At 43.8% G+C, this 71,372-nt stretch overlaps 3 protein-coding genes, 2 long non-coding RNA genes and 1 pseudogene across 7 annotated transcripts; 4 read left to right on the top strand and 2 right to left on the bottom strand.

The window, feature by feature from the left end:
• The first annotated feature begins 5,693 nt into the window (after positions 1-5,693).
• Positions 5,694-13,216, top strand: LOC124020493 (annotated as a pseudogene).
• Positions 13,217-26,424: 13,208 nt separating this feature from the next.
• On the top strand, positions 26,425-36,697 carry LOC124031449 (protein transport protein Sec61 subunit alpha). Its single transcript, XM_046342689.1, has 12 exons — positions 26,425-26,563; positions 29,071-29,138; positions 29,228-29,293; positions 29,496-29,574; positions 31,937-32,068; positions 32,325-32,434; positions 32,796-32,949; positions 33,407-33,567; positions 33,813-34,010; positions 35,192-35,383; positions 35,484-35,560; positions 35,655-36,697. Exons 1-12 carry the CDS (start codon positions 26,557-26,559, stop codon positions 35,839-35,841), a joined length of 1,431 nt encoding a protein of 476 aa, XP_046198645.1. The 5' UTR covers positions 26,425-26,556; the 3' UTR covers positions 35,842-36,697.
• Positions 36,698-36,745: 48 nt separating this feature from the next.
• Positions 36,746-39,341, bottom strand: LOC124031453. Its single transcript, XR_006838130.1, has 3 exons — positions 39,203-39,341; positions 37,206-37,377; positions 36,746-37,019 (listed from the first exon to the last, which is right to left on the bottom strand). It is a non-coding gene; the product is annotated as an uncharacterized LOC124031453 (long non-coding RNA).
• LOC124031450 (mitochondrial intermembrane space import and assembly protein 40-like) lies at positions 37,029-48,432 on the top strand. Its single transcript, XM_046342690.1, has 3 exons — positions 37,029-37,193; positions 40,063-40,161; positions 46,617-48,432. Exons 1-3 carry the CDS (start codon positions 37,172-37,174, stop codon positions 47,057-47,059), a joined length of 564 nt encoding a protein of 187 aa, XP_046198646.1. The 5' UTR covers positions 37,029-37,171; the 3' UTR covers positions 47,060-48,432.
• Positions 48,433-48,434: 2 nt separating this feature from the next.
• On the top strand, positions 48,435-53,757 carry LOC124031452. The gene is made up of 3 exons (XR_006838129.1): positions 48,435-49,738; positions 51,059-51,275; positions 53,357-53,757. It is a non-coding gene; the product is annotated as an uncharacterized LOC124031452 (long non-coding RNA).
• On the bottom strand, positions 51,531-57,520 carry LOC124031448 (netrin-4-like). Of its 3 annotated transcripts, none has more exons than XM_046342686.1 (11): positions 57,118-57,520; positions 56,862-56,930; positions 54,503-54,972; positions 54,067-54,402; positions 53,844-53,970; positions 53,372-53,560; positions 52,914-53,130; positions 52,683-52,813; positions 52,494-52,562; positions 52,092-52,262; positions 51,531-51,924 (listed from the first exon to the last, which is right to left on the bottom strand). In XM_046342686.1, the coding sequence occupies exons 1-11, from the start codon at positions 57,227-57,229 to the stop codon at positions 51,788-51,790; spliced, it is 2,028 nt and encodes a 675-aa protein (XP_046198642.1). In that variant the 5' UTR covers positions 57,230-57,520; the 3' UTR covers positions 51,531-51,787. The 3 variants fall into 3 exon arrangements, with proteins under 3 accessions (XP_046198642.1, XP_046198643.1, XP_046198644.1); XM_046342687.1 differs by having other exon boundaries at positions 52,683-52,810; positions 57,118-57,519; XM_046342688.1 differs by having other exon boundaries at positions 56,862-57,520.
• Between the last annotated feature and the right edge of the window lie 13,852 nt (positions 57,521-71,372).

Raw genomic sequence — 71,372 nt, 5'->3', positions numbered from 1 at the left:
CTTGCTGCTCTGTAGGCAAGTACCATGGTAGTGTAGTGGATGTGAGCTAGTCAGTGGAGTGTGCAGAGGAGTGGGGTGACACGGGAGAACTTGGGAAGGTTGAACATAAGGCGGGCTGCGGCACAAGCGGGGAGCCCAGCCAAAAGCAAGTTGCAGCAGTATTGACAGGCGCCTGCATTAGGACCTGCACCGCTTCCTGTGTGAGGTAGGGTCGTACTCTGCGGATGTTGTAGAGCAGTGGTCACCAACCAAACAGTTCTGTAAAAAAAAACAACGAGAAAGGGGGTGGTAGGTGGATGTGATTCAGCAGCCGTAGCACCAGGAAGGCAAAGTGTTCCCATTTTTAACCATTTTCTCTTAAGGTAGAACTCCGCCTACCCGGCAGGCCCAGAGAGAAAACAAGTGCACCTACGGGCCTACCGATCACCACGTCTGCACAGTTTCCTCGAGCCATAGACTGTAAAAAGAAGCCTTGGGTGCACAGCAAAGTTGATACGGTGAGATTTAAAAACTTTAATACCTAGAGACTAGAGAGACTCAACAAATACAGCAAGGCGCTGCTGTTTTTATAAGTAAGTTCATTAGTAAGTTGTTATTCAGCACTTTCAACACTTTGTTCAACACCTTTATAAGCCATAAAATGTGCATTCTCCCTACTTCCACTCAAGCTACTGCAAGCACTGCAGCTGCAATGGATTTTGATAAACTTGCGTTGATGTTATTATTAGCGGCTTGTCTCTTTTTTAAATATTGAGTAATATTTAACTTTATCTGGACATCGGACTAACAACATGAAATGGTGCATGAGGCAGAAATAATGCAGCTGGAAGTCTGTGTCCCCTTTTCTCAGGGAGGGAGGAAGAGCGGAGGGACAGTGACAGACAGTTTCACCGCTGCTACGGTATCTCCCTCCCCCAAGACAGACCATCAGATGCAGGCCATCACTGTAGTAAAATAATTAAAATTATTATGCTCATTCAGCTGTGCCTCACAAGTATTACAACAAATGATCTATTACCAGTGTGATCATGTACCTTACATTTTGAAATATAATTTCAAAATAGTCTGAGAAGAACAACATTGGCCGGGCAATTCTTGCTACAGAACTATTTTAGTAGATTAACTTCTTGATGCACACATCCCTTTAGCGGGATCATTTTCATCAACACCTGCTGAATTGCAGTGCGCCAAATTCAAATTAAATTACGAAAAATATTTAATTTTCATGAAATCACAAGTGCAATATAGCAAAACAAAGCTTAGCTTGTTGTTAATCCACCTGGCATGTCAGATTTCAACACAGCTTTTCAGCAAAAGCATAACAAGTGTTTATGTAAGAACATCTCTCTCAGTAGACAAAATATTACAAACACTAGCAGCCAAGTAGATTGGTCACGAAAATCAGAAAAGCAATAGATTAAAATAGATACAATTTTGACAGTTCTGGAAACTTTAGAGTGTTTTCTATCCTAATCTCACAATTATATGCATATTCTAGTTTCTGGGCCTGAGAAATAGGCAGTTTCAAATGGGTATGTTTTTTAGCCAAAAACGAAAATCCTGCCCCCTACACTCAAGAAGTTAATGTTGCTTAAGTTTAAGTCATATAGAAATACAAAATCTAAGCGGTAGATCTCAGCTTGCATTTTGACTCAAAGTGATCTTGACTCAGAAATGGTTGGTGAGCACTGTTGTAGAGCAGAACCTGCAGGAGTGAGGCTTGGATATCCTGCATATCCTGCAGGCTTGGATATTTTCAGCGAGCCAGGGTGTTGTCCAGGGTTACGCCAAGGTTCTTTGCACTCTGGTAGGGTGACACTGTGGAGTTGTCAACCCTGATGCCAAGGTCTTGGAGTGGGCAGGTTTGGTATGGTCGTTTAAAAAACATTTATTTAACATTTCTTGAATGTTTTTTTGAGGTGTGGGTCGACATCTAAGCTGAAATATCTTCCAGGCACGCAGAGATGCGTGTCACCACCTGGGTGTCAGAATGGGGGAAGGAGCAAAGTAGTAGCAATTAGGAGAGACCATAATATTATGGAGCCGATGGGCCTTGGTGTATAGAGAGAAGAGGAGAGGGCCTAGAACCGAGTCCTGAGGGAAAGCCTTTCATGAGAGTACTTGATGCAGACACAGATCCTCTCCAAGGCACCTGGTAGGAACTGCCTGCCAGGTAAGACACAATCCAATAGTGTGCAGAGCCTGAGACGACCAGCTCTGAGAGGCTGGAGAGGAGGATGTGATGGTTCACAATGTCTATGAGGTCAGAGGAGAGAGAGTCAGCTTTGGCAGAGCGGAGAGCCTTTGTGACACAGAGGAGAGCCGTCTTGGTTCAGTGACCCGTATTGAAGCCTGACTGGTTAGGGTCAGGAAGATCATTCTGAAAGGGATAGCGAGACAGTTGGTCAGTGTTTTGGAAAGAAAAGAAGGGATACCGGTCTGTAGGTTTTGATGTCAGAAGAGTTGATTGTTGGTTTCTTGAGGGGAGCAACAGGCAATTTTGAAGAGGGAACACAGCCGGTGGTCAGGATGAGTTGATGAGGGAAGTGAAGAATGGGAGAGGGTCTCCAGAGATGGTCTGAAGAAGGGGGGAAGGGATGGGGTCAAGTGGGCAGGTTGTTGGGCGGCCATACCTCATTAGTCACAGGGTTTTATCTGGATAGAGAGGGGAGAAAGAGGTCAGTGGGTAGGGGAGTTGTGTGGGTGGATGTTGTCAACCTTCTTTTCAAAGTGAGGAGCGAGGTGGTGGAGGATTAAGGAGTAAGTAGAAGTTGGAAAATAGTTTCCTAGGTTTGAGGCAGAATCTTGACATTTAGAGTGATAGAAAGTGGCTTTAGCAGCAGATACAGAGGAAGAGAAGGTAGAGAGGAGGGAGTGAAAGGATGATAGGTCATCCATAAATTTAGTTTTGTTCTGTAAGCTCACAATGAGTCACTCAGACGCGGAGCAGGAGGGGAGGGCAGAGCCTTCCGGGAGGAAAGGGGACAGTGCGAGTCATGGGATGCGGAAAAGGAGGAGAGTAGGGTCGAGGGGGCAGAATCAGGAGACAGGAGGGAGAAGGATTTGGCAGAAGGGAGAGATGTGGGAGAGAGAGAGCGAAGACAGCAAAGATTGAGATGACGCATGACCATTGTGTAGGGTCTGAGTGGGTAGGGTTGGAGAAGAGTGAGACAGAAAAGGAAACAAAGTAGTAGACCTGGAGGGGGGTTGCAGCGAGATTAGTAGGTGAACAGCCTCTTGTAAAGTTGAGGTCAAGCCTTTTGCCTGCCTTGTGAGTGGGAGGGGACTGGGAAAGGGGTAAGTCAAAGGAGGCATGGAGCGGAAAGCAAGAGGTGGAAAGAAATTAATCGAAGGCAGATGTCGGGAGGTTGAAGTCGGCCATTACGATGAGCAGTGGGCCATCATCAGGAAATTAGCTTATCAAGGTGTCAAGCTCATTGAGGAACTCTCTAAAAGCACTTGGTGGGCGATATATGGCAACAATGTTAATCTTGTGACAGTATGGATTTCAAATGAGGAGATGGACAGGTTATCGAGGGAGAAAAGAGAACATCTCCACTTAGGAGAAACGAGAAGCTCTGTGCCACCAGCAAAATGGCGGCCCCCTGGAGGTCAGAGTCCCTGTACACATGCACCTGCGTGCCGGTCGGTATTCAGCCACGATTAGTACAAGTTTAGCTGTCTAGCTACTAGACTAATTGACCAATCAAATCATTGTTTGTTGACATGGCTAATTGAGTGACTGACATAACAAGAGGAAAACTGCTGATGCACAACCAAATTTCAAAATTGCACCTGGTGTATTCTACTATTCTAACTCTCAGCAGTAAGTTGAGACCCAGACTGAGTTCGCTTATGTCTCTAATGCCTGGAACCGACCTTGCCCTGGCATGACGTGGGCATGAAACAAACCTTACCCACCTTTCACCCACCACATGCTATGCTGCCCCACCACTCCTGGGGATATTTCCCTCAAAAATGGGTCCATTGTTGTAGCACTCCCTAAAGTCTTGCAAGTCTCTCCAAAGTTCAGGCCGAAGTCCACTTCTCTTCAGTGCTGGCAATAACTATTAGTGTGAGAATGTTATTTGCCAGGAAGTCAGACATTATTGGCAAGATGTGTCATTTGGGACTGTGTCTGACGTCTGTGTGTGTGCGTTTTATGGAGATGTGTGGAGGTGAAAAGGACTGCCCCACTGCTCATATTGGTTCTCAGGCTATGGCCTGGTCTGTCAGTGGATCTCTGTGTCCCTCTGGCACATACTTCAGGAACATGCTGTTTAATGCTCTTACCCACCTCACTAACGACCAACAACCATGCTTTACTGCTCTATAGCCAGGTTACAGGCACCTTTATCTTCCTCTCTGACATTATTGTGCCCCTCCCTAAAGTCTTGCAAGTGTCTGCAAAGTTTAGGCCAAAGTCAACATGTCTTCTGGCAATAGGCTACCATTGGCATGGATATTGACCAATGTTCAGGTCAGAGATGAATGGTCAAGACATTAGCCAGAGTGTCAGAAGTATTGCTATATTAGTGTTGGGTAATGCGTGTGTCTGAGGCAGTGGGTGTGTGGTGCCAAATTGGGTGGCAAGGAGTTAATGCCTACCTGATAGTCCCTTTGTGCCCTGTGGCGTCAGCCTCTGTTTGTCTGTGTGTTTTAGTTCCTTTTCTTTCTTCCTGTGGCCCATTTCCTCCCTGAAGTGTTCCAGGAGGCTGGGTTAGAGAGATTACTGTGGGGACTGCTGCTGCTGCCTGTGGTCTCAGGAGAACAAGCTAGTGTATATCTTCTCCTCCGCCACTGGGCCAGACACACACACACACACAAGCATACGCACACTTCCGACTCCTTACCTGTCCTGTAGAGACTGGCCATTCTGTGAATGAGGAGTTGGTATGTTCTCCCTATGTGGTAGCCTAGGCTAATCTGTTTAAGGAAGGGAAGGATTACAGTCCCCATCCTGCAGCTCAGGAAACACAAGAACCCCATCTCCTCTCTTTCTGTCGCTCTCTTTCTATCCACGGACTCTTTCTGCTGTACAGGGCCCCGAGTTAGCATGTTATGCCTAGCTGGTAGCGAAGGTAATGTTGACAGTTTATCTGCAGAGTAAACTGGAAGAGAACAACACTGTTTTATTCCATGTTCTATTTTGCTCTCAAGACTACCTTCACCTTAACGGATACCATTATTTACATCATACCAGACCGCTGTTTGTTCCATAATCAACACGCTGTTGCCCTCAACATTATTTCTCTGATTGAAAACTCATTGTTACTGTGTTTACGAGTGTGTTTGCGGCTTTCTGTCTTTGCGAATGTTAAATGGCAGTAGACAATATGTGGGCACTGGGCCTGCATTATTTTATCACCAGTCTCACCCTCTCAGTCGTTGGTCTGAATGGGGAAATGCAGTTTGTTGTGTGAGGTTGTTAAGGTTTAAAACGCTTCTGTCACACAGAGGGAAATAGCTGAGTTCAGTTCAGCTCATCCCTCCTCATAACTCTGTTCTTCTGCTTCTTTCCTTTTTCTCTCTCCCCTCCCTCTTCGTTTGCACGCTCTCTTCCCTCGAAGGGTTACCACCCAACAACCTGCTCCTTCTTGTGATTGGTGGAAGTGGGCTGAGTGGGCGGGTCTGTGTTTGTGCTTGTGAGAGTTACCAGTCGAGCAAGTGCAGGCTGTCAGTGTCAGGAGGGTTTCAGTGGAGTCAGGCAGACCAGACTCTGGAAAGCAGAAGCAGCTGCGCAAACCGTCCTCTTTCAACCTCAGGACACAAAGAACTGTCTGTTCCTACACCTCTCTGCCATCTGCTTTCTAAGGCCAGGAGGAAAAAAGAGATTTAAGATCAACAGACGCCGATGATATTTCTCTCTCTCTCTCTTCCTACTTCCCTCTTTGTTTTTGTCTTGCAAAATCCCTCCTGCACAGAGGATCGATAATCACAGCCTCCTCTGAGGGAACCAAAGAAAAGGAGGGATCGAAATAAATGACAACAACATCATCATACACAGCGGCCTGCGTGTGGTTGTCCGACAGTCCCGTTGCGGTCCTGCTGCACTGTCCCCCGAGGAGGGAGACTAATGCATGTGGCGCTGTACTCCGGGTCAGTGGAGGATGAGTCCGGTCATGGAGGCTCAGACCATGCAGGCCAAGCAGCAGCAGACGCAGCAGCAGCTACAACACTATCTGGAGAAAGGGGTCCCGCTTGAGCCCTTCATGCACCAGGTGGGGGGCCACTGCTGCGTGCTGCGCTTCGGGGAGCAGACCATCTGCAAGCCCCTCATCCCCCGAGAGCACCAGTTCTACAAGAGCCTACCCAGCGCCATGAGGAAGTTCACCCCCCAGTACAGAGGTAAGAGGCTACCCCAGAAGACACATTTCAGTTGAATGCATTCAGTTTTACAACTGACTAGGTATCCCCTTTCCCTTTCCTAACCACAACCTCCACCACATCCATCTACTGTGTGTGACTGGGCTAATGTTGTCCTGCTGTGTTCTCTCTCTCTCTTTTTCCATATTCCATCCTCTCTCTCACTATCTCTTGGAAGGCGGTTGGAAAAGAGGGTAGGTTATTGCAGGTGCATGCATTTTTCTCTATGCAATTTTCATTATTCACAGTCCATGTAAGCCCACGGTTTTAGGGTGTTTTCAGGAAGTCTGACTGTGCCCCTCCACAGAAGGATCAGGTGGGTTTTGTCAATTCTCCAAGGCCCAGGGTAGGACTTTGCAGGCCATCCAGGATGTTGTGTGGTAGCAGGTGCTATTGGGCCTGGGCACAGGAGGGCGCTGTAGCATTGGAGCACCACCAGGGGGTCCTGCCCTGCCCCTGTGTGCAGTCACACAGAAACAGGTTGGAGCTGTGTTTCTCTGCCCAGAGAGCATGCAGAGCAGGTAGAATGTAGTATAGTATGCATTAACTGAAGACAGGTTGAGTTGCACACATGCACAAATATGCATTCTAACAGGAGAGGGGTGAATCTGTCATACCATGACATCAGTATCTAAGGCTTGAGATTCAGAAGGCAGTGTGGACCTGCAGGGTCCTAAAGTCCTCCCAATCTGGTTAACTCTCCCCTTCCACCTCCAGTGCTGCATCTCCCCTCCACTGTCTAGCCCTTTAACAGTGGGTTATCTAACACTGTGTTATGGTTCACTGCAGCTGTTTGTCTTGAGTCCCTGACAGACAAGTGAAAGGTGAACCTGTGTGTGTACACAAGGAAGAGGAGATCCAATTCATCCCAGTTTTTAAATGCTAAAAATACACCTGCATTGCTTGCTGTCTGGGGTATTAGGCTGGGTTTCTGTACAGCACTTTGATATATCAGCTGATGTAAGAAGGGGTATATAAATACATTTGATTTGATACCATTGAATTTAAACGCCACTGATGGTTTTGTCAGAAGAAATGTTGCGTTATGTAGCGAATCTATGGTCTTGGCAGTGTGCTCTAGCCAACAGCTCACAGAAACAGTGCGGGCAGGCTACCTACATGATGAGTACAAGATGATTTATATTTGTCAAACGGCAGCCACGCATCGCTCATCAGAATAAGACCCTCGATATTTATTGGAAAGGAGCGTCAAGCTCGTCATTGTGCACTTTCAACACATATCTTATTTAATCTGTAGCCTAATAAACTGAATGCTTTCCCAAAATCGTAGTGGGAGGACCACACAATATCGTGTGACTCCACGTTTACTTCGATATTATGGTTATTATATCAATATTTGCACATAAAGGCATTTCCATCATCGTTTCTCACATAATTCATTTCACCGACACAAAAAGATCCCAGCCACAAATTTGCTGTTTCCATCATGCCTGTCGTGACATTTTTATCCGACATGTACTTTGCTTGCATTACAACTCTTTTGGGATAGGGGGCAGTATTTTGGGGCGGCAGGGTAGCCTAGTGGTTAGAGCGTTGGACTAGTAACCAGAAGGTTGCAAGTTCAAACCCCCGAGCTGACAAGGTACAAATCTGTCATTCTGATCCTGAACAAGCAGTTAACCTACTGTTCCTTATGCCATCATTGAAAATAAGAATTTGTTCTTAACTGACTTGCCTAGTTAAATAAAGGTAAAAAAACTTTTGGATGAACAGCATGCCCAGAGCCTCCTACTCTGTCCCAGATGCTAATATATGCATATTATTATTAGTATTGGATAGGAAACACTCTAAAGTTTCTAAAACTGTTTGAATGATGTCTGTGAGTATAACAGAACTCATATGGCAGGCAAAAACCTGAGAAAAATCCAACCAGGAAGTGGGAAATCTGAGGTTTGTAGTTTTTCAAAGCTTGGCCTACCGAATACACAGTGAGATATGGATAAAGTTGCACTTCCTACGGCTTCCACTAGATGTCAACCGTCTTTAGAAACTTGAATGAGGATTCTACTATAAAGGAGGGGCTCATGAGCCCTTTCTGAGTCAGTGGTCTGGCAGAGTGTCTCAGGCTCGTGACGCGTGCTCCCGACAAAGTTACCTCTCGTTCCAGTGCTTTTCTTCAGACATAGGAATTCTCCGGTTGGAAGCGTATTGATGTTTTGTTAAAAACATCCAAAAGATTGATTCCATACATCGTTTGACTTGTTCTACGACCTGTAATGGAACTTTTCGAGTTTTTGTCTGGAAGAAGTGCTCGCGCCACATGAAGATGGATTACTGGGCTGAACACGCTATCAACAAGTGTCTATTTGGACATAAATGATGGACTTTATGGAACTTTATGGAACAAATCAGTCATTTATTGTCGAACTGGGATTCCTGGGAGTGCCTTCTGATGAAGATCATCAAAGGTAAGTGAATATTTATAGTGTTATTTCTAACTTCTGTTGACTCCAACATGGCGGATATTTCTTTGGCTGGATTGGCCTCTGAGCGCCGTTCTCAGATTATGCTTTTTCTGTCAAAAGTAATAATAATCTGACACAGCAGTTGCATTAAGGAGAAGTCTACCTTTAATTCTGTGAATAACACTTGTATATTTTATCAATGTTTATTATGAGTATTTCTGCAAAATCACCGGATGTTTTGGAATCAAAATATTACTGCACGTAATGTGCCAATGTAAACTGAGATTTGTGGATATAAACATGCACATTATCGAACAAAGCATACATCTATTGTGTAAAATGATGTCCTATGAGTGTCATCTGATGAAGATCATCAAAGGTTAGTGATTAATTTTATCTATATTTCTGCTTTTTGTGACTCCTATCTTTGGCTGGAAAAAATGGCTGTGTTTTTTTGACTTGGCTATGACCTAACATATGATTGATTATATGTTGTGGTTTCGCTGTAAAGCATTTTTGAAATCGGACATGATGGGTAGATTAACAAGATGTTTATCTTTCATTTGCTGTATTGATGGGGTGGCAGGGTAGCCTAGTGGTTAGAGTGTTGGACTAGTAACTGAAAGGTTGCAAGTTCAAATCCCCGAGCTAACAAGGTACAAATCTGTCATTCTGCCCCTGAACAGGCAGTTAACCCACTGTTCCTAGGCTGTCATAAGAATTTGTTCTTAACTGACTTGCCTATTTAAATAAAAATGTGTGAAAGTTACATATTTCAAAAAAATATTTTTGAATTTTGCGCGCTGCCTTATCAGCTGAATGTTGTCGAGGGGTTCTGCTAACGGAACACCTGCCCTGTTAAAAGGTTGGATGGAAACCTGGTTTATGATTGGTTCAGATTTGGTCCGGCTGAAACAAATTTGTTCTAGTTTGGGGGCAGAGCTATACCCAAATAGTGTGTAGAATAGTACCCAAATATGCAAAGGAGGATTATGCATATGTATACCTTTGTGTACCTATTTAGGATAGATCACCATGAAGAGAATGACATTCAGAGTTTTTGAAAACGTGGTCACAAAAGAAAATCAGGGAGATTTGCCGGAATTCTGTTAACAAACGTTGAATCTGCACAGTTCTTCCAGTGAATGTGTTTTTGTAAAGTCTTCAGTGTAAAGTGTTAAAAGTAGCCCTTGTGAGTTGTATAGTTTGTTTAACTTTGAAGTCAATGGTTTTTGTTTGGCATATATTTTAAGTAAAAAATCTTAGTCTCAGCGCAATTCTGTTATCGTGGAATTGCCCAGACAAATACTTCCCAGTTTATTCTATTTCCTGCTTAGGAATTCAAATACAGTATTACAGAGAGAGAGTCAAAATAACCATTGCTTTGCAATTTCTACGAGGTTGATGTCTTACCAGTTTTTCTTCTCCCTTTTTGTCTCTCTCTGTCCCCCAGGTGTGGTATCTGTGAATTTTGAGGAGGATGAGGAGGGCAACCTGTGTCTCATAGCATATCCACTGCAAAGTGACTCTGGGGTGGGGGACCTGGAGAATATAGACCCATCGGTCAATGGCGAGCCCAACAGCAAGATGCACCAGTGGGGCATCAAGCATCTGTCTGCCCAGAGTCTGCTGGACTCACGCAAAGACAAGGACAAGAGGTGAGAGACGAGAGAGAGAGACGGATGCACTTGAAACACTGTTACAGAGACCTACTGAGATACACCAATAAAGAGATAAACAGGGTGACTGTTGACTGAGACATACACACACATTTGAGACCCCTCTTTTAAAGTCACTGAGATCTTTTCTTCTAGTCAAATAATGAGCAACTGGGCATTTTTATACATGACCCTAAACATTTTTATTTGACATGTATTTAACTAGGGAAGTCAGTTAAGAACAAACAGTGGGTTAACTGCCTTGTTCAGGGGCAGAACGACAGATGTTCACCTTGTCAGCTTTGGGATTCGATCTTGCAAACTTTCGGTTAAGTCCAACGCTCTAACTACTAGGCTACCTGCCGCCCATGATGGGGATGTTAATTGCTTAATATACTCAGGAACCATGCCTGTGTGCAAGCACCTGCTTTCAAGATACTTTGTATCACACATTTTCCTTTATTTTGGAAGTTACCTGATACCTGTATGTTGAGACACATTGTAGGTTCTAGAATGTAAGCTTGATGCTCTCCACCCCTCCTGACTCCTCTCTTCCTATTTCCCCCAGTCATAAGCTCGAGGGGGAGGTGTTGGAGTGGCTGCAGAAGGAGGAGGCGCCTGTGGGAAGCAGAAACGCCATCCAACACAACCCCTGGAGACTCAAACTCCAACAGAAACACCTGCAGAGGATGAAGGAGAACGCCAAGCACCGCAACCAGTACAGTATCCTTTCAGCGTGGAACAACCACTTTGAACATCAGGCCGTCCAGCACCTGCCTGCAAAGTTTGTCCATGTACTGTACCTAAACGTATTACTGTATAGTGCTGCCTATTTCTTCACTTTGCAGAATCTTGATCCCAAAGTAGCCTTACAATCTCACAGATACTCCACTTGTGACATCTGTGGATTTGTAAGTGAAGTGGATTGATGTGAGGAAAGGCTCGAGATGGATTGGTGTCCGGACCATCTGATGAATTAGTGTCTACTGATAGGGATTCAGGTCTTCCTACTACATTAGCGGAGAGTTAAGTCTCCAACCAGGTGCATTAGGAATATGATGTGATTCTCCTGCAACCAGAGGCTCCTTGACTCAGGACCCCTTCCCAGAATTCATCCTGCTGGAGAACCTGACGTGGCGTCATGCGGTTCCGTGCGTGCTGGACCTGAAGATGGGCACGCGGCAGCACGGTGACAACGTGTCCGAGGAGAAGAAGGTCATGCAAATCCGCAAGTGCCAGCAAAGCACCTCTGCCTCCATCGGAGTACGCCTCTGTGGCATGCAGGTACAATGTTAACTTGTGTTATTGATGGGGATGGGGCAGAATTGAAGAGTCTGAAATGATATATTGGCGAGGCATAGCTTAGTTCTAGTTCAGAATGAAAGAGAAGAAATGTGTTTCTGAACCCCTCTCTCTCAGGTATACCAGTCAGACTCGGGTCAGCTCATGTTCATGGATAAGTACATTGGGCGTAAACTGACCCTGTCGGGCTTCAAGGAGGCTCTGTTCCAGTTCTTCCGTGACGGGCGGCGTCTGCGGCACGAGCTGCTCTCCCCGGTGCTGCGGAGGCTCAGGGAGATGCAGGCAGCTCTGGAGGGCTGTGAGTCCTACCGCTTCTATTCCTCCTCCCTGCTCATCATCTACGATGGTGAGCCGCCCCGCACACACACACGCAGAGGCCCCGAGGGGGTCTGTCTGAGGAGGAAGAAGAGGAGGAAGTGGAGAAAGATGAAGAGGCAGGTGCGTTTGGGTTTCCCGGCAGCAGTAGTAGTGGTAGCACTGATGGTGGACGTCTGGCAGCCCGATCTGATACAGGCCCTGGCCCGGCGGTGGACGTGAGGATGATTGACTTTGCCCACACCACGTGCCCTGACTATGTGGAGGACATTGTGGTGCACGAGGGCCAGGACAGTGGCTACATCTTCGGTCTGCAGAACCTCATCACCATCATATCCCAGCTGGAGGACCACTGCACAGACTGAAACACACACACACAGTTTCTCTTCTCTCTTCTCTCTATTGGACTCATAGAAGAAACAGCACACTGGACTACAGAGGCTGGCCATAGGGGCACACTGAACATTGCTGTAGCCAGTTTTTCCACAGGAGTCCTTCATTTGTTTTTGTTTGTATCCGCAAGGGATACAATGGGCCATGAAGGTTACATTTGAAGAGACATTTGCAATCTTCTTTAGTTGACTCAGTGAGTTGTCGCCATTATCTGCTTACTCCGTTACCTATTACAAAGTTGGTTATTTTACCCAGTTATTTATTTAGGGAAAAAGCAACACAAGGAGGTTTGAAATGAAGTCCAAGACTGCAAGCATGTATTCCAACTGTCCAAAGGTGCCTGGCTTATGCAAGCACACACACACATGCACTGATTTTGATGTGTGCTACTGATCGGGCAGATGTACTTGAAAAAGCAAACAGAGGAACTGATGTATGTGTGTGAAATATATAGTTGATGAGAGGAAAGAGAAAACATAATCTCATCTTCCATTTTTCTTCTAAACCAGTTTATTTTTCCACCCTCTTTTCTTCTCCTTTTGCATTCATAGAAGATACTATGTTATATTCAGATAGCAATTACATTACATACAGGGACTATAGCTTTATTTATTTGACATGTTTCTTAAGAAAAATTAAAATTGAAATAATTGTATTTTATTGTATATTATTGATTTTGTTAGAATAATATTAATTAATATTATTATTTGACATGTTCAGGTACAGTTGAAGTCGGAAGATTACATACACTTAGGTTGGAGTCATTAAAACTTGATTTTCAACCACTACACACATTTCTTGTTTACAAACTATAGATTTGGCAAGTCGGTTAGGACATCTACTTTGTGCATGATTTTTCCAACACTTGTTTACAGACAGATTATTTCACTTATAATTCACTGTATCACAATTCCAGTGGGTCAGAAGTTTACATACAGTAAGTTGACTGTACCTTTAAACAGCTTGGAACATTCCAGAAAATTATGTCACGGATTTAGAATTTTCTGATAGGCTAATTGACATCATTTGAGTCAATTGGAGGTGTACCTGTGGATGTATTTCAAGGCCTACCTTCAAACTCAGTGCCTCTTTGCTTGACATCTTGAGAAAATCAAAAGAAATCAGCCAAGACCTCAGGAAAAAAAATGTAGACCTCCACAAGTCTGGTTCATCCTTGGGAGCAATTTCGAAACACCTGAAACTACCACGTTCATCTGTACAAACAATAGTACGCAAGTATAAACCCCATGGGACCATGCAGCCGTCATACCGCTCAGGAAGGAGACGCGTTCCGTCTCCTAGAGATGAATGTACTTTAGTGCGAAAAGTGCAAATCAATCCCAGAACAACAGCAAAGGACCTTGTGAAGATGCTGGAGGGAACAGGTACAAAAGTATCTATATCCACAGTAAAACGAGTCCTATATTGACATAACCTGAAAGGCCACTTAGCAAGGAAGAAGCCACTGCTCAAAAACCGCCATAAAAAAAGCCAGAGTACGGTTTGCAACTTCACATGGGGACAAAGATCATACTTTTGGAGAAATGTCCTCTGGTCTGATGAAACAAAAATAGAACTGTTTTGCCATAATAACCATTGTTATATTTGGAGGAAAAAGGGAGAGGCTTGTAAGCCGAAGAACACCATCTCAACCGTGAAACACGGGGGTGGCAGCATCATGTAGTGGGGGTGTTTGGCTGCAGGAGGGACTGGTGCACTTCACAAAATAGATGGCATCATGAGACAGGAAAATGATGTGGATATATGGAAGCAACATCTCAAGGCATCAGTCAGGAAGTTAAAGCTTGGTCGCAAATGGGTCTTCCAAATGGACAATGATCGCAAGCATACAAAGTTGTGGAAAAAATGGCTTAAGGACAACAAAGTCAAGGTATTGGAGTGGCCATCACAAAGCCCTGACCTCAATCCTGTAGAACATTTGTTGGCAGAACTGAAAAAGTGTGTGCGAGCAAGGAGGCCGACAAACCTGACTCATTTACTCCAGCTCTGTCAGGAGGAATGGGCCAAAATTCGCCCAACTTATTGTGGGAAGCTCGTGGAAGGCTACCCAAAACGTTTGACCCAAGTTAAACAATTGAAAGGCAATGCTACCAAATACTAATTGAGTGTTTGTAAACTTCTGACCCACTGGGAATGTGATGAAATAAATCATTCTCTCTACTATTATTCTGACATTTCACATTCTTCAAATAAAGTGGTGATCCTAACTGACCTAAGACAGGGAATTTTTACTCTGATTAAATGTCAGAAAGAGTGAAAAACGGAGTTTAAATGTATTTGGCTAAGGTGTATGTAAACTTCGGATTTCAACTGTACCTATATCTTGTAAATTATCTGGATTGTCCACAGTTTGTTGGAGGGGAAATAAAAACTGTTTTGGTTGTGGTAAAATGTACTGTTCTGCTCTGTTCTCTTTGTGTGCTAATACTGTATTATACAGTTACGATCATTCTCACTACAATCAGACATTTTCACCATCTTAAGAGTACAAAAACAAAACTTGCATTGCAAGTTTTTACTGCTTTTAAAACTGCTTCTTGCCCCACATGTTTTCTAAAAATAGCTTTCAGCTAATACAATGTTGACATGTAATGGATGGAAAAATATGTATAATTTATTGAAAATGTCACTTGGATCTTTTTTGACACCAACAAAATCAAGTCCCCTTCTGGCACACCGAGTCCAATTGGTTGTAATGGGACTTCGTGTTTTTACCCTGCAAACTAGAATGAACCCTGACTATAATAGACAGCTGACAACGCTCTTAGATTATACACATTTGATGGAAGGAAAGTTAATGTGAATGATGATGGGGAATGCCTCTCAAAGTGCCAGCGCATTTATAAAACAATTTAATCCATGATTCGTTTGGAAAGTATGAGAACTGCAGCTCCATAATGTCAGTCATGTTGCAGTCCCACTACCACCTGCTGGGTCAGGGGGAAAGACCTGACCACAGGGCTCAGACTGCTCTGTTAGATCACATCTAAGAATGGAGGCTAGAATCCCATCTAAATAACACTTGAAAGTATCACTTTCAGTTTATTCAAATGTCAGATGAACATTTATCATGATCGCATTGGGTTGCTGAGAAACATGGGCTCTCTGGAGCTAATCTAAATAAATGATACAAAGCGCCACATGACAGCGATATGGTCCAGAAAGGAATACAGAGACTGTGTGTGTGATGGTGCCAGATGGGGCTGATACTACAGTAAGAGGTCAAGTGAGGTCATCCAGAGCTGGGGGGAGATGGTGTCTGGGGCAGCCCACCGTCAGGTCCTAACCAGTCTGAGGCGGAATCAGAGGAAACGAGACTGAGGAGAGGAGAGTCAATCAGCCAGTCTCGGGAGGAATGCTATGAGTCACATACTTCTGGAGACATGTGATCCACTCACTGAGCATTCAGAGCTCTTCTCTCTTTCCTGTGTACACAGAGGTGATAGACCATTATCTGCCTAGCAGCTCAACTTCCCCTTTAACTCTATGTGCTGTGCTTCAATAAATAACATATGGTGGACATTGACAATCAGAGATGCTTTCTGCAATACGCACAAGCCATTGTGTCGGTCAGTGCGTCAGTCTTCTGTCTACAGGTCTCGTTTCTCTAGTTAGTCTGACTGATTTAAAGGGGCAGTGTCCTGCTAATAAACCTATGTATGTGGGGTAGGAGTCTCATGTTAAACCTCTGCACTGTATGTGGAGCAGGTCGGACCAACTGGCTGATGGGGTAAACAGCTGGGTGGATCAGGGCAGGGCACACAGGCAGTACATGTACACACAACTGCACACAGGCACAGGCACACAGACACGCACAAACACAAGCACATTCACTGCTTGAAATCACTCTCTCATTTTCTCACCATACTAAAGATATTTGATGTGTTTTATCTAGTCCCATTCCTGTGTGAGATTGCAGATAGAGAGATTGAGTGATTTGATAGAGATAGTATAAACTGTCATATCTCCAGTCTCTTGAGAAGGGACTGTAGTTGATGTTAATGTAACAGTGAAGCCACTGAGTGAACTGTTCTATCTTCTAGACTGTGTGTGTTGTTCATATCCTTGCCCTTCTTTTAACTCTGCTCTGGCTGCCATTGTAAGTGGTCCAGTTGCTTAACAGTGGTACAAAATCACTATGGCAACAGCAGCATAGTATTTTTAGGTTTTCTCTGAAGCTGAGGATAAAATAGTGTTCCAGAATCTCAGATGTTTGTGATCATCATACCCCAAATGATGAAATACAATCCCCTTCAAACACTCAGCTCCATTTCAAACAAAATGATTGATTTCTTACTTGTTTATGTGTCATTCTCCAGTGACTACCATGTGATTCACCTATATTTGGAATCAGAGTTTCAGCTCTCCTATTTTTCTCTCAACCTCATTCTGTCTCCTCTAAAAGCATGCGCTCAAATTCAGCATCTAGGCCTAAGGCCATTCTTAAAATACTCACCCCGGCTAACTTATGTTTCTGTTTGGTGAAATCCAAAGGAGCCAGAATGCTGCAGAATTTAAGCTTAATTCCCCTTGCCCTCCAATTGAGTCCTGCACAAACACCCATCTCATACACAAACAAATACACGTCAACAGCCTGCCAGAACTCACAAACGCATACACAGATTAAGAGTGTTTAAGAGTTCTGAGAAGACCAAGCTAGGCACAACAAAAAGCATGCAAATGTCAAAATGCATCATGGGAAATAAACACAAACAAGTTTGTACAGCTCATCTTTTTTGGACTGAGTATATAGGTCGATGGACGCAGGCAGACAAGCACACCGATTCCCTTTCAGTCCCATCTCCCACTCAGTCCATCTGTCTCCTCTCAAACAGACATGCGAAGGCTTGCAAAGGCTTACATACATTTGTGGCTCTGCCACTTTCGCCTCTCAAAATGGACTGTGTGTGTGCATGCGTGTGGTTATGCTTGGCAAGTTTTGACAGAGGTTAATTCAGCCCGAGTCAGTGCCTGGGGGGGTTACATAAACAGAACGAGGCTGTGACAAGAGAGATGCTCTTTTCCAACTCCTCTCTCTTGCTCCTAGAGAGTACACAGAAAACTTCTTTGATAAAGGATGTTTCGTTGTGTCATCTGTAGGAAGCCAAAGGCAACGTTGACTTTTGAAGGAATTATAATATAGTCAATTCCATCACATGGAAAACGATACAACACATGTTCTATAGATCCAATACATGAATAACGACACTGAAAGAACAGGGATTGACATGACTGACATACATTAACTGCCTCTAAAAATACAGGAAAAAAACAGTTTAATCTGGAGCAGTTGCAAATTAACTGTCCACTCCATTTCACTGTGTGTTCCCACAAGTCTCTACTGCACATCTGCACATTTCTCTGTGTGTTTCTCTGTTAAGAGTTCATGCAGATTTTTCTTCAGGGCCTGTATGAGTGTTTGGCAGAGCTAAATGCATTTGTTGTATGGTAGCCTACTTGTCCAGTATGTGAGTGTGATGGTCAGTTACTTATAAGATCATAGACAACACTGAGTGAACCACTCAGACATGCACTTCAGACATCTCTGTCCATTGACTGAGGGAAGCGTGTCCCCTCTGGGGCCAGCCTCACAAGGTCAAACAGATACAACAGAAAAATAACATCAGTCTTAATGTCAATATTGGTGTGTCATGTTGCATTTTTGAAACAATATGCACCGTAAATATACATGTATTTTTATGTATAATTGTGATGTTCAGTCAATCAGCTCATGGAGAAGCAGGTCAGAATTGTACTGCTGGAAGTTCCAAAAACATGTTTTCCCCAATTAATCAATTAGAGAGGATGGAGGCAGGTACAGTGACAACAGTAGCTGATCAAGGTTGTTCGTACACCTCTAGGAAGAGGGAACGCAACACCCTGCTACAACTCGACTCCCAGTGGAGTGAAAGAGGTATGGGATTGTAGGTGCGAGTAAATGACGACAAGGCAGAGAATTACCGTTTCCTGGGAATTTATTCCATCACACAGTAAATTTGGGGAAAAGGGACTGGATGGAACCAAATAAAGTAAATGTCAAAGCCCCCTCTCCTACCTTACCTGTCTACTTACCGAACTTAGCACCACCTGGTGCGCTAACCAAAATACAGAGGGGTCCGCCCAGGTCTTACCTAATGTGCATAGACATAGTACATACGGTGAGTACAAGTATGCCTGCAGGCCTCTTGCCTAAGCACTTCCTAGGTGCCTTCCCCCCTGGGAACAAATGAAACAGAATATTAAACAATTTCACAAAAACTACTGAGAAACAACACAGGACATTAAATAAGCTCTCTGACTGAGCAACAAACTAACACAGAAGATAACCATCAGCTCTCTCAGCAACAACTAACATAGTACATACCAACTCTCTTTCTAAGAACCAACTAACATATGATATAACCCTCAGCTTTCTTCTGAGCAACCGAACACTGGCTTATATAGCTGGAGAGGAGTCTAATAGGCTACAGCTGTATCCTGACGAGGGGGCGGGGTCAGCTCTCCAATCATCGATGTAGCTGACCAATCAGCTGCTTGGGGGAATTTCAGGAAGCCATCCTGAAACACACACACATAGAAACAAAACCACAACACAGAAACTGGGAAATGTAACAAAGGTGGATGAGGCCATCAGATCACTTAACATACAGATTGGGTTAGATTGGAGGTCCTAATGAACAAGTTGTAAAACCAATATGTTATGCAAAATGCATTTTCAATGTTATTAATTTGTTATTGCATTGTCCATTGCTAATGATAATCATGGAAGGATGGTTCCCATTGGGCACAGACGTTAATTCAATGTCCTTTCCACGTTAGTTCCATGGAATTTCATTGAAATTATGTGGAAACAACTTTTATCCAACCAGTGTGTGCCCAGTGAGTTACCTCATATCCATTCCTTCTCTGGCTATGTTGCCAGATGTGTCTCATTGGGTCATATATTTTCAACTGCTAGAAACAAGCCACTTCCTCTGAAGTAATGGTGAAAACATAACGGTCATGAATCTGCGCTCAGTTTACTCTCAATGGCACACAGAGGCTGCGGTACAGCGAAGCCTATTATCACATCAATTATTATCTGGGTGATTTTGTTTCTAGGTCGCACAGCAAGCTATTTTTTTTAGCTACTTAGAGCAGACCGGAATGGCTTGTGTCAACTTGAACTAGCTAGCTAGTAAATGTTAGCCAGATAGCCAGCTAGCTAGGTTAAATAAGAAAAGATGCATTGGAAACAAGTCAAGGTACCTACCCAGCAGCTTCTCAAAATATTGTTCCACTTCATAGCCGCTTCAAGAAGATATTTACTCAGATAGTCTGAACTTCATGTGTCTCACCTGACAGCATGAGGTTGGCGCCTGAAACAAATAACTTGTATCTACAGCAGGCATAAGCTATAACTGTAAAGAAATACAGTATGTTGGTGAAATTTTTACAGTAGGCTTCCAATTACGGATAATAATGGCATTTTTCAGCATTTAACCATAATGCAGTGCAATCTACAGCATTATTGCTGTAAAACACATGTACAGTATTTTACTGTGCATTATACAGTGTTTTACTGTTAAATTACAGAAAGGTCTTACAGTGTATGTGAGTACAGGAGTCTGCGTGTGTGTGAGCTTGTGTGTGTGTTTTATATGAGTGAGTCCATTTTTGTGTCTTACTACACAATGGCTGTTCAACAGTCTGACTGCCTGGAGATGTTTCTCAGTCTTTCGGTCCTGGCTTTGATGCACCTGTACTGTCTCTTATCCATTTCATACACAAACCAAAATCCCACATATTTACCATAAGCTTTTTACAGCAGCTTTTCCATATATCTGAAAGGGGTAAAGGGTCAAAGAAACATGGTTAAAAGCCACCTAAAGACCTAGTCATGATTCCAGCATTTTCACAGACCCTGTAACAAAAATATAGGTATTGGGTTTAGGGTGACCACATTAAAAATACCCAAATGCGGGACAAAAGAATGATTTTGCGGGACATTCGCACAACAGTGTAGCCTAAATGAAAACGTTTTGGGCAGCACTGACAGATGAAGCCTATTGAATCTCATTAGAATATGCATAAAATGCATACTCTGATTGCAACGTCTGCCTATGCCCACACATACAGTGCCTTGCGAAAGTATTCGGCCCCCTTGAACATTGCGACCTTTTGCCACATTTCAGGCTTCAAACATAAAGATATAAAACTGTATTTTTTTTGTGAAGAATCAACAACAAGTGGGACACAATCATGAAGTGGAACAACATTTATTGGATATTTCAAACTTTTTTAACAAATCAAAAACTGAAAAATTGGGCGTGCAAAATTGTTCAGCCCCCTTAAGTTAATACTTTGTAGCGCCACCTTTTGCTGTGATTACAGCTGTAAGTCGCTTGGGGTATGTCTCTATCAGTTTTGCACATCGAGAGACTGAATTTTTATCCCATTCCTCCTTGCAAAACAGCTCGAGCTCAGTGAGGTTGGATGGAGAGCATTTGTGAACAGCAATTTTCAGTTCTTTCCACAGATTCTCGATTGGATTCAGGTCTGGACTTTGACTTGGCCATTCTAACACCTGGATATGTTTATTTTTGAACCATTCCATTGTAGATTTTGCTTTATGTTTTGGATCATTGTCTTGTTGGAAGATAAATCTCCGTCCCAGTCTCAGGTCTTTTGCAGACTCCATCAGGTTTTCTTCCAGAATGGTCCTGTATTTGGCTTCCCATCAATTTTAACCATCTTCCCTGTCCCTGCTGAAGAAAAGCAGGCCCAAACCACGATGCTGCCACCACCATGTTTGACAGTGGGGATGGTGTGTTCAGGGTGATGAGCTGTGTTGCTTTTACGCCAAACATAACGTTTTGCATTGTTGCCAAAAAGTTCAATTTTGGTTTCATCTGACCAGAGCACCTTCAGTCTCTCGATGTGCAATAACGGCCTATTTTATTATTTATTTATTTATTTATTTCACCTTTACTTAACCAGGTAAGCAAGTTGAGAACAAGTTCTCATTTACAACTGCGACCGGGCCAAGATAAAGCAAAGCAGTGCGACATAAACAACAACACAGAGTTACACATGGAAAAACACGCGTACAGTCAATGACACAATATAAAAAAAGAAAGTCTATATACAGTGTGAGCAAATGGCGTGAGGAGGTAGCCAATAAATAGGCCATAGTAGCAAAGTAATTACAATTTAGCAGATTAACATTGGAGTGATAAATGAGCAGATGATGATGTGCAAGTAGAGATACTGGTTTGCAAAAGAGCAGAAAAGTAAATAAAAGCAATTTGGGGATGATGAAGGTAGATTGGGTGGGCTATTTACAGATGTTTTTTTCACCTTTATTTAACCAGGTAGGCTAGTTGAGAACAAGTTCTAATTTGCAACTGCGACCTGGCCAAGATAAAGCATAGCAGTGTGAACAGACAACACAGAGTTAAACATGGAGTAAACAATAAACAAGTCAATAACACAGTAGAAAAAAAGGGGGAGTCTATATACATTGTGTGCAAAAGGCATGAGGAGATAGGCGAAAAATTACAATTTTGTAGATTAACACTGGAGTGATAAATGATCAGATGGTCATGTACAGGTAGAGATACTGGTGTGCAAAGAGCAGAAAAGTAAATAAATAAAAACAGTATGGGGATGAGGTAGGTAAATTGGATGGGCTATTTAGCAATAGACTATGTACAGCTGCAGCGATCGGTTAGCTGCTCAGATAGCAGATGTTTGAAGTTGGTGAGGGAGATAAAAGTCTCCAACTTCAGCGATTTTTGCAATTCGTTCCAGTCACAGGCAGCAGAGAACTGGAACGAAAGGCGGCCAAATGAGGTGTTGGCTTTAGGGATGATCAGTGAGATACACCTGCTGGAGCACGTGCTACGGATGGGTGTTGCCATCGTGACCAGTGACCAGTTGCCATCGTGACCAGATAAGGCGGAGCTTTACCGAGCATGGATGTAGATGACCTGGAGCCAGTGGGTCTGGCGACGAATATGTAGCGAGGGCCAGCCGACTAGAGCATACAAGTCGCAGTGGTGGGTGGTATAAGGTGCATTAGTGACAAAACGGATGGCACTGTGATAAACTGCATCCAGTTTGCTGAGTAGAGTGTTGGAAGCAATTTTGTAGATGACATCGCCGAAGTCAAGGATCGGTAGGATAGTCAGTTTTACTAGGGTAAGTTTGGCGGCATGAGTGAAGGAGGCTTTGTTGCGGAATAGAAAGCCGACTCTTGATTTGATTTTCGATTGGAGATGTTTGATATGAGTCTGGTAGGAGAGTTTACAGTCTAGCCAGACACCTAGGTACTTATAGATGTCCACATATTCAAGGTCGGAACCATCCAGGGTGGTGATGCTGGTCAGGCGTGCGGGTGCAGGCAGCGAACGGTTGAAAAGCATGCATTTGATTTTACTAGCGTTTAAGAGCAGTTGGAGGCCACGGAAGGAGTGTTGTATGGCATTGAAGCTCGTTTGGAGGTTAGATAGCACAGTGTCCAAGGACGGGCCAGAAGTATATAGAATGGTGTCGTCTGCATAGAGGTGGATCAGGGAATCGCCCGCAGCAAGAGCAACATCATTGATATATACAGAGAAAAGAGTCGGCCCGAGAATTGAACCCTGTGGCACCCCCATAGAGACTGCCAGAGGACCGGACAGCATGCCCTCCGATTTGACACACTGAACTCTGTCTGCAATGTAATTTGTGAACCAGGGAAGGCAGTCATCCGAAAAACCGAGGATACTGAGTCTGCCGATAAGAATATGGTGATTGACAGAGTCGAAAGCCTTGGCAAGGTCGATGAAGACGGCTGCACAGTACTGTCTTTCATCGATGGCGGTTATGATATCGTTTAGTATGTGATGCCTCTTGGACTAAGATGCAGTGCCTTAGACCGCTGCTCCACTCAGGAGTCATTAGTTAGTTCAATTAATTTGTATTCGCTCGCTTCGGACTTCGGCTGCATATTTTCCGCCACTTTCTTCAAATCTGAAAACATTGTGAAGCCACGCATTTTCTGAAGAATTAAAAAGTATCCTCTGCGTGTATACTTCGTATTTTGGTTAATTTAGTACGACATCTGGGAACTTTTGGCATACTAACTATATCCATACTTTGACCAATAAGCATGCTATATACTCAATTCACATCACAAATAGTATTGTTAGTATGAGTATTCGAACACAGGTCTATTCTCCTTGATTCTACTTTACAGAATCCACTTTATCACCCGCTTCCTCCATCTTTCCTCACTAGTTCCGAATACACGTCACCTGCAGCCTCCTTGTTGATGTTCTGTTCCAAAACCATCTAACCAAAACAGAGTGTTATGTTTCACTATATTGGATCATTCCAATATATTGGTATCAATCCGCGGCGGAAGGATAGATCCGAGGTGAGGATTTACAGATTCACTCCAATGTACACCTGTGTCGCTTTCCCCTGCAGAGTGTAAAAGTATCATGGTGGACTTTCCACTACGTTGAGACATCAACTGTGGAGTTCCTTAACGGAGTTACTCCATCATATGGCTGTTTGTACTGCTTGGATTAAACAGGCTAGGTACTATTGCAGTTGGCGTAAAACTAAATCAAATCCATTACCTGGTTGCTGTTTTTTTGTCTGCCCATTTTTTCTAGAGGTACTGGATAATTTATCCCTCACCGGAGCTTTACGTATTCCCCTGATCCAGGCTGTGCTGGACAGGACCAGGATGGCGGATCATCGTCTGCTGCTGGTGGCCCCATACTGGCCCAGATGACCCTGGTTCAGCCTTTTACTATTTATTTTTACCTTTATTTAACTAGGCAAGTCAGTTAAGAACAAATTCTTATTTTCAATGACGGCCTAGGAACTGCCTGTTTCAGGGGCAGAACGACAGATTTGTACCTTGTCAGCTCGGGGATATGAACTTGCAACCTTTCGGTTAATAGTCCAATGCTCTAACCACTAGGCTACCCTGCTGCCCCAGCCTTCTCCTGTCCCTGTTGTCTGGGACACCTTGGCAACTGCCCCTGAGACCCGACCTGCTGTCTCAGACCGGGGGAACTATATGGCATCCGAGACCGCACTGCCTCAGTCTGTGGGCTTGGCCGCTGTAATGTACACCATGCAGAGCGCAAGGGCACCGGCTACTACCGTGGCATACCAGTTGCGTTGGCGGTTGTTCTACTCTTGGTGCACTGGTATTGAGGTTGTGCCCGAGCCATGTGGGGTGCAGTATGTCCTCCAATACCTGCAGTCTCACTTGGATGATGGCTTGGCAGCCTCTGGGCTCTATTGAGAGGAGTTCCCCTCGCCGATATCTGTGCTGTTGCCAGCTGGGCTTCCTCTTGCACCTTTGACTGGTAATATCGGGTAAGTGTGGCACCTCCCTCTGCGGTTGGTTCAGCGGTCCTGGGCTTCGCCTCCCCTTCAGGCGACTGTGCCAGGACCCCCCCTTCCACATTCATGGCCCCTGCGTCTCGTTCCCACGCTGGGACTTCGCCGCTGGCTGGCCAGGTCCCTCTAGCACCGACTAAATCTGGTACAGGTATACCAGCATATATCCAATGTAGTGAAACATAATGAAGGATAAGTATGTAACCACGGTTATGTGAGCTATATGGATCACTCCAATCCTCTACGGTGCTCGAGGCGCCTCAAAAATGATGTAGAGAATGTGTTGCAGCCATAGGGTCTTTTTATAGGGGCGGACCCCAGCCGTGACACAGGTGGACGAGTGAATCTATAAATCCTCACCTCGGATGTATCCCTCTGCCGCGGCGTGATACTAATATATTGGAGTGGTCCATATAGCTCACATAACCGTGGATACATACGTAACCTTCGTTTTCGACACACCCACTACTTTCCTTTTGACACACCCACTTTCCCATACTCCGGTCACCATATTGGGATGCAGCTACCCCCTTCTCTGAGAGTCTCATCTTTCGATAGGTGGTGAGTTTGTTGCTTGGTTTGGGTTTTACACACGATTTCGTGACGATTTTCTTGTGTGGGTGTGTCATGTGTAGAAAAAAGCTGCTATCACAAGCCCCATGTTTTGGAAAAGGGGCCAACTTTATATCGGCAGAAAGAGGTGATTAAGCTGCAGCCACTACAATAGATAAATCAATAGCATAAACACACAGGGAGCAATTCACGGGTGCCTCAATCAACTCTTGGTCTAATAGAGAGACACTTAGTCGTTGTTCAATTTTTTTTTGCACATAATTGATTTACTTAGTCACTTTACCAGTTGCTCACTTTTCTGTGCTTGCATGATTCAATGTCATTCTAGGGCCAACTGAAAGCTGTACAAAAAATAACATGCAGTGATAAAAATGGTATAATGCTGACCCCTGATGGCAGTAAGTGTTATCTAGAGCATTTTCTGCATTCCCAAATCATTGAAGTCAATAATCATGATCATGCATTTTAATTTCAGTGAAGGTAAATTAAACTACTGAATGAGCAGTCTCATGTGAAAATTGATAAATTGTAATGACCTAGCAGCAGTTATTCTGAAGTTTTGAATTTACTGCAAGTGTAATATTTATTGTTTTATCATAATCCTACGCATATTTGAGATTTATCTGTTTTGACTAGATGGGATACATTTTTGTCAGATTTGACTTTTGGCAGCATGTTAGGAGAATTAATTTAGCAGGTTATGAGAATTATGCCGTGTTCAAAAATACTGGGAACTCTGAAATCTCCGACTTCAGTATGTTCAAGATAACTGGGATCTCGAAAAAAAACTGCTACGCCTGGGAAAAATCGTTTTGAACAGTCATCCTAACTCAGAATTCGAAGTCGGAATATCGGACATCTTTCTAAAGCTCCGTCATTCCGACCTGAACATCAGTGACATCATGAATTGACCTAGTTTCTTTCCCTTTTACCAGTTGTATTGAAAGCATCACACGTTTCAAATTCAGACATTCTTGAACGCAGCATTAGAAACCCCAGGAGCTTCATTGATGACGTGTCTTTTCTGTGCAGAGCGGTTCAATGGTGCCACGCAAACTGTGCTGATCCTTCAAGTGGCACCAGTTTAACACAACGGGAATCGGATAAAGGACACCATGGGCAGTGAGTCATTTTTCTGAAGTCTGTCGATGTATCTGTGAATTGCATCTTAAATGTATATTTTGAACGTTTAGTTAGTTTGGTTGTGAACGGACATGTATTGTAGCTTGCTACTAGCTAGCCAATGCTAACGTCAGCTGTAATATTAGGTCGTTAACTACCTAAAGTTATCGTACATTGGCTAGTTAGCTAGTAGTTATGGTGTTATAGTTATTAGCTAACCATGGTTACACAATCGTTTTACTTATCTATTAACTGTAAAATGAAGAATATTATAACGTTAGTTAACGGAATGGTTAGCTAACGGTAGGAGGCAGCTAACGTTCAATCGCTGCTGACTTAAGCTAACGAGGCTCATCAAATGCCCACAAATTGTTGACTCTGCACTTAGTTGGGACATTTCAGATTGCTGTGTGCACCTTCAACATTCGCTAACTAGTTACCCTCTACAGTCTTTGTGTCATTCGAGGAAATGTTACTAGCTAGCATAGTCTGCTGTAACAGTACCTGTGTGTAGAGATACTGCCGGTTCAAGTCTTTAATGACCGTGACATCAGACAAACTGGGTGGTTCGAGCTCTGAATTCTGATTGGTTGAAAGCCGTGGTATATCAGACCGTATGATAACATTTATTTTTGCTGCTGTAATTACATTGGTAACCAGTTTATAATAGCAATAATGCACCTCAGGGGTTTGATATATGGCCAATATACCACGGCAAAGGGCTGTGTCCTAGGTGGTATATTGGCCATATACCACACCCCCTTGGCCTTTTTGCCTAATGACAGATTTTGCTGCTAGCTTGCTAACATTGTTTTGAATAAACCACATTGGCATTCCCAATGAATGTCAACTTCTTTGAAGAACTATGGTTAGCTGTCCAGCTACAGTAGAGGTTGACTGATGATTTTAACGCCAATACCGATTATTGGAGAACCAAAAATATATATTTTAAAATCAGCCGAATTTCATCTGTATGTTTGTGTGTAATAAATGAAAATTACAACTACTGAATGAACACTTATTTTAACTTAATATAATACATAATTAAATGTCTTAAGTCTCAAAAAAATTATGAAACATGTTCAATTTGGTTTAAATAATGCAAAAACAGTGTTGGAGAAGAAAGTAAAAGTGCAATATGTGCCATGTAAAAAAGTATATATTTTAAAAAAAAGCTAATGTTTAAGTTCCTTGCTCAGAACATGAACATATGAAAGCTGGTGGTTACTTTTAACATGAGTCTTCAATATTCTCAGTTAAGAAGTTTTAGGTTGTAGTTATTATAGCAATTATAGGACTATTTCTCTCTATACCATTGGTATTTCATATACCTTTGACTATTGGATGTTCTTATAGGCACTATAGTATTGCCAGCCTAATCTCGGAAGTTGATAGGCTTGAAGTCAAAAACAGCGCTTGTGCTTCAAGCATTGCGAAGAGCTGCTGGCAAACGCAGGAAAGTGCTGTTTGAATGAATGTTTACTAGCCTGCTGCTGCCTACCACCGCTCAGTCAGACTGGTGTATCAAATTATAGACTTAATTATAATATAATGAACACACAAATACGAGCCTTAGGTCATTAATGTGGTCAAATCTGGCAAATGAATTAGTCTTTGTTAGGAAGAAATGGTCTTCACACAGTTCACAATGAGCCAGACAGCCCAAACTGCTGCATAAATTCTGACAATGCTTGCACAGAACGCAAGAAAAGTGACCATTTCCATAGTTAATATATCCTGCCAACATTCATTTATTTTACCTAAATATGCAGGTTAAAAAAAAGATATACTTGTGTATTGATTTTAAGAAAGGCATTGATGTTTATGGTTAGGTACATTGGTGCAATGACAGTGCTTTTTTTTTTGCAAATGCGCTTGTTAAATTATCACCTGTTTGGCGAAGTAGGCTATGATTCAATGATAAATTAACAGGCACCGCATTAATTATTTGCAAAGCAGAACAAGCTACCGGTAGTTAAACCAGTAATATCATCAACCATGTATAGTTAACTAGTGATTATGTTAAGATTGATTGTTTTTTAGAAGATAAGTTTAAAGCTAGCTAGCAATTTACCTTAGCTCCTTTCTGCACTCACGTAACAGGTGTAATCAGCCGTAATCGGTGTCCAAAAAATGCAGATTACAGATTATGAAAATTTGAAATTGGCCCTATTTTAATCCGTCGACCTCTAGTACTGTATTTTATGTTGTCTCTGTTAATCTGCTCGCATAATCAGGCTAGCTATAGGCCCACTAGTTTGTTCCCACATATAATAAAGCTAGTTGACTCACTGGATTGATTACCTTACTTAGCTAACTAGCTAGTTAGTAGTTTATTGACAATGTCTGTAAATGTGAGTGGAGCCTAATTTCTCCATGCATGGGAGTGATGACGTTTCATCCTGAAAGTGTAACTATCTTGCACTGGTTAGGACAATACTTATTTTACTGTGCATGTAGTTTTTTTTCCCCCAAAGAAACTAACCAACCTCGTTCTTTTTTTTCAGTCAAATTTTTGGAAGTCATAAAGCCGTTTTGTGCGGTCTTACCCGAGATTCAGAAACCAGAGAGAAAGGTATAGTATACCGCAAACTCTCCTCACGAGCTCTTCAACAATCTTAGCTCTAGTGATGATTCTAAAACCTCCCTCTTTTACCTATACAGATTCAGTTCAGAGAAAAAGTACTATGGACTGCCATCACTCTCTTCATCTTCCTGGTGTGCTGCCAGGTTAGTATCTGCTGAACATCTGTCTCTGTAATTCTATATATTGTATGGTTCTTGCAGAGAAGCCCTGCCTGTCTTTGGTCTTATTATCACTAGCTGATAATATGGTTAAGGCCACAGGTAATGATGACTCAATGAGTGTAGTTTTAACTCTTGTGGGTACAGTGTATTGGGTTCATTCTTTCTTTGTCTCCTGTCCTCCTAGATTCCCCTCTTTGGCATCATGTCCTCAGACTCTGCAGATCCCTTCTACTGGATGAGAGTAATCCTGGCTTCCAACAGAGGTGAGAAACGAAACAGTCTGGTTCTACTTAGTTTGAATGCTTGCCTGTGTCTTTAATCATCAGTCCATAGGGAGGAAGACGAGTTTGAACTGTGCATCCCTAGTAACAGATTTGGCCCCGCCCACAAAGGGTTTACATTTTTTTTTAAAGGAATCTCTCATTGAAATCCATTAACTTTAGTGCTGCGTTAAATGGCTTAAATATAATATTTTTAAATAACCAAGTGTTCTATCTATAACAGAGTTGATGCCTGATATATGATGTGTAAAGCCAGCAAGTAATTATTTCAAGCTACAATGCCAAGGTGGTAAAATGCTAATTCAATGCAATAACTGCATGCACTCTGGTGTCCCATGCCATTGTAAAAACAGACAAATTTGCTGGGTCCATAGTAAGTGGGAACAATATCATAGTTTTTGCTTTGCTTCTTCTCCACTGCAGTGTATTTCTGGAGGTTAGGACTGGAAATATATCGTGGTGGTTGGATAATCAGCCAGTCATGATATTGGTTGCTAAGTAGCTACAGTTACTACTAGTAGCTAGCTAATAGAAGAGAATACTAAAAAGAATGTTTGTCAAGTGTCATGACTGCATGTTATGTATACCGAGCTAGCTGTGTGTGCGTTTTGAACATGACAACTTTCAAACAACCCAAAGATAGTTGGGTATCTAGTTGGCTAACTATTTTCAAATTAGGCATTAGTTTCATAACCCAATCTAGCTAAGTTTGCAATCTATCTTTATCTGGCCTGCATAATATTTTCTGCCTTGTTTGTCGATCTTTAATGCTACCTAACAATGCAGTACCAAACTGCCTAGCTGCCCATCCAACCAGCTAGTAATAGGCAGCTAGCTAATAGTGCTGAGTGATTAGTGCTTTTTCATTTCTGTTTGATTTAAAAAATAATAATGAATTTCGGTATTTAATTATTATTATTATTATTTTTAAATCACAATGCATTATGAAATGACATTCACATTTTTTTTTTCTTATTCGTGTTAAATTTCTAATCCAAAAATCATTAACATTCAATTGCCAAAACATTTAAAATATGTGATTCTCTCAGGTCCACATTGGATAGACATCAATAGGAAATTACTATAAAATATTTCAGATGTGTATATTACTTTGTTTTTATTTGACTTTATTTTTAATTCCTTTAAAGTCATCTCATCTCTGCTCAGGCAGTAGCAGCCAAACAGCTCTGTGCTCCCCAAATACTGTACTGTCTTTAGTCATCCTATTTAGCTAGGCTAGCCTGCTCAAGCATGCTGCAGAGCTGTCTGAGAATCCCTTTACTAGTTCTTCAAAGTAAATGAGACATACTTCCTGAAAGTATCTCCATCCCTCTGTGTACATTCCTCTCTCATGAGGTCCGTGTGAAACTAACTGAACATAGTTAAGTGTATGTGTTCTTGTGCTGAACTAGGTTGAATATTTGCTTTATGGAAACTACAGCTTCCTTCAGCCCAGCGCGCCACATTTTTCTTGATGTGATTTCTCATGATTTGATTTCTCTAGAAAAATGGTGCGTTGGGCTCACCAAACCCTCAACAAAATGGAATTCAAGTAATTTAACAGCTGTCTGTCAATTAGTTGTTTAATAACCAAAAAATGAAATGTCGGTGACTCACTCAGCACTACTAAATACTTATAGTACAGAAAATACCTTCAAGTCTAAGTTGGATATTAGAAGTGCTGTACTTACTAAATAATATATTGTACTGCCAGTTAAGATCGCATGAATATGATCTTAACCAATAAATATTGCATGTTAACTTTAAACAAAACACAGCTTTACCCTAAAGCTTTACCCTTCCTGGTTGTTGCTAAGCTAAACAATGGGCTCACAGCATTGACATAGCGGTCTAACGCACTGGATCTCAGTGCTTGAGGCGTCACTACAGACATCCTGGTTCGAATCCAGGCTGTATCACAACCGGCCGTGATTGGGAGTCCCATAGGGCGGCTGCACAATTGGCCCGGCGGCGTCTAGGTTTGACCGGTATAGGCAGTCATGTTAAATAAGAATTTGTTCTGAACTGACATGCCTAGTTAAATAAACAAATATTGACACCTGGCTCTCTTCAATTATTAACGACTCTCAATCTTGGCTACTGATTATGTTAGAGGCATCTATATTACACCTCCACTGTTTGGTTCCCACCTCTTACATGGAGAAATAATTATTCCCTGTGATGTTATCAGGTCTCATCTCTTTTGACAAGCAGTCTTTGCAAAAGCTGACATTCTTTAGCTGATATCAGCGTATTCAGAGCTTTGCCTTTGTTAGAATCCCCTTTTCCATTACAACAGTGTTGGTTCATAATAATGGTTGACTGATCCTCCACCATTCTACAGGTACTCTGATGGAGCTGGGTATCTCACCCATTGTTACCTCTGGTCTCATCATGCAGCTGCTGGCTGGAGCCAAGATCATTGAGGTTGGAGACACCCCCAAGGACAGAGCACTCTTCAATGGAGCACAGAAATGTAGGTCCACCCTCTAATCTTCTTGCACAGAAGAAGTATTTACCAAGGAATGGGATTCATCATAATATGTTGAATTATGGTTATGTAGCCACCTGGCAACTGTTCTGATTTGTGGGCTTGTATATGACGGTTATTAGAATAAGGGTCTCTAGCCTGTCATAAGGCTGGGGTGTATTCAGTATCCCGTTGCAAAGTGTTTTTCCACTCACAACAGTCCAAGGATATTGAATGCAACCATCTTCCTTTTTCTCTGCAGTGTTTGGCATGATCATCACCATTGGGCAGGCCATTGTTTACGTGATGACTGGGATGTACGGAGACCCCTCAGAGATGGGTGCTGGGATCTGCCTGCTCATCATCATTCAGGTTAGTTAGACCCCTCCCCAGTTCATATAAACAGTTCACTAGTTGTACCCTTTAGGTACAGAGACCCAACTTTCACAACTAAAACCCTTTGGCAGACATTTCTTTAATCTGTCAATCAGTCATGCTCAACTGTCTGCTCTGCTTTCATCCGCCTGGTCAGAGCGTTGGGCCAGTAACTGAAAGGTCGCTGGTTCGAATCCCTGTGCCGGGAAGGTGGAATAATCTGCCGTTCTGCAAGGCAGTTAGCCCACAACTGCTTCCCGGGCGCCGCACCTCTCCCATTTCAGTTGAATGCATTCAGTTGTGCTGACTCGGTATACCCTTTCCCTTCCCTATTTTAAGCTCTCTCCTTCTTCCACAGCTGTTTGTGGCAGGTCTGATTGTGCTGCTGCTGGATGAGCTGCTGCAGAAGGGCTATGGTTTAGGCTCTGGTATCTCCCTGTTCATTGCCACCAACATCTGTGAGACCATCGTCTGGAAGGCCTTCAGTCCCACTACTGTCAACACTGGGAGAGGTAGGTAGCACTAAGGCTAGTATCCATATGACCAAAAGTAGGTGGACACGTGCTCGTCGAACATCTCATTCCAAAGGAGCTGTGCTCCTAGACATTTTTATTTCACAATAACAGCACTTACAGTTGACCTGGGTAGATCTAGCAGGGCAGAAATTTGACGAACTGACTTATTGAAAAGGTGGCATCCTATGACAGTACCATGTTGAATGTCAATAAGCGCTTAAGTACAGGTCAATCTACTGCCAATGTTTGTCTTTGGAGATTGCATGGCTGTGTGCTCGATTTTTATACCTGTCAGTGGGTGTGGCTGAAATAGCCGAAACCACTCATTTCAAGGGGTGTCCACATACTTTTGTGTAACTAGTGTGTGTATGTGTATTTACAATGTGCTCTTGTTCTTCAGTCAGGGTTGTTCCCCGAGTTGTGGTTAGTTAGGTAACCTTGTCTCTTGTGTCAGGAACGGAGTTTGAAGGTGCTGTCATTGCCCTGTTCCACCTGTTGGCCACCCGCACAGACAAGGTGCGCGCCCTGAGAGAGGCCTTCTACCGCCAGAACCTGCCTAACCTCTTGAACCTCATCGCCACAGTCTTCGTCTTTGCTGTCGTCATATACTTCCAGGTCAGTGGACAGACAACCCGTTTTAATAGCCTATATCGTCTTGACTGTCATTTGATTGGTTTTACAAATGGCTTTCAATTCATTGCTTACGTGACCTTTATGACCATTGACTCTGTTGACAATGTGAACATAAATGTTCAAACCAAAAAGCTGCATGCATAGAATAATTGAAGACTAACTTTGAATACCATTGGATTTCCGTGGTTGTTTTTGAAAGGTCTTGAACACTTCTCGCCTCCTTCCAGGGCTTCAGGGTGGACTTGCCCATCAAGTCTGCCCGTTACCGTGGTCAGTACAACACCTATCCCATCAAGCTCTTCTACACCTCCAACATTCCCATCATCCTCCAGTCTGCCCTTGTGTCCAACCTGTACGTCATCTCTCAGATGCTCTCCACACGATTCAGTGGCAACTTTCTGGTTAACCTGCTGGGCACCTGGTCTGTAAGTACTTGTCCGCAATTACCTTTGAGTGTCGCTTCTGTATTCATTACACAGAGGTGGAGACTTGCTTCACCCATGTTCATTACACCAGTACTATTTTTTTTTTTTCTCATCACATTTAACCTTCATGAGGTTAAAACCAATACTGAATAATTCTGTGTGACTAAACAATGAAGAGTCTGTTTGATGCCATAGTGGTGGTTATGATCACATGTTTTGCACTACTATGACAGCACACTGGTAGTGTTGACCGATTTAGACATTTCTTTCAGCAGTCCTGTGTAAGAGAGCTAGCTGTAGGAAGGCTTTAAGAGGGCTCAGACTAACATTTTCCCCTGGTCGCACTGGTGCCTGTTTTTCAGTTGGTGGCACCAGCCCAAGATTTGGTCGCACTCCCGTGGGAAATGCATAACCATGGTAGCAATTGAAAGGGAACCGTTTGGAGATTATTGGAAAATTGATTTTTATGTGCATTTTAATCTGAAAATACTCCTGATACATTCAGTAACATAAGAATATTCCTGGAAAATGTAGGGTAGAACGTAAGACCAAAAGACCAATCTCTTAAGTGGCCACACCTCTCCAAATTGTGCACAGTTCCTAAGTAATTTCAATGCCTTTTTTTATTACTCAAGAATCTTCAACTAGTAAGGTGCTTTTGAGCTCACCTAGCTGTGTTGTTGAGGAACTACAGCAAGCACAACCCTGCATCCTCACCATCACACAATTACTGTTTATACAATCTAAAAACAATTTTATAAATTGCATAATGGGTGAGATGTGCATCACATGATATTTCACTGTTAGACTTTCACAATGAAATTCAAGGAAAGTATCATTTTGATACACATAGAAAGGAGTCATGATTGGTGGGCACGGTTTTCTTTCTGAGCTCTGTAGAGATAAATCAGATAAAGCCTGAACTGTACGACATCGTTTCCAACAGGCCAATATTCTACATACTTAGTGCAAAAAACTTGGTAATTTAACTACAATGAACATACAGTAGTCCATTCTGCGCATACTTGTCCAGTCTGTTTCTTTTACGCCTGCTATGTAAAAGAGACAGAAATGCATAATCGAGAGTGGTTGCAGTCTTGAGCCCTGTTTTACTCATAACAGCCCTGATTGGGCTATGCTTACATGGAGAATCTATACTTAATTGATTGTGTTTTGTATAGGATACTTCCACTGGAGGACCAGCTCGTGCCTACCCAGTTGGAGGTCTCTGCTACTACCTCTCTCCCCCGGAGTCCTTTGGTTCTGTTTTGGATGACCCCATCCATGCTGCAATCTACATCGTCTTCATGCTGGGCTCCTGTGCCTTCTTCTCCAAGACATGGATCGAGGTTTCAGGATCCTCGGCCAAAGATGTGAGTCACTTGATGTATTTGCTTCATCTGTCACAGATGCACTTTTACTGTAGGTACACTGAAGTATGTGTGGTAGTTGCTAACTCTGCATGTCTGACAGGTGGCTAAGCAGCTGAAGGAACAGCAGATGGTGATGAGGGGACACAGAGAGACCTCTATGGTGCACGAGCTCAACCGGTAAAAACATACACACCTTTTGGTTGCACTCTGGCACAAGTGTTAATTGCTGTGTATTTTTCTACACATTTCTAAAATCTTGTGTTCTTTGAAGGTACATCCCCACGGCTGCAGCTTTCGGTGGCCTATGCATAGGTGGGCTGTCCGTCATGGCAGACTTTCTGGGCGCCATCGGTTCGGGTACTGGAATTCTATTGGCCGTGACCATCATCTACCAGTACTTTGAGATCTTCGTCAAGGAGCAGAGTGAAATGGGCAGCATGGGAGCGCTGCTATTCTAGAAACACCCTCCAACACACACAACAGACACACAGCCTCCACCCTCTACAAATTACTTTTTATTTTGCATTGTATCTAATGCGCACAAATCAGTACATTCTGCCTCTGCGACGCGTCCTCTTTCTCAGCTTCTTTGTGTTCCCAGAAGCTCGAGGGCTCACGCAGACTGGATCTCACTGGGAAAGAAAGATGGTACTTGACCCAGTGTTCAGCATGGAATTGTGTCTGTTCTGTCCTGTTGTTTTTCAATACCATTTACCCTCTCTTCATTTGACCAGCCAGGCTACTCTGCTGATGGTCTTATCTTCTATAGAAGCTTGCTCAAGGAAATTGAAGACTGACTCCATTTTAAAGGAGTCTGTTCTTAAACCAACAAGCACTACACCTGGACATTTTTGGAGAGTGGAAAGAAAGTCATGTTCATTTCAGGTCATTGTAAGCTGTGCATGGGGTTTGAAGAGCCACATTAGGGTAAAGAAAGTATAAATATACTTGTATATGTATCCTTTAAATGGCTCTGGGAATCTCCAACAAGCTTTGTTGGTGTATTTACTTTTTAAAACATTTTAATCATGGAATATATTTGTATTCATGCTGGTCCTATCAATAGCATATGTTAGTACTTTGTCTCTGGGTCCTAAAGGAAAGTGTTTGTGGTCTTTCATTCCCAGACAATCGCTGTAGAAACTGCCTAGATGTCATTGGATGACAGTGGATTTGGTAGGAATGGAATGGGGTTTCACTTAGTTTTTTACTTTCTGTATTGGACATAATTATGAAATTTGACTAGGATTTAATTTTTTAGATCCTCATCCCCCACTGAACTGTCAGTGTCCCCAAATAAAACACTACCATGGACATAGGGCCCATGTCTTTGTTCAGGCCAATATTTTTCAATAAAAAGCTAGAAAACAACATTCTGTGTTGAACCTTCACATGGCATAAGTCACAATATGCATCAAACAAGGTATATCCCAATATTATTGTGGTACATACTGCCAGATGAGTGCAGTACAGGTTTCACTACTCTTTGGGAGAGTACTGCTGGTAGGAGTTTCCCCGCACCACTGGTCCAGTCTCATTGTTTTTATCCTCATTATGAGAGTTGTGTAATCTGATCCTGGATCTACCTCGAACTGCTGCACAAATCACCAGTGGCTGCCCGGATGACGTCATAAGACTGCGTCCAGAAATCGAAGCAAAGAGAGGTCAAAGGAAACGGAAGCCGGGCGGTTAATAATTACATGACTATGTTCACTGCAGCTAATTGTACAAAAACCGTCGTTGCTTCTGATCTAAGTAGAGGACCAACGGATATCACCACCGTCTGTCATGTCGTACTGTAAGCAAGAGGGTAATAGTGCACCTTTAGATTTTCATTCATTTCGCTTGTCCAATGAATGTCATTGAAGGGACTAGCAGGGTAACGTTGGGTATCTAGTTAACTTGCGAAGCAGGTCAGCGGTGCTTGTTCCAGCTTGATTTGTGCAGTAACTTCATGTATCTTAGTTCCAGTCAGTTGTAGGGTTTGAAGAGGTCTATAAATGGGGCAATCAAATTATCAGGATTAATCTGATTTGTAAAGGAAGGCTATTCGTACGAGACGAACACATTAACTTCCACGCTAGCCAGAACTTCAGGCAGAGCTGTCAAAGCGCTTACCAGTAGATACCGACCCTGCCGTTACGCTTGTTTACACTAAGGTCAAAACGCGATCATGGTTCCATTTAGTTCTGACTCGAGGTGGCATTCAGCCATTCGCTTTGCCCACGACTACTCTGTGTGTGTGAACTACATCCACGGCGCTGTGTTTAAACATTTATAAACGTCAATCATGGCTTGCAATATGGCTTTAGAAACGTATGGCCCTTTATCTTTCTTCAGCAAGAACCAATCCATCAAATAAAAGATACTTACATGCTGACCACACTGTTCGCGTTGCGTGAGCAAAATAAATGTACACGTACATGGTATTAAATCATTACACCCACACTGCTCACGATATTCTGCGTAGCATTTATATAACTTGGTTCTATTTGTGATGTGCTGAAAGTCCCGCCTCTCCCATCTCGTTGATTTTTAGGAGCATATACCCACGTGGGTGGTAGTGTTAATGCACCTTACAGTTGGTTGCCGACCACCTGATAAAGTCTGAAGGAGGAGAGATTACTTGAAACAAACGTTTACGCTTTTATCTGTGGATTAATTTTCGAGTAAAGGACAATGTTAATATCCCAGGTCAAATGAGTTGCAACAGCAAGCTAGCTAGCAAAATTAACATCAATGTTTAATGCTTTTTGACCTGTCCCAAAAATAAATATAGTTGGTTCAGAGTTCGTTTTGATATTTCAACTTGCGTGTCCTGATTGCATCTGGTATGTGTGGACAAAATCAACATGCAATTGAAGGTCTGGTCAGCATGTTAAGGTGTGTTCACCCTGCACCTTAGGCTAGGGCTAAGAGCGATTTTAGCCTGGGGCTAAGTGAGTTTTCACACTTGCACATTCTAAAGTGGGCTAGCACCAACCTTAGCCCACGACTAGCTGGCTCTGTTCCGGAGCACTTTGGGGTTTTCCAGTGTGAATCAGGGTCAGGAACAACTACTAGAATGCCCAGTCCAATCAATAAAGCTGCACTGTTATTTTGACAAGTCAATTCATACTATTTAATCCTTTTTGAGGACAAAAACCAAATCCATGCAAAAACATTGATTGCTATGCCTAACAAACATGGTTATTATGGCTGGCTGGCTAATGTCTAATCACTTATCAAACTAAAGCTACAAACACTACAAATGGAACGGCAGCAAACACTTCATTTGTCTGTTTTCATAGATTTTCCATTTACTTTTAAATGGATATATCCATGATAATAATATTGTTGAATGATTCCTACTAGATCAGAAAAGTTGATGCCTCGTTCATGCACACCGTTCTCTGTACAGGGGTGAGAAAGAATTTCAAAAGTCAAACATCGTTTGAGGTCAGACAGGCAGATGGCGAAGTTTATACAAACCATCACTGTTGGAAATCAAATGCTAGGCTAGACGCAAGATGAAATAATGTGTAAATAAATGCCGTATTGCTTATAACATTGGTCACATGTTGTTTGTCCGTTAGCCCTGGGCTGTGGAATACCAGTGATTCCTTAGCCCAGGGCTAAAACTTAGCCTAGGATTAACAAATGCTTGTGTGAACACAGGCTAAACTAGCCCAGGGCCAGTCTAGCCTGTGGCTATGATATCCCGGGGCTAAGAAAAATTCAGTGTGAAAAGGCCTTTTATAGCAGTTTTGCACATATCCATACTGCTATGGGTACCTTACACTTACAGACAGATGTGCAGAGCATGATAGTTAAACTTACTTCAATGCAGGGATGGGATATGCCACTGTACTCCAATTTGTACCTTTGTTCCGTCAAGAAGATTGAAATACTGCTAGTTTTTTTCTGAAAACTGCCCTTTTCATTCTCATGCTCGCTAGCTGTAGCCACCGCAGCCATTTTGGGATGGCTTTATCAGCCAATCAGCTCCTTTGTTGTTTAACGCATCATGCCATTCCATAATGGCAGCTGTAGCTACTGCTAGCTAGCATGAGGATGAAAAGGGTTTTCAGAGAAAATAGCAGTATTTAAATCTTCTCGATGGAGCAGTGTGGATAAAGGTCCAATTTGAATACAGTGGCATATCCCATCCCTGCATCCGACCCACGTCTCGCGCCGGCTCTACGGTGTCCGAATGTAACCATGATTTGCTTTCCGACCTCAGTGCAGCTCAGTGTAAACAAGTATAACAAGTAGGGTCGTTATCTTCTGGCAATTGAAGCACATGTCATGTCAGGTGACAGTTCAGTTGTTTTTATATCTGGACCCTGCTGGTTAAACATAGTTAATGGGCATTGATTCAGCGTTCTGTTTACAGAACTCTGGTGAAAAACAGCTGTTGTCGAATTGTAAACTTAGCAGCTATTATGGCCAGCATATTAATAGCCAACCACTTGCCTTGATCCAATAGATAAATGCATTTGTGTGTTTATTGGGTCAGTCAGACCATATTAACCATGAATTTGTATAATTGGTCTCCCACTTTGCTTTAATAAAACCAGACCGGAGACAGAGAAGGGGAAGTGCAATTAACATGTCATGGTCATAGCAGGGTGCCCATTGTTTCCTTAGAGATCGCATCTTTTCATGCTATCGTCTCACCTGTGTTTTCGCCTTGCCAGGTAAAGATCGCATCATCTTCGTTACCAAGGAGGACCATGAAGCACCTAGCAACGCCGAGCTCATTGCAGATGACCCCAATGATCCCTACGAAGACCAGGGTAAGTGGGCTGTGAATTCATGTCGGGATGTAGAAGGATTATGAAACACTCAACAGTGGTGTAGTCATTATAAAGATACCAAAGAGGTGAATTGTGAAGTTACAACCATGTCAATTAAGTGCATTCGGAAAGTATTTAGACCCCCTTGACTTTTTCCACATTGTGTTATGTTACAGCCTTAATCTAAAATGGATTCAATAAATAAACAGAAATAAGGTATTTATGTTCTTTATTTTTAATACATTGACAAAAATGTTTAAAAAACAACAGTTTTCACTTTGTCATTATGCGGTATTGTGTGTAGATTGCTGAGGATATTATTTTTTTTGTTCATCCACTTTAGAATAAGGTTGTAACATAACAAAATGTGGAAAAAGTCAAGGGGTCTGAATACTCTCCGAAAGCATTATATATATGTGTGTGTGTGTGTATAGAGAGAGAGAGATATTACAAATTTAAAACAGAAATACCTTATTTACATAAGTATTCAGACCCTGAAATTGAGCTCAGGGGTATCCTGTTTCCATTGATCATCCTTGAGATATTTCTACAACTTGATTGGAGTCCACCTGTGGTAAATTCAGTTGATTGCACATGATTTGGAAAGGCACACACCTGTTGTCTATATAAGGTCCCACAGTTGAGAGTGCATGTTACGAATCCCTTTTGGCCCGACAGTCTAGGGGGGGGATGGTAATGAGACCCGTAACATAACTCATGCAAATTATTATTGTGACAAAGTAAAAGTGTGCACAAAATAACCACGACAACAGAAATCTACCGTCAAACTCTAGGTTTATTTATAAACACACGGTAATGGGGGGAGCAGGAAAAGGGGCTGAGCTGGACCCAAGGAAAGAAACAATAAATATACAAAAACACACCCCTAAGCTAGACTAGCCTACTTTAACAACAACTAACTAACTAACCAAAAATACAGTGGGTGGTCCGCCCAGTTCTAACTAGTGTATTTAACAAAGTTCACCTACGGGTAGTGTATGCCCATGGGCGACTTGTCTTGGTTTCCCCCTTTTCCCACCAGCAAACAAACAAACACCATAACCAAAAACAATACTCACAGGTTAAGACACAAAGCGAGAGTGAAACACAGAGACCTACAGACATGGCATTTACAGAGAGATTGAGCTGAGCTGAGCTTTTGAACAAACAAATGATGGGGTTTTTAAACCATGGGGAAGGAACTGTGATAGGTCAGGAAATAGGAGGAGGTGTGTCTTCTGATTGATGATTGATTGTTGACTGATTGGGGAGTGATGGTTTTCACCTGTGAGGGGAGAAGGAGAGAAAAGAAACACACAGGATACACACACACACAGGATAACTGTATCCGTAACAGTGCATGTCAGAGCTAAGGCCAAGCCATGAGGTCGAAACAATTGTCCGTAGAGTTCCGAGACAGGATTGTATCTAGGCACAGATCTGGGGAAGGGTACCAAAAAATGTCTACAACGTTGGAGGTCCCCAAGAACACAGTGGCCTCCATCATTCTTACATGGTGCAGTTTAGAACCACCTAGACTCTTCCTAGAGCTGGCTGCCTGGCCAAACTGAGCAATCGGGGGAGAAGGGCCTTGGTCAGGGTGGTGACCAAGAACCCGATGGTCACTCTGACAGAGCTCCAGAGTTCATCTGTGGAGATGGGAGAACCTTCCAGAAGGACAACCATCTCTGCATCACTCCACCAATCAGGCCTTTATGGTAGAGTGGCCAGACTCTCAGACCATGAGAAAGAAGATTCTCTGGTCTGATGGAACCAAGATTGAACTCTTTGGCCTGAATGCCAAGTGTCACGTCTGGAGGAAACCAGGCACCGCTCATCAGCTGGCCAAAACCATCCCTAAAATGAAGCATGCTGGTATTTTATTAGGATCCCCATTAGCTGTTGCAAAAGCAGTAGCTACTCTTCCTGGGGTCCACATAAAACATAATACTGTCAGGGGTGCGTAACTGGTGGCAGGGAAGTCAAACGCAGGAGAGCAGAACTTGGTAAATAGCCTCATTCCTCTCTGCCTCCTTCTTTCCACTCCTCTCCTCTTTTGACCTCACCCTCTCACCTTCCCCCCCTACTCACAAGGCAGGCAATACGCTGACCTCATCTTTACTAGATGCTGTTCTTCCACTAACCTCATTGCAACTCCCTCCAAGTCTCCGACCACTACCTTGTATCCTTTTCCCTCTCGCTCTCATCCAACACTTCCCACACTGCCCCTACTGGATGGTATCGCGCCGTCCCAACCTTCGCTCTCTCTCCCCCGCTACTGATTCTGCCTCCTCAACCCTCCTCTCCTCCCTTTCTGCATCCTTTGACTCTCTATGTCCCCTATCTTCCAGGCCGGCTCGGTCCTCCCCTCCCGCTCCGTGGCTTGACGACTCAATGCGAGCTCACAGAACAGGGCTCCGGGCAGGCCGAGCGGAAATGGAGGAAAACGCCTCCCTGCGGACCTGGCATCCTTTCACTCCCTCCTCTCTACATTTTCCTCCTCTGTCTCTGCTGCTAAAGCCACTTTCTACCACTCTAAATTCCAAGCATCTGCCTCTAACCCTAGGAAGCTCTTTGCCACCTTCTCCTCCCTCCTGAATCCTCCTCCCCCCTCCCCCTCCTCCCTCTCTGCAGATGACTTCGTCAACCATTTTGAAAAGAAGGTCGACGACATCCGATCCTCGTTTGCTAAGTCAAACGACACCGCTGGTTCTGCTCACACTGCCCTACCCTGTGCTCTGACCTCTTTCTCCCCTCTCTCTCCAGATGAAATCTCGCGTCTTGTGACGGCCGGCCGCCCAACAACCTGCCCGCTTGACCCTATCCCCTCCTCTCTTCTCCAGACCATTTCCGGAGACCTTCTCCTTACCTCACCTCGCTCATCAACTTATCCCTGACCGCTGGCTACGTCCCTTCCGTCTTCAAGAGAGCGAGAGTTGCACCCCTTCTGAAAAACCTACACTCGATCCCTCCGATGTCAACAACTACAGACCAGTATCCCTTCTTTCTTTTCTCTCCAAAACTCTTGAACGTGCCGTCCTTGGTCAGCTCTCCCGCTATCTCTCTCTGAATGACCTTCTGATCCAAATCAGTCAGGTTTCAAGACTAGTCATTCAACTGAGACTGCTCTTCCTCTGTATCACGGAGGCGCTCCGCACCGCTAAAGCTAACTCTCTCTCCTCTGCTCTCATCCTTCTAGATCTATCGGCTGCCTTCGATACTGTGAACCATCAGATCCTCCTCTCCACCCTCTCCGAGTTGGGCATCTCCGGCGCGGCCCACGCTTGGATTGCGTCCTACCTGACAGGTCGCTCCTACCAGGTGGCGTGGCGAGAATCTGTCTCCTCACCACGCGCTCTCACCACTGGTGTCCCCCAGGGCTCTGTTCTAGGCCCTCTCCTATTCTCGCTATACACCAAGTCACTTGGCTCTGTCATAACCTCACATGGTCTCTCCTATCATTGCTATGCAGACGACACACAATTAATCTTCTCCTTTCCCCCTTCTGATGACCAGGTGGCGACCGCATCTCTGCATGTCTGGCAGACATATCAGTGTGGATGACGGATCACCACCTCAAGCTGAACTCGGCAAGACGGAGCTGCTCTTCCTCCCGGGAAGGACTGCCCGTTCCATGATCTCGCCATCACGGTTGACAACTCCATTGTGTCCTCCTCCCAGAGCGCTAAGAACCTTGGCGTGATCCTGGACAACAAACTGTCGTTCTCAACTAATATCAAGGCGGTGGCCCGTTCCTGTATCTACAACATCCGCAGAGTACGACCCTTCCTCACACAGGAAGCGGCGCAGGTCCTAATCCAGGCACTTGTCATCTCCCGTCTGGATTACTGCAACTCGCTGTTGGCTGGGCTCCCTGCCTGTGCCATTAAACCCCTACAACTCATCCAGAACGCCGCAGCCCGTCTAGTGTTCAACCTTCCCAAGTTCTCTCACGTCACCCCGCTCCTCCGCTCTCTCCACTGGCTTCCAGTTGAAGCTCGCATCCGCTACAAGACCATGGTGCTTGCCTACGGAGCTGTGAGGGGAACGGCACCTCAGTACCTCCAGGCTCTGATCAGGCCCTACACCCAAATAAGGGCACTGCGTTCATCCACCTCTGGCCTGCTCGCCTCCCTACCACTGAGGAAGTACAGTTCCCGCTCAGCTCAGTCAAAACTGTTCGCTGCTCTGGCTCCCCAATGGTGGAACAAACTCCCTCACGACGCCAGGACAGCGGAGTCAATCACCACCTTCCGGAGACACCTGCACCTCTTTAAGGAATACCTAGGATAGGATAAAGTAATCCTTCTCACCCCCCTTAAAATATTTAGATGCACTATTGTAAAGTGGTTGTTCCACTGGATGTCATAAGGTGAATGCACCAATTTGTAAGTCGCTCTGGATAAGAGCGTCTGCTAAATGACTTAAATGTAAATGTAGCCGGAGCCGTTTAATGTACATAACTACCGGCATACAAAAATAACAAAACACATGGGCACAAAACCCGTATCGCACCAGTCACATAAAGCACACAGACTTACAATAAACAATTCCCGACAAGGACATGGGGGAAACAGAGGGAAAATATGCAACATGTAATTAGGAAATTGAAACCAGGTGAGTGAAAACAAGACAAAACAAATGGAACATAAAAAAAGGATCGGTGATGGCTAGAAGGCCGGTGAGGTCGTCCGCCGAACACCCCCCGAACAAGGAGAGGAACCGACTTCGGGAGAAGTCGTGAAAAATACAGAATGGCATAATACAGAACATCAATCGACAACAGCAGCTCAAGGACAGAACTACATACGTTTTTTAAAAGGCACACGTAGCCTACATATCAATGCAGACAAACTATCTAGGTCAAATAGGGGAGAGGTGTTATAGTGGCAGCATAATGCTGTGGGGATGTTTTTCAGGGACTGGGACTGGGAGTCTCAGGATTGAGAGAAAGATGAACGGAGCAAAGTACATAAAGATCCTTGATGAAAACCTGCTCCAAAGCACTCAAGACCTCAGACTGGGGCAAAGGTTCACATTCCAACAGGACAACAACCCTAAGCATACAGCCAGGACAACACAGAAGTATCTTTGGGACAAGTCTCTTTTATTTATTTCACTTTTATTTAACCAGGTAAGCTAGTTGATAACAAGTTCTCATTTACACCTGCGACCTGGCCAAATAAAGCAAAACAGTGTGAGAAACAACAACAACACAGAGTTACACATGGAAAAAACAAGCGTACAGTCAATAACACAATATAAAAAAAGAAAGTCTATATACAGTGTGTGCAAATAAATAGGCCATAGTAGCAAGTAATTACAATTTAGCAAATGAACACTGGAGTGATAGATGTGCAGATGTGCAAGTATAAATACTGGTGTGCAAAAGAGTAGAAAATAAATAATAACAATATGGGGATGAGGTAGGTAGATTGGATGGGCTATATACAGATGGGCTATGTACAGCTTCAGCAATCGGTTAGCTGCTCGCATATCTGATGTTTAAATTTAGTGAGGGAAATATAAGTCTCCAGCTTCAGCGATTTTTGCAATTCGTTCCAGTCATTGGCAGCAGAGAACTGGAAGGAAAGGCGGCCAAAGGAGCTGTTGGCTTTGGGGATGACCAGTGAGATATATCTGCTGGAGCGCGTGCTACGGGTGGGTGTTGTTATCGTGACCAGTGAGCTGAGATAAGGCGGAGCTTTACCTAGCAAAGACTTATAGATGACCTGGAGCCAGTGGGTTTGGCAACAAATATGAAGCGAGGGCCAGCCGATTAGAGCATACAGGTCGCAGTGGTGGGTGGTACAGTGGGGCAAAAAAGTATTTAGTCAGCCATCAATTGTGCAAGTTCTCCCACTTAAAAAGATGAGGCCTGTAATTTTCATCAAAGGTACACTTCAACTATGACAGACAAAATGGAGAGAAAAAAATCCAGAAAATCACATTGTAGGATTTTTTATGAATTTATTTGCAATTGCTTCCAAAAGGTGCTTCAACAAAGTACTGAGTAAAGGGTTTGAATGCTTATGTAAATGTGATATTTATTTATTTAAAATTGTATACGTTTGCAAAAATGTCTAAAAACCTGTTTTTTTTTTATCATCATGGGGTATTGCGTGTAGATTGATGAGGGGGAAATGTCTATTTAATCCATTTTAGAATAAAACTGTAACGTAGCAAAATATGGAAAAGGTCAAGGGGTCTGAATACTTTCCAAATGCACTGTACATGCCAGAAAAACGTGCCGTTCTGCCCTTGAGTAAGGCAGTTAACCCTCAACAGCAATTGCTTTCTGGGCGCCGATGACGTTGATTAAGGCAGTCCCCTGCACCTCTCTGATTCAGAGGGGTTGGGTTAAATGCGGACGACACATTTTGGTTGAATGCATTCAGTTGTGCAACTGACTAGGTATCCCCCTGCCCTTTCCTCTTATATCCCTATTCCTCTAGGCCTGATTCTGCCTAGTGGGGAGATCAACTGGAACTGTCCATGCCTGGGAGGGATGGCTAGCGGGCCCTGTGGCACACAGTTCAAGGAGGCCTTCTCCTGCTTCCACTACAGCAATGAGGAGGTGAAGGGTTCAGAGTGTATCGACAACTTCCGCGCTATGCAGGAGTGTATGCAGAAGTACCCCGAGCTCTACCCACAGGAGGACGAGAACGAGGGAGTCGCCGCGGGAGGGGCAGATGCTACTGCCGCGGGAGGGGCTGATACCACTGCTCCTGCGCCTGCTGAGGGCTCTGCCCCCGTTGATTCTACTTCACCTGAGCTGGCAGAGGACTCGTCCTCAGCACCAGTGGCGTCTAGTGACTCTACCCTGTCCTCCCCAACACCTGAGTCTGCCCCGTCATCCGACAATACACCCCCCACAGACAGCCAGGCTGCCAGCTAAAATCACCCACTCTCCACCATCCCCCGGTCTCTCCCTGAAACCACTGCCGTGCACAGACCACTCTCTGGGGAGATCAGCTTTGTCAACTGATGCCTCAGACCTGTTCTCTTGGTTCAACATTCATCACGAGGGAGAATTACTTTTAAAGGGGGCCTAGAATGGCAGAGGAATTAAGTCTCCTATAGGGAATATGCTGTGAGAAGAGGACAATACAAAATAAATACACATCTTCTTTCTTATGCTTTTTTATCCAGTGGTTGTTGAGCTACTGATGTTCCTACAGTGGGGAGTTTGTAGAGGAGGACTTGTTCGCTGAAGGGGACTTTAGTTAAAGGTTTCTCATCCAAAACAATTTAGCTGCTTATTATCAAGCTTCAAATCAGATCATTTGTGCCATTCTATGTTAATTCTACACTGGAGGTGTGTAACCTACTATCAATGTTACTGGTCAGACTAGTTTGTGATCACTTGACTTAATGTTAGGCTTGGGCAGTATACCTCATACCAGGGTATTTGGAAATAGTCAGGATGTTTTTATGTTTTTCAATACATTTTAATATTCGTTGCTAATTTTTAAGTAAATACCCACACAGTCAACTTGTGCAATACTTTAGGAGATAAAGCAGGTTGCGTTCTTCATTTCACCGGTAGTTCTTCATTTCACATAGGTCCCCAGAACAGTTGAGCCAATCACGTGGTTGTTTGTTTGTAAATAGCACAACTGGAGAAAGCGGGAGGAGGTGAGAACAGCTGTGACGGGTCGCGTTGTATATTGAATCAGAAAGTCGTAGTTTTTTTGCTTCAATAAAGTGATCAGGGAAGTGCAACTATAGTTTTCCTTCAGAAAAAATACGTTAGTGCAACACATTAGATGACAAAAGTAGTGCAACGCTATTTGGCTGGCAGTCACACAAGTAAATGAGATTGCAATGAAAAAGCAAGGTCTTTTTGGAAAAAATAATGCATGGCCATCGTGTGCCTGTTTATCATAGAAAGAATGTAGCCAGCTACATTTCCTAATGTTTTTCTTAAGTTAATATTGGAGTTAATCTTTTACCGAAGAAAAGTAGGCTGGCTACACCGATAAAAGTAGCTTCACATCAGTCAGAGCACTGTCTGCTGATATAATGCCCATTTGTGAAGAAGTGGAGAAGTGCAATTGAAGCACAAATTGAGTCTGATGCAGAGCAGAAATTACATTAAGTAGCATTTTACGTCTGCGTTTACAAAACGCTGCAAGATAATTATTTTTAAAATTTAAATTCTGCATTAAATTGGCTCCCGAGTGGTGCAGCGGTCTAAGGCACTGCTTCTCAGTGCAATAGGCGTCACTACAGTCCCTGGTTCAAGTCCAGGCTGCATCACATCCAGCCGTGATTGGGAGTCCCATAGGGTGGCGCACAATTGGGCCAGCGTCGTCCGGTTTTGGCCGTGGTAGGCCGTCATTGGAAATAAACATTTGTTCATAACTGACGTGCCTAGTTAAATAAAGGTAACATTTTTCAAATTAAAGTGACCCCTACATTTAACTTGCTAGTTAATCTAAGTAAATTGCTGAATTAATCAAGTGGAGGCATCATATCGTGTTAGCTTTCTGCCTTGTTCTCCCATCTTCTCAGAGCAAGCAAGCCAGTTGCCCTAGCGACTCCAGACTCCACACAGGCACAATGTGTAGTCTACACATGCTGCTTCAGAGCCAGTACTGTTCTTCCTTCAGACAAGCATGCATCAGAACTTTGCACAGTGTCTCACGTTCACATTCACTTGTAAAATGTTCAAACTCACCAAAAATAACATTTTGTAGCTCCTAACTATATATGTATAACTTTATGAGCTGGATTGCCTGTTTTTGCAATTCCTTTTATTTTCGTTGGCGCTCGTTAGCATATTTAGTCAGCCCCCATTGAAATTCGCTATTACCTGTGCTAATTTTGTTCATATTCTGTTAGACGCCCAATGTTTGTTTGTTTTTGCGCCACCTTGTGTACGAAGCCTGTAATACCGTAATATCAGGGTATGAGAAAATCTGGATACTGCCCAACCCTACTGCATGTTTGTGTTTGACAGATTATGGTAAGAGATAGGATTAAAGCTTGATTACTCTTGTGTACTAAATTGCTGCTCAAAGATCATGTGACATTTTAAGTTTTGTCAAAAGTCCTGAATGTTGTTGTTGGCATGATGTTTTTCCACCAATCTGTTCTTTGGTTTTTACCTCACTATTACTTAATAGATTTTTCCATCCAATGACCACCCTTCATAACCCATATACCTGAATAAAGTGGAAGTCCATTGTCTATGCAATCATTTCCTCAAATTAGATAATTAAACACTGCGTACCAACTGGGATTTGGTTATGGGTTGCATAATAGTCTCTTGAAAGAGGGAGCTGTTGGAAATGTATTGGTCATTGGCAATGACACTAATAATCAGAGGGAGGGCTTTGGAAGATTGGGGCTAAATCCTAATTTGAGATGTGTGTTTTAGGGCTGACCCCATTTAGTCAACTGGTCGATAGGCTGTTGGTCGAGCAGTCGCAAAAATACATTTCTTTATGGCACACGAGAAACCCGTCAGATTCATGCTGGCCTTGGTGGACTAATCCATTGCGAAGGCCACGGGGTTGGCTCACCAGAAGTACATTTACCGTTCTAATCTACAATATTTGTTTGAGTGAAGGTAATTTCTGTTAATGCATTCAATATATTATTGAGGTATTTTACATTTCTCATTGTCGGAGTGGATACGTTATTTGCGGACCGCACAACCTAAGCTACGCTTGTGATGAACGCGTTTTTGGTTTATTTCATTCCATTTACGGAGTTATCAATGTTTGGATTGTCTTTTGTTTGTAGCGCTCCTGTCAATGTTCATTAATGATGCGCGCCAGATTATGCATAGAAGTAGGCCAAGGCTACCTGGTTTGCGCACAAATGTAGACCTATAAATGTGCCCATAGGAACTGACAGTATTTCTGATTGTCTTAAAAAAAACCTGTTCCCAACCCTCCTCCCCTTGCTGATGACCTTAGCTCCTGAAGTTGCCGGTAATAGGCTACACCACGGGTCGGCAACCTTTTCAATTTGGAGTGTCAATTTATCTTACCATTTCTACCAATCTGCCTGCCAGTTATTATTTTCAAAAGTCTCATTGTCGTGGAACAGTTTCGTTTCATTTATAATAAAGTCTTAGTGTCTCAAAATCATTATCATATGGTTCATCAAAATTCTAAAAGTAACTTATATTGCCATTGCCAACTATGTCGACTAAAAATAGCAACATAAAGCCAACAAATAAAAACATTGCAGTCTGCAGGTAAACATATTTTAATACAAATAAATATCCTAGAAATCACATTGGCCACTTGTGGCCTGTCTGCAAGGAACTTGAAACAATGTGTCAAAAAAAAGACACCTTTTAACCAAGATACTTTTTTTAGTCAGACAGCCCTAGCGTGTTTGTAATGCAATGACATCAATACAGGATGCATGTGAAAATGTGAGATACAGTGTGTTTAAATCTCAGGATTTGAGCCTTTGAGATATGACTCTTCTGGTTAGGTACCACAGGTCCTGGAAGGCCAAATATGTTTGGTGCAGGCCGCTATTATCAACAACTCATGTTCTTATGAAGAAAGACTGAGTACATAGAAGGTGCTTCCTTCGCCTGCTTTTGAAACATGTCATTTCAAGCCTTTAATGCACTGGTACTTTCTTTTACCTGTCCTGATTAAAGCTATTACTGAACAATGTCTTATTACCTCTTTCAAACATTTCTTCCCATATGTTTAAATACTGTTCAAACACAAATGAAACTAGAGCTTCATACATACGACTGGACCATGATGCTTTGAAAGTGATTCGTTCATTCTTCGGTCAAACTGCACCACATACATTGAACCTTGTATCTTTTCAGATTAAGAGATGAGCTGCATGTTCCTTACACTTACATTCCTCAGGTTGATCTTTGTATGTACTCTGTGGGCCCGATTTGTTGCAGAAAAGACGGCGGTGGCTGGGACGTGTTGTAGACTGCCACCAGAACACGCACCCTGCGATTGCACTACGCTGAAGAGAAAGACAGGACGCCCAAAAGAGACATGGAGGAGAACAATAGAAAATAAGATGGAGTGGCTTGACCTGGGGAGCCCTCACCAAGAAGGCTGCAGACTGGAAGCAGTGCACTCTCCTGTGGATGCCTTTATGTGCCTCAAAATGTAAATACGTGTGTGTGTGTGTGTGTGTGTGTTGCACTTTTCATTAGCACACTACACATGAAAAATAAATGATTGGAACTGGACACTGAAAAAAATACAGTATACTAAAAGCAGTCAAAAGCAGCATTGTACTGTACTGAGAACCTGGTAGGCATAAAAAGGCATGGCTTTGGCTATACACAGTTTGAAAAGCTGGTATACTAGGGTTTGTTGTGTCTAGTAGATTCCAGGGGTCTGTGTTTGTCTGTCTGTCTGTCTATCTGTCTGTCTGTGTAGGACGACCTCAAGTTAAATCATCTTCATAAGAAAGGCTCTAAAGATTCCAGTATCCAGTCCATCCTCTTTGCATCATATGGCAGGGTTGTAGTCTTATATGGGCACAATTTTCCATAGCAATTATTGGTCAAGACACTTGGTCAAGCCTTATCCACTGAGTTTGTCCCTTTCCTGAATGATCTAGTGAACCAGTGATTTCCATTCAGGGTGCTCTGTTATGGGTTTGGAGAGGGTGTTCAGGGGCAGCCCTGCCTTAGGCCCTCTGATATGTGGGCCCCCAGTTGGGAGGTCCAGGGAACCACCACACTCTGCATGGTGACCAGCAGGCGTCCCGTCCCTGCCTCCTCTGGACCCGCCAGCATGTACTCCACCCCTGGAAGAAGAGGGAGAGGGTTCAGCCTCAATCCTGTTTATTAGAACTTATATCAGAGTGAACAGAGTAGCTCCCAACCTTGTGGAAAAATAAGGACAATATTTAGAACATATTGAATATAGTAGCACACTACTCTGTTCTGTTTGGTGATGTATATGTTGGGTTACCTGGATTAAGGATGGGGCAGGTGCACCCCCGGATAGTCCAGGATATGGGGTAGAGGCTGTGTGTGCCATGGGAGAGGGGCACCTGTCCTGACCGCAGGACCTTGCGAACTTTGACCTGTACCTCTGCGTGGCTCCCCTTGTCATGAGCAGACAACACACTGGCTTTGATCACTGCCACAGACACACATGAAGACATTCATCAGTTAAACCCAGCTAAATCAAAGGATTGTGGAATGTATGCCTAATGTAACATAAATCCTCACCGGAATTTAACACCATGTACTGTATGCACTGCTTATATCACTTGACTAGACCAATGGTCAAGAGGCCATTACAGAGTGAGGGGAAAAATGTAAATACTGTAAGATGTACAGTATGTGAGAGCCTTGGAAAATATTTTACCATAGGCATGTTTGGTCTTACAGAGATCCGAGACACTCCTCAACTTTCTCTCCTTACAGCTGCATTTCCCTGGAAGGAGCCATAGACAGACAGTGGCAGCAGTACATGAATATGTATACTCAAACCAATGACGGCAAGCTTTAAGTAGTGAGGTGCATAACTCTAATGCTAGTGTGCATCATCATTCACCTGTGTAGTGCATGGCAGAGACTGCCAGTTCCTTTGACCACACTGCCTCACCCTCACTGGTCAAGGCATGGTCCATGTCAGGAATCTTGCCCCCCATAGGGACATTGAAAACCTGGTTATTTGCATAGCTGCTGAAATGACAAGGAGAATACGGAGGTCAGGTGAAACTGGTAATAGGAAAGAAAGCCACATTAGAAATGTTTGGATTTAGTAGAGAAAAAAATATCTTTCCTGTCAAGGCAAAGCCCAGTGTCGGGGTCACAGTTTTGGGGACAAGCACAGGGTTTGCACCCCTCTTCCCCAAAGCCCCAGTACCCAGGGAGACAGTGGCTACAGCTTGTTCCCCCCACACCAGGTCTGCAGTGGCACTGTCCACTCCTGGGGTGGCACCATGGGCACTCCTCCCCAGAGCTGGCTGGTAATGAGCCCAGTGGGTCACACCAACAACCTGTGAAAGAGAGAAAAAGACTTAAGACCACACACACACACATATTTCTCCCTCGTCTCTTCTCGCTCTACCCACACATACTACTGTGACAAATCCACACCATTAGAGACAGATGTTTTAATATACACCCATGCCTGCAATTTCAAGTACTGTTATACATGATGTATAACTGGAATTCACTGACATGTGGGACAACAATTAATATATTACTTTCACTTGTCCATAGGTTGTCCCGACTTACGTGTGCAGATGTGGGAGGAGCCAAGGGGCATGGCTGGGTGGCGGTGGTAACCGTGGCGACAGCGCTGGCACCTGCGCCCTGCTGTGTTGTGTCGGCATTCGTCACAGACACCCCCACTGGTGGCCCCTGAGGACAGCCACGCCCTCTGGGAGAAGTGACAGCTTGTCGCGTGGCCGTAACACTCACACTCTGGAGCACAGGGAGACAACGATGGGACGGGAGAGAGGACGGAGGGATTAGTCAACTGGAAGGATAGATTATGAGATGACACCCAACGGTAGGTTTGCCAACACTCCCGGTTTGGCTTGGAGTCTTGACCTCCCTGCAAGCAAAACTTTTACAGGAGATTTTATTCATGTTTGAATGAAAAGTAATAACTGATATATGAACAGTGTTGATCTCAACATGAGCTTGATTTGAGTTGGCAACCCAGCACTGCCTGGCCATTGACCCATCTTAGTAGGGCACTCACTGTGGCACGGGTGTGGCTCCCCACTGCTGCCGTTGGCTGCCCTCCAGGGGCGGTCATTGTATAGAGGGGCACACCTCTCACAGTGTTCTCCTGCTGTGTGGTGAGTGCACACACACCTGCCAGGCACCTGCAATAAAACAGGGCTATTTAACACAAAGGACAAGCTTAGATAATGAAGCATTTTTCCACACACGCACACACACACAGAGCAGGCCACACTCACCATGTCCTTCAGTTTGTCCTGTCCGCCACTGTGTAAACAGTGTTCTGAATGACCATGACAGAGACAGGTACCTCGAGCCAGGAAAGTGTAAATGGAAAAGGGAGCTGAGGCAGGGGGCTCTGAGCTGGGCTGGGGGGAAGGGAGGAGGGGGAGAGTCAGGTCCGTAGGAGGGTAGGAGAGTCCAATGGAGGAAGAAGAGGTGGAAGGTGCGGCAGATAATGGGCAGGTCTGGGCCTTGAGAAGTCTGAGGCGGAGGTTGGTGAGGGTCAGCTGGGAAAGGCTCTCTGGACTGTAGGGGTCAATTAATCCACCAGGGCCCAGAATCCGGAATATTACCTTTTGAGAAAGATAAGGGTCTACTGTATACTGTTTGTCTACTGTGCTTCTAAAATTGTGTCTTACACCACAGAGTAAATGAGACATTCTGTCGCCTTACCTCTCCCCTGCTGCACGGCTTGGCACTGGAGTACCGGGACGTACAAAGCGAGCCAGGCTGACCGGTGTCATCAGGAAGACCAAACGCAAGACTGCAGTTCTGCGCAAACAGCTTGAGTGTCTCCCACGTCCGACCAAAGTCCTGCGAGCGCTCCATGGCCATGGCAGCGGGTCTGGGTGAGTGGAACAGCAGCACCACGTGGGTCAGACAGAAACGGGTCTCCAGGTCCAGACGGACCTCCTCTTCCTGGTCAGTGCCCACGCCCGAGGCCCACCAGGTGGCTGGCTGCTGGAAGGGATCATCCACCATGTGGGCAGGTGGGTGAAGGTCAACTGGACAGGGGTGGAGGAGAGTTGGGCATGGGGAGTGTTGGGACCCATTCCCACAGCAGCCTGAGAGGGATGTGAGGGTCCTGCCACTGGCCAGGTTGCCCATGGGAGGACTGCAGGCATGGTCTACACACCTCGAGGCTGAATATGGGGTGGATGGAGAGAGTTAATGCAGAAGAAATTTAAAATAAGAGATCTGTGTCATTGCACTCAGTGGCCAGCAGGAAAGGAGGCTGCGTCATCCACATTAACCCAATAATATCAGAGTAAATCAGGTGACAGCAGATTGATGAGTGCTGCATTTTCTGAACACATAACACCTCACATAATTTTGCCCCAAAACAATGAAAACATCTCACCCAATGGCATACGAGCTATTAAGGTGAGCGCAGATGCCGCCCCAGGATAATCAGCCCACTTTGCCAAACTCAGGTGCGCACAATATATAGCTTGTCTTTGCCCAGCACTGTGGCGCTCCACCAATGCTCTGTCAACGTCATCGAACATAAATCATGTAGCCTATACAATAGAACGAGTATATAGTCTCTTTGGGCTTTTCTGTAGACTACAGGGCGACCAGATTTATGACAATGTCATGAGACACTTTTTTACATAATCGTGTTTCCTATCAAATAGCATAAATGGCGCACTCTTAAATAAAAATGCACTTCGATGTGAATATGAATTAACATGTTAACAAACACACCATATTCTAAAAACATGACAGGTCAAAGTAAAATGGACAATAGCCAATTGAATGTAATTATGCTACTCAAGAGTACTGTCAGAGAGTTTGCACAGTGGGCTAAATTGTCATGAGAATGAGCAATTTCAAGGGTTTTTTTTTCAAGTTTTTATTTTTCAAGGCCTATTCGTCATTTTCTGAGCTGTTGATTGCTAAGAAGAAAATATGAACTGCATTTTACCAGATAATGCCATGTCCGAAAATCTGGGTAGCTAACATACAGAGTTTCATGTTTGGGGAAGCTTACAATTGATCCTACCATTTCTACCGATCTGATCTGCGTGCCAGTTAGAATGCTCATATGCGCATTTCAATAATAAAGTTTCGTTTCTCAAAATAATTGTCACGTGGTTATTAATACAAATCTGAATTCAAATGATAAATTTATCAAGTTGAAATTAAACGAATGCAAGAGCACCAGCCTCGGACATATAGACGCATTGATACAGTACTCTCTGCCATATGGACTGATAAACTGTGGGCCATTGGTGGCTAAAGAAATGAGCGCAAGGAACTCAGAGATAGCTTAGGCCAATGCAGTAAGCCTAAGTAAAGTTAAATAAAAATATTTAAAGCCGACAAATAAAAACAGAAAATAACCTGATGAAAATGCAGGTTCTTGCAATCGCATTTATCCTTCTACTTCCCACCTGTGCATTTATTTATATTTGTCTTGACTTTAACTATCTAGTGAATTGCAACATTGTACCAAATCAATCAACTGGGTCAAGCCGGAAGCTGTAGCTATAGCAAACTTGCAACATTGTAGCCTATTCCGTTCCAGTGCACGTGAGTTCTAGACAGACAGCTGTTTTTCTGCGTGAGGGAAAACTGCTCTGGTATTTTTGGGCGCTTCGCATAGGGCAGCAGATCAGCAAGGATCGGGCCTGAGTGATAGGCTTTCAGTTATCGATAAAATGTGCCATTCATAACTGTAAAGAGAACAAACCAGATTACGGAACCTTCAACTTGTGGCACGGCACTGTGTACCCAATTCACCCCACAATGGAATGTATTATGATACAATCCTATCCACTGTGTCGTCACCATAATAGCGCCGAATACAGGCGTAGCCAACATAAACATTAGGCCTATATTATGGGAAAAATCTAATCTAAAATGGGGAAATACCATAGGCCTATTAGGATATTATTCATAAGAGTTAAAAATATCCTATGTATGGTGATCTTGAATTCCAGATATAGCCTATAATCTGGCTAGTTGGCTGATAGCCTATTGCTGCATCCCGTCATATCAAATGAATATCAAGATGATGGCCACTCACCTGTCCCGCTTTGCATGAGCGCTAAAATTAAAGCGCAGGTAATCGCCAGCATCTCAAATCGAAGACGAACTGTAAGTGATTTCACAGGCTCAGAATCACGCTGGATGAGTTATCACCAATCCAATGACAACAAAAGTGCACACGGTCAAATAGTCGAATTATTCTCGCCGGTAGTGCAGATGCGCTTCAGCATCACATGTTTTTGTTTATACCCAAAATGAGCGCATTCTAATGAGAACATCAAAATTGCGCATACCTGCCCAAATCCCTGTTATTTCAAATCCTATCGAGGCGCAGTTCGACTCATCCAAATGTTTTGTTTGACATCTTGTCATTAATAATGATGGGGGAAATGATTGTATTCGCATTCAGAGAATTAACAATTAGCATTAATCAATGACGAAGTGTTCCGTGCGCGGTTGGTCCTTGTCGCACAGATCTCATCTAGGGACAAGTCAGGCATACCCTCATGTCAACAACGATACCAGCTCGTGTTTCCTCGCACAATACATTGTCATGTTATTGCTTCACCTCTACACTCTATGCAGGACCCTATGTGTGTAGCCTATGCCGAAGCCACCTACGGTCAAGTGTTGTCTTGAGCGAGAGTTTAAATGGGCTCACACACACCCTGAGATTGGTTGGCATTTACCCATGACCGTTCTCATAGCAGCCGGATATTATGCTGGCAGCACAATCGAGGATTTATTTGTATTTTTTCATAGTAAGAGTCCCCTGCAAAGACATGCATTTTTAACACAGCTTGCTAACAACTTTTTTTAAATAAATGGATCATTTGACATTTTATTTTTAATATTGTATTTTTCATACAATTTATATTGAAGGTTTGCACAAATACTGATATGTTGAAAGCTATTGTGTAGGTCAAATACAAATATATGTTATTGGAATTGCTCAATAGAGTCTGCAAAACTTAAATTGGTCTCTTTTGCTGAGTAATGCTTTTAATACAAAGTGCTGGTGACCCCTTACTTCACGCACTCCATTCACTGCAGTGCAATACACTGTACATGGGATACATATTGGCTTGCAGAGAGAATGTTTTAACCTGTCTCAGCTGAAGTGGATCATACTCAGTAGGTTCTCTACTAACCAAATATGGTTCGTTGTTGAGTGAGACTGTGTCGTACACATCCAGCAGCACTTGTCAGATAGTAGTTTAACCGAGAAGGAACATGCACACACTCAATTATTGTGAAGATGACTCCAAAACACAGATGTAGAACCACTGATAGTCAAGGAAACATTTGAGTCTAATGATTCTGAGGATGAAGTAGATAAACAGCCATTGATCCAAATGAGCAAGGACACACTCCAGTGTGTTTTTGTCAGCTTAAGCAGCTATTGATGAATTTAGGTGAGAAACTCCAAGTCGGTGTTTACACTGACCCTTTATGAATGGGAAAAGGTCCATTCACAAAGAGGTGTCAGGAATCTTCAGGCATATAGCTGGAAGGGCTTATTTGCAGCAAAAGTAAAGGAATCAAATCCCTATTGTGCCATTCTTTCTAGGAATCATCACTTTTCCATATGCAAAGAAAGGCAGTGAAAGGACAGACTGCACACAGCAATATGTGTGAAACTATAGAATCTTTGTCAATGAAATGCTACCTGCACATTTTCTTTGCCAATGATATCCTCCACATTCAATGTTTATATTCTCCAAATTGCAGTCAGTGCAAGGAAGCAATGTTTTACCGGGGGTACAAAAATGAATACTTGTACCAAGTCATATTTCAGACAGGTAGCAAAGTTCTCTCTACAAGATAATATGTATCCCATGTTCAGTCTATTGCAGTGCATTGTATTGGGAGATATGGAAGAGGCAGAGTAAAAAGTCATCAGCAGGCCTTGCAACACAGTCCTCCTCCAAAACGAACCATATGTGGTTAGTGAAGACTCTAATGCGTATTTTCCACCCCACTTTAATTGAGACAGAAAAGTTCTCTACAAGTCGATATATATCCCATGTACAATCTATTACAGTTTATTGCATTGGGGCTATGGGGGGAGTGAAGAACAAAGTGCTGCTGAATATGCACTACATAGCCCCCCTCCAAAACAAAACATGTTTGGTTAGTATAGACCCTACTGAGTATTTCCCTCCCCACCGTAGCTGAGACGGGTAGAAAAGTTTCTCTCTACAGCCCAATATTCTCGGCATACCAGTGTAAACATAGTATTCTATTATTGGTCTTAATTTTGTTTTTTTTAACCATGTTTTTAGTTTGTTTTCATTAAAAAAACTTTGCTTTTAATTGTTGGCGTGATAAAAGTGGTCATTGGTTAAAATTATTTTGAATGAGTTGTCCTGATTGCAATGTTTTGAAATGCGGGCATTTATTTTGAAAGTCCCATTACCATACGAATGTGACATCACCATTTGTGCTGCTGGCAGAATAATCGTAATTTACCCAACCCCTTTTACAAACATGAAGTGACCCTGTTCTCTTCATCCAACAGAACATGACAACCTGGATTCAGGGTTTGATGTAACACAATAAATGGAAATCTGTTTCCCGCCATTTATTATGATATGTTACGTTTCATGTTGTATTAATTTGTGGATGTCCATCATCCTTTCGCATGATATGTTATGAATTGCAATTCGTACAATATGTTATGAATTTGCAAAGCTTATGATATGTTACAAATTCCAATTTGTTGTGGCTAATGTTAGCTAGGTGGCTAACATTATCTAGATTAGGATTAAGGTTAGGGTTAAGATTAGGGTTAATTAGGGAAAGGTTAGCTAACATGCTAAGTCATTACAAAGTAGCTAAAAAGTTGTAAGTAGTTACAAAAATGCTAAAGTTGTCTGTGAAGAGATTCGAACAAGCAACCTTTGGATTCCTAGACGTTTGTGTTATATGCCCACCCATCCACCTTGACCATCCACCCTACATTTGCTTTTGCCTTAAGTAACCTTCTGTCTCATGTAACTATACCAAACGTACCATATAATACTAATTAGTGTCTCAAATGTATGTTTACAATGTCACATCTAGTCTGTGAGACCAGGCTGTGCAATAACAATTTAAAATCAACCAAAATTGCCCTGCATGGGATAGGCTTTTTTTCAGTCTGGCGGCACACAGACTGAATTCCAGACACATCCACGAGGATTCCGTAAATGAGCGTGAGTAGAGTGTGTGAGGTAGGCTTATTTGCAAGGGCTCATGAACATGGTTAATGTGAACCAGCCGCAGAGCGCATACCAGCTAGCAGCCTTACAGCACACAAACCAGGGCCTCCTTAATGGCAGGGAAGGAAATTAGTTTATCTACTTTTTCCTCCTGTTTTTTTCAGCCACAGTAATTCCTTATTACAGTTCTCTTTGATGCCCAGTTTGAAGAAACCTGAACCGCTGGCGAAAATAACCCAATTCTTATGCTCATTGTAACCCAATTCTATAATAATAACCCAATTCTTATGCCAATTAATAGCTCATTGTCACACTATGATATGCTGCACCATTCCATGTGAGCAGAACAAACCCAGATTACTCAGTGGCATGCGACGCATACAAGGCAAGCAGGTACATATCCGCAAAACATTAGGGTTTGACAACTCAGACTTGCGACACATGTGGGAAGGACTTCAGACTATCACAGACAACAAAGGCACATCCAGCTCTGTGATGGCCACTGAAACCTCCCTCCCAGATGAGCTTAACATATTCTATGCTTGCTTCGAGGCAGACAATACAGAGCCATCCCAGAAGTTTCTCGCTGCTCCGGACGACCAGGTGCTTTCGCTCTCCGAGGCTGACATGAGGAAAACCCTCAAAAGAGTGAATACTCACAAAGCCGCCATCCCAGATGGCATCCCTGTCCGTGTCCATAGAGCATATGCTGACTAGCCAGTGGGCGTCTTCTCGGATATCTTCAACCTGTCCCTGTCCAAGGGTGTTTGTCCCCACTTGCTTCAAGGAGACCACCATCATCCCAGTACCCAAGAAAAACCAGGTGACATGCCCAAATGACTATTGCCCCGTCGCGCTCACCACAGACATGAAGTGCTTCGAGAGGCTGGTCATAGCACACATCAAGGACAGTATGCCAGTCACACAGGACCTTCTCCAATTTTCCTACCGCTCCAACATATCCACGGAAGATACTATTTCCATCGCTATTCACATGGCCATAACACATCTGGACAAGAGGAACACCTATATGAGAATGCTTTTCATTGGCTGAAGCTCAGCATTCACAGCAACTGGATTGATTTCCTGAGGGACAGACCACAGGCTGTGAGGATTGGCAACAACAACTCCTCCACACTGACACTTAACACAGGGGCCCCCCAGGAGTGTGTCCTCAGACCTCTGCGGTACTCCCTGTTCACCCACGACTGGGGCTTTGCAAGACATCAACTTCATCATCAAGTTTGTTGACGACAACACAGTTGTAGGCCTGGTAACCAAGAATGATGAGTCAGCCTATAGGGAGGAGGTAAGTGAACTGGCATTGTGGTGCCTGGACAACAACCACTCCCTCAACTTTGAAAAACAAAAGAGTTGATTGTTGACTTCAGGAAGCAGAGGAGGGAACATTCCCCGATCCAAATCAAAGGAACTGCAGTAGAGAGAGTCAGCAGGTTTAAGTTCGTCAGAGTCCACATCACCGAGGACTTGACAGACCAACAATACTACCACTCGTCAAAAGAGCACAGCAACATCTCTACTTCCTACGGTGGCTGAAGAAATTCGACATGCCACTCCGGGTCCTCTCCAAATACTACCACTGCACCATCGAGAATGTCCTGACCAGACGAACACAGCCTGGTATGGGGATTGCTCCACCCTCCAGCCCAGTACATCACTGGGACAATGCTCCCACCCATCCAGGAAATCTACTCAAAACAGTGCCTGAGGAAGGCCTGCAGCATCAAGGACCCCACACTCCCCAGCCACGAGCCGTTCACTCACTTACCGTCGGGCAGACAGTATCGGAGCATGAGGTCTGATACCAACAGGCTCAGGGACAGTTTCTATGTACAAGCCATTAGACTGCTGCATACTTGAACTGGACTGACCACCTGCTCTAAGTCTCTTCTCCTTAGCACACATGCGCTCTCACACACACAGACAGACAGACAGACAGACAGACAGACAGACAGACAGACAGACAGACAGACAGACAGACAGACAGACAGACAGACAGACAGACAGACAGACAGACAGACAGACAGACAGACAGACAGACAGACAGACAGACAGACAGACAGACAGACAGACAGACAGACAGACAGACAGACAGACAGACAGACAGACAGACAGACAGACAGACAGACAGACAGACAGACAGACAGACAGACAGACAGACAGACAGACAGACAGACAGACAGACAGACAGACAGACAGACAGACAGACAGACAGACAGACAGACAGACAGACAGACAGACAGACAGACAGACAGACAGACAGACAGACAGACAGACAGACAGACAGACAGACAGACAGACAGACAGACAGACAGACAGACAGACAGACAGACAGACAGACAGACAGACAGACAGACAGACAGACAGACAGACAGACAGACAGACAGACAGACAGACAGACAGACAGACAGACAGACAGACAGACAGACAGACAGACAGACAGACAGACAGACAGACAGACAGACAGACAGACAGACACACACACACACACACACACACACACACACACACACACACACACACACACACACACACACACACACACACACACACACACACACACTGCTACCAGACTCTTATTATTATTGCTAAATACTGCACAATTTAAACACCTCTTCCCCAAAACATGTGTAAATATTGGACTATAAGTTGTCCCTTTCTGTATTATACTTATGCTTAAATGTTTATTCTATTCCACTGAGCCGTTAACTTTATGTTCATATTCAATATTTACAGTATACGGTATGTGTCCTGTACATACGGCTAATAAAACGTAAAACTATGAACCAGACAAGTTTTAGGGATGGGTTTGATAGCCTACCACAATAACCTATCTGGACTTTATGTGTAACGGATGTGAAACGGCTAGCTTAGTTAGCGGTGTGCGCTAAATAGCGTTTCAATCGATTACGTCACTTGCTCTGAGACCTTGAAGTAGTAGTTCCCCTTGCTCTGCAAGGGCCGGGGCTTTTGTGGAGCGATGGGTAATGATGCTTCGTGGGTCACTGTTGTTGATGTGTGCAGAAGGTCCCTGGTTCGCGCCCGGGCATGGGCGAGGGGACGGTTTAAAATTATACTGTTACATTGATGCTGTTGACCCGGATTACTGGTTGCTGCGGAAAAAGGAGGAAGGTCAAAAGGGGGGTGAGTGTAACGGATGTGAAACGGCTAGCTTAGTTAGCGGTGTGCGCTAAATAGCGTTTCAATCGATTACGTCACTTGCTCTGAGACCTTGAAGTAGTAGTTCCCCTTGCTCTGCAAGGGCTGCGGCTTTTGTGGAGCGATGGGTAACGATGCTTCGTGGGTGACTGTTGTTGATGTGTGCAGAAGGTCCCTGGTTCGCGCCCGGGTATGGGCGGTTTAAAATTATACTGTTACATATGCATGGTTTAATATTTCCAATATTCACTCTACCACATGCTTCTCTGACTTTGTATTAGCCTAATATCCTGACTACATCGCTCGCATCGCAAAATAAATGTAGGAATATATGTTATTCAATTATTGCACCCACACTGCTCGCGCACGCCAACAAGCGCCTGTGTTGCCAAGGGCTAAAATAGAAGCATTTCTATTTCTGACGCAGATCGCGCTGCAAGTCCTGCCTCTCCCATCTCCTCATTGGTTTATAGAAGCAGGTATCTACGTGCCATCTCCTCATTGGTTATACCCACGTGGGTGATTGAAAGACAAACTGTTTTGCCGGTTGTCGTGGTAATACTATGAAAGTTTCGATGCCAAACACCATATAAGTTCAAAGATGAAAAAGCCTGGGAGGAGAGATGACTAGAAACAATTTGGTTGACCATTTTATGTGTGGATTAATTGTCGGAGTAGAGGACCTTGTGCATTTCAGGTAAAATAACAACTCAATGTTTATATCCCAGGACAAATTAGCTAGCAACAGCAAGCTAGCTAAATAGGACAAATTAGCTATCAAGTGCAAGCTAACTAGCTAAATTGTCATACATATGTAATACCTGTCCCCAAATTAATGTCATTGGTTCAGAGTTTGTTTTGATATTTTAACCTGCGTGTCGTGATTGCATTTGGTGTAGGGGAACAAAGTACATTTATGCACGATAGCAGCCGGGTTTGGGTTCCGTGTAAGAATCCTTTATCTTTTTTTGTTGAATTTTACCCCTTTTTCGTGGTATCCAATTGTTTTTAGTAGCTACTATCTTGTCTCATCGCTACAACTCCCATACGGGCTCGGGAGAGACGAAGGTTGAAAGTAATGCGTCCTCCGATACACAACCCAACCAAGCCGCACTGCTTCTTAACACAGCGCGCATCCAACCCGGAAGCCAGCCGCACCGTGCACCTGGCAACCTTGATTAGTGCGCACTGCGCCTGGCCCGCCACGGGAGTCGCTGGTGCGCGATGAGACAAGGACATCCCTACCGGCCAAGCCCCCCTAACACGGAAGACAGGAGGCCAATTGTGCATCGCCCCACGGACCTCCTGGTCGTGGCCGGTTATGACAGAGCCTGGGCGCGAACCCAGAGTCCAACTGGCCTCACGACCGCAGACCACATATAACTATCCGGGTTCTTCACCTGCAGGATTGTCGGAGACCAGCCACCCAAACAGCTGAAGAAACTGAGGAGTGTTTGTCTGTAATAAAGCATTGTTGAAAAAAAACTAATTCTGAATGGTAGCCAAAGTGGGGGGCTTGGCTCCCAACTGGATGGGCCTTTGCCCTCTCAGGCCCACCATGATTGTGCCCCTGCTCAGTCATGTGAAATCCATACATAGGGCCTAAAGAATTTATTTTCAATTGGCTGATTTTCTTATATGAACTCTAACTCAGTAAAATCATTCAAATTGTTGCATGTTGCATTTTATATTTTTGTAAAGAATAGATAATTCCCTTTAAACCACATGCATGTGAGGAAATGAACAGTCCACAGCTGAACTTATTGATACATTCCTAGCTCCTGGCACTGTGGCACACACGCTCAGTACTGTAAATCAAATAAACATAATGTCTCCAGGTGTATGGCTCATTGTAGATGTTAGGGGCATATAATAGTTGAATAGACCCACAAAATTGGAATTGATTCCTCTAAATGCCTTTAATACCATACAAACTATGTACAGACCAGACTGATGGCATTTCCAGGCAGTGAACACAAATTGGAACCAACATGGTATCATAAGGACATTTATATTAAACAGAATGGTTGTGCATGAAGGCCTCTATGATTTTCAATATGTGACATATCATTGAGTTATGTCATTTAGACATAATTGGAGAGCAATCGAGTAATAAAATGTCACGCAAGTCTTTATGTGGCAGCTGTGGACCAAGTAGATGTGCGGTGGGTTCATTAAGAGTTTGAGTTTTCAAACGCAGCTCATTTCCCCCCAACTTATTTATTCCAAGTAGGCCTACCCAACCGATACCTTTCTCAGTGGTTACCTTCTAACTATATCTCACCATTTCAAATATATGTGTTCAGTTTGTGTTCTCTTCATCTACCCAACTTGTAATATCTCACTTCATTCTCATCCTCCTCCACTCTAATAGCCACCGTAGAGTCTGGCAGCCCGCCAGGCAGCAAATAATCGGATTTCTCTCCATCCTCAACATCTCATTGTTTCTCCTTTGTTCCCTCTCCAAAGCTGCAGTGTGTGTCAAAAATGTCTTTATGAGAGATTGTGTTAATCCTGTTTATGAGGAATTAGCTGTTAGCTGGTAATGTTGGTGACATACAGATGTAGAATCGGGATGACTGTCATCTTTTTGACAGACTATTAGAATGGCTTATGTTGTAAAAAAAATACAAATAAAAAGAGATTCAGATTCTCTCACAGTGTAAGATTGTGTGTGTGTGTGTTATCTTTAATTGTTTTTTTTGTGTGCAAATTTGATGATTTGTGTTATATTCACATGTTATATTTTCTTACCTACTGAGTAAGTTTGGTGGCAGTTCTTTAACAGAACCAAGATTCAGATCAAGTAATTGAATGAGAATGGAGAGTGGAGGCATTGTAAATGGAATTGATGGTGTTGCGATGTTGTTACTGCAACGTTAACAAACATTATGTCACCAGTCATATTTTGGGATGTGTTTTGCATGGCAAATGTGGATGGTTTATTAATTACTTCAGAATTCTGCTAGTTTTGTTGTAAATCCAATGATGGTATGGATCTCAGAATGGTGTTGTATTTAGGTTAATTTCAACTCACAGAGGTGACAGCTGAAAGAGATTAACTGGATGGGAGGGAGAGCTATAAACTATGTTTAAAGCCGCACGTATAGCCATCTATATTTGGCTGCTCATTTAATTAAGCTTGAAATGCAGAACACATTGAAATGTTAATTGACTTGTCAGTAATTTACTATGAAAAAGGAGTGACTAGTGTGGTGCCAGCCCACAGGCAATAAAACTGTTGTTTATAATGTGAAAAGATAGAGAAAGCAAAAAAGAAAATTCACCGGCAAACACAGCATTCCGACAGCAGTCAACGGGGAAATGCTACATGAAGTACATGCTCTTTTGTCCCTTTTGTTCCTGGAATACATTTTGTCTCTCAGTTCATCACATCCCCCAGCTATGAGGAGTCAAATACCAGCCAGGCAGGGTCGCAGAGGTCAGCTACCTGGCCAATGCCCCTACCTCTAATTGCTGCTGGCTCTCTAACTTACGGGGCTTAATGGAGACTGGGGTCACCAACGCAGGGTCAGAGAATCAGAGATCTCCCTGTCCCTATAGTCCTCAATGTATGTGCAGGCAGGACATACATTCATGTGTTGGGGGAGTGGGTGTCAGTCTCCATCTCGCTTTCTGTCTCCTCATATGTCTCTTCCTAAGGATCCATTTCTCTGCTGTTTTCTTTACCTGTCCTGTCAGTGGCACTATCAAATACATTCTTTGTTTGTCTGTCCTCCCTGTTTGTACATTCAGTCATCTATTACTCAACAGTCGGTCTTTGTTACTGCATTTCCCTATACTATATCCAGTATAAAGATAAGAGGGGAAATGGCTCTGTCTGTTCACTCTGGTCCCATTTTTTAAATCTCTACTGTACAACACATCACAACGCACCTATCTGGTGTATGCTACAAAAACATCTTATTTATTATTATTTGTACTGTTGACTATCCATAGAGTAAAATGTGGTAAGGCCTATGGGCTTGAGCTGACTGGGTGGGTGGGTGGCCACATAATAATGTCTCCTGGCCTAATGGAGAAGACCATGGTTTTGTGGGCTGTGCTCGGGTGAGCACTGAGGTCAGAGTTCAATCATCCTGTTGAAATGGTTTAGTTCTGTGTGGTTATGGGTAACCATCGAAATATAGTAGATATGTGCTGCAGAGGGTCATAACACAGAGTTTTCAAAGCGTCAACGTGTTGCGAAGCAGACTCAACACACCAGACCGGATTTGGGGGTTGAGCAAGTCAATGGGAAAAGTAAAAAATTCATCTTTAGTTGTTAATTTTCTCGAGTTCTAAAGGCAAAAACCAAGATTCCAGTGAATGTCTTAACATTTGTTCCACATTTAGAGCATTTTGACTGAGCTGAGCGGGAACTGTACTTCCTCAGTGGTAGGGAGGCGAGCAGGCCAGAGGTGGATGAACGCAGTGCCCTTATTTGGGTGTAGGGCCAGAGCCTGTAGGTACTGCCGTTCAAATTGGTGCATTCTTGTACCTTATGACAGCCAGTGGAACAACCACTTTACAATAGTGCATCTAAATAGTTGTTAATGGCACAGGGGGAGCCCAGCCAAGGATTGCTTTAATCCTGACAAGTGCCTGGAGGGACCTATTCCTTAAAGAGGTGGGGTTTGCATGTTGTGTGAACCTCCGGAAGGTGGTGATTGACTCCGCTGTCCTGGCGCTCTGGGAGGGGAGTTTGTTCCATGGCATTGGGGAGTAGGAGCAGCGAACAGTTTTGACTGAGCTGAGCGGGAAGTCATTCCTCAAGGGAGGCGTGAGCAGGCCAGGGTGGAAACGAACAGTGCCCTTATTTGGGTGTAGGGCCTGATCAGAGCCTGTAGGTACTGTGCCGTTCACAGCCTACAGGAACGGGCCACCGTTTGTTGTCCAGGATTCCCTCTGGGAGGAGGACACAATGAGTTGTCAGCTCATGGAACGGGCAGTCCTTCCCGGGAGGTAAGCACCATGGTCTTGTAGCGGATGCATCAGAGGGGGAAAGGAGAAGATTAATTGTGTGTCTTCAACTGGAAGCCAGTGGAGACAGAGCGGAGGAGCGGGGTGACGAGCCCTGGGGGACACCAGTGAGAGAAGACTTGGGAAGGTGTGGTAGGACAATCTGACGGAGAGGGTGGAGAGGAGGATCTGATGGTTCACAGTATCGAAGGCAGTTCTGGATGAGTTGTTTAGGGGTTGATAATGGCACTTGAAACCTGGATTTGGATCAGGGTCATTCTGAGAGAGATAGCGGGAGAGCCAGCCAAAGAGTTTTGGAGAGAAAAGAAAGAAGGGATACTGGTCTGTAGTTGTTGACATCGGAGGGATGACAAGTGCAGAAGGGGTGCAACTCTCTTCTCTTGAAGACGGAAGGGGTCGTAGCCAGCGGTCAGGGATGTTGATGAGCATGAAGGTAAGGGAGAAGGTCTCCGGAAATGGTCTGGAGAAGAGAGGAGGGGATAGGGTCACGCCAGGTTGTTGGGCGCCTGGGAGGAGGACACAATGGAGTTTCATCTGATCAGAGCACAGGGTAGGGCAGTGTGAGCAGAACCAGCGGTGTTGTTTGACTTAGCAAACGAGGATCGGATGTCATCCACTTCTTTTCAAAATGGTTGACCTGGTCATCTGCAGAGGGGAGGAGGATTCAGGAGGGAGGAGAATGTGGCAAAGAGCTTCCTAGGGTTAGAAGATGCTTGGAATTTAGAGTGGTAGAAAGTGGCTTTAGCAGCAGAGACAGAGGAGGAAAATGTAGAGAGGAGGGAGTGAAAGGATGCCAGGTCCGCCCTCCATTTCCTGGTCGGCCTTCCGGTAGAAGCTCGCATTGAGTCGTCAAGCCACGGAGCGGGAGGGAGGACCTGAGCCGGCCTGGAAGATAGGGGACATAGAGTCAAAGGATGCAGAAAGGGAGGAGAGGAGGGTTGAGGAGGCAGAATCAGGAGATAGGTTGGAGAAGGTTTGAGCAGAGGGAAGAGATGATAGGATGGAAGAGGAGAGAGATAGCGGGGGAGAGAGAGAGCAAGGTTGGGATGTAGGGGCAGTGTGGGAAGTGTTGGATGAGAGCGAGAGGGAAAAGGATACAAGGTAGTGGTCGGAGACTTGGAGGGAGTTGCAATGAGGTTAGTGGAAGAACAGCATCTAGTAAAGATGAGGTCGAGCGTATTGCCTGCCTTGTGAAAGGGGGAAGGTGAGAGGGTGAGGTCAAAAGAGGAGAGGAGTGGAAAGAAGGAGGACAGAGAGGAATGACAGTCAAAGGTAGACGTGGGGAGGTTAAAGTTGTGAGAGGGCCGTCCTAAAGAGCTTATAATTTCATCAGTGGTGGGGACCTGAGGGCGATAAATGATGAGCTTGAGACAGATTCGCCACGCCACCTGACAGATTGGAGAGGAGGATCTGATGGTTCACAGTATCGAAAGCCGATAGGTCTAGAAATGAGAGGGATACTGGTCTCCGTAGTTGTTGACCAGGGATCGAAGTGAGAGAGATAGGTTTTTTGGAGAAAAAGAAAGAAGGTGCACCGCTCTCTTTTTTTCAGAGGACGGAAGGGAAGGGCTGGTAAGAGGAGGAAAATGTAGAGAGGAGGGAGCCTGTGACAGCATGAAATTCAAGATAGGGGACATAGAGAGTCAAAGGAGCAGAAAGATAACAATGAGGTGGGAAGAACAGCATCTAGTAAAGATGAGGTCGAGATAAGGAGTAGGGGGAAGGTGAGAGGGTCCAAAAGGGAGAGGAGTGGAAAGAAGGAGCTGACCAGAACTGGGGTGGAAAGGAGCTTATCAAGACATCAAGCTCATTGATGAACTCCGAGGGGACCTGGAGGGCATAAATGATAAGGATGGCCAGCATGAAATTCAAAGGAGGCAGGGTAAGGGAGAAAGAGAGAATGACCACATGGGAGAGATAAGGATCTGTGGTGCCACCCACCCCGCTGACCAGAAGCTCAAAGAAGGAGTAGCAGTGTTATCTGTGGTGATCCATGGAGGGAGGGACTGGCTGAGGCATGAACTCTGCCTTGTTGGCTGCAGATCGGCAGTTCCAGAGGCTACCGGAGACCTGGAACTCCACGTGGGTCGTGCGCGCTGGGACCACCAGATTAGGGTGGCAGCGGCCACGCGGTGTGGAGCGTTTGTATGGTCTGTGCAGAGAGGAGAGAACAGGGATAGACAGACACATAGTTGACAGGCTACAGAAGAGGCTACGCTAATGCAAGGAGATTGGAATGACAAGTGGACTACACGTCTCGATGTTCAGAAAGTTAAGCTTACGTAGCAAGAATCTTATTGACTAAAATTATTAAAAATGATACAGTACTGCTGAAGTAGGCTAGCTGGCAGTGGCTGCGTTGTTGACTTTGTAGGCTAGCTGACAGTGGCTGCGTTGTTGACACTACACTAATCAAGTCGTTCCGTTGAGTGTAGTAGTTTCTACAGTGCTGCTATTCGGGGCTAGCTGGCTAGCTAGCAGTGTTGATTACGTTACGTTGCGTTAAAAGAACGACAATAGCTGGCTAGCTAACCTAGAAAATCGCTCTAGACTACACAATTATCTTTGATACACAGACGGCTATGTAGCTAGCTATGTAGCTAGCTACGATCAAACAAATCAAACCGTTGTGCTGTAATGAAATGAAATGAAAATGTGATACTACCTGTGGAGCGAAGCGAAATGCGACCGGGTTGTTGAGTGCGGAAGTTCTATTCAGTAGACGTTGGCTAGCTGTTGGCTAGCTAGCAGTGTCTCCTACGTTAAGGACGACAAATAGCTGGCTAGCTAACCTCGGTAAATTAAGATAATCACTCTAAGACTACACGCTCTAAACTACACAATTATCTTGGATACGAAGACAGCAAAGACAACTATGTCGCTAGCTAACACTACACTAATCAAGTCGTTCAGTTGAGTGTAATAGTTTCTACAGTGCTGCTATTCGGTAGACGGTGGACGTTTGCTAGCTGGCTAGCTGCTGGGCAGATAGCAGTGTAGACTACGTTAGGAAAAATACGAAGTTGCAATAGAAGTGCTGACTGTTTCACTTTGTTGTCCTCTTTCTTTTCCTTTTTCTTCTGTCCTTCTTTTGTCCTTATTTTGTCTTCCTTTCTTCTGTTAACTAGATATTTTTTGTTGTTATTCTTTGTAAGCTAGCTAGCTTCTAGCTTCTTAAGTAA

Source organism: Oncorhynchus gorbuscha, linkage group LG03 (assembly GCF_021184085.1).
Source record: "Oncorhynchus gorbuscha isolate QuinsamMale2020 ecotype Even-year linkage group LG03, OgorEven_v1.0, whole genome shotgun sequence".
Classification (NCBI taxonomy): domain Eukaryota; kingdom Metazoa; phylum Chordata; class Actinopteri; order Salmoniformes; family Salmonidae; genus Oncorhynchus; species Oncorhynchus gorbuscha.
This window is presented reverse-complemented; position numbering and strand designations above follow the sequence as displayed.

Bases quoted from the DNA above. Each gene is read 5' to 3' on its own strand.
- LOC124031448 (XM_046342686.1), bottom strand. From the start codon at position 57,229: ATGCGAATACAATCATTTCCCCCATCATTATTAATGACAAGATGTCAA. The intron at 54,403-54,502 runs GTAAGGCGACAG...CTTTCTCAAAAG, and splicing joins AGCCGTGCAGCAGGGGAGAG to GTAATATTCCGGATTCTGGG. The intron at 52,263-52,493 runs GTAAAATATTTT...TGTCTGTGGCAG, and splicing joins TAAGACCAAACATGCCTATG to TGATCAAAGCCAGTGTGTTG.
- LOC124031449 (XM_046342689.1), top strand. The intron at 29,139-29,227 runs GTATAGTATACC...TTACCTATACAG, and splicing joins TTCAGAAACCAGAGAGAAAG to ATTCAGTTCAGAGAAAAAGT. The intron at 32,950-33,406 runs GTAGGTAGCACT...CTCTTGTGTCAG, and splicing joins TACTGTCAACACTGGGAGAG to GAACGGAGTTTGAAGGTGCT.
- LOC124031450 (XM_046342690.1), top strand. From the start codon at position 37,172: ATGTCGTACTGTAAGCAAGAGG. The intron at 37,194-40,062 runs GTAATAGTGCAC...TCGCCTTGCCAG, and splicing joins GTCGTACTGTAAGCAAGAGG to GTAAAGATCGCATCATCTTC. The intron at 40,162-46,616 runs GTAAGTGGGCTG...CTATTCCTCTAG, and splicing joins TGATCCCTACGAAGACCAGG to GCCTGATTCTGCCTAGTGGG.